The 70914-nt window shown below is 36.7% G+C and overlaps 6 protein-coding genes and 1 long non-coding RNA gene across 10 annotated transcripts; 4 read left to right on the top strand and 3 right to left on the bottom strand.

Annotated features, from left to right (window-relative positions):
* Window positions 1-5195: 5195 nt before the first annotated feature.
* Window positions 5196-9094, top strand: LOC103962198 (serine/arginine-rich splicing factor SC35). Of its 3 annotated transcripts, XR_669519.3 has the most exons (8): window positions 5196-5357; window positions 5478-5636; window positions 5717-5783; window positions 5902-5979; window positions 7131-7322; window positions 7414-7651; window positions 7764-7930; window positions 8288-9094. XR_669519.3 is itself a non-coding variant. In XM_048581320.1 (7 exons), exons 1-7 carry the CDS (start codon window positions 5282-5284, stop codon window positions 7767-7769), a joined length of 795 nt encoding a protein of 264 aa, XP_048437277.1. In that variant the 5' UTR covers window positions 5196-5281; the 3' UTR covers window positions 7770-8070. The 3 variants fall into 3 exon arrangements, 2 of the variants coding, with proteins under 2 accessions (XP_048437277.1, XP_009373151.2); XM_048581320.1 differs by lacking the exon at window positions 8288-9094 and having other exon boundaries at window positions 7435-7651; window positions 7764-8070; XM_009374876.3 differs by lacking the exon at window positions 8288-9094 and having other exon boundaries at window positions 7764-8070.
* Window positions 9095-18248: 9154 nt separating this feature from the next.
* On the top strand, window positions 18249-20460 carry LOC125476093. The gene is made up of 3 exons (XR_007257428.1): window positions 18249-19151; window positions 19891-20058; window positions 20156-20460. It is a non-coding gene; the product is annotated as an uncharacterized LOC125476093 (long non-coding RNA).
* Window positions 20461-25385: 4925 nt separating this feature from the next.
* Window positions 25386-25854, top strand: LOC103962226 (annexin Gh1-like). Its single transcript, XM_048581806.1, has 3 exons — window positions 25386-25484; window positions 25566-25620; window positions 25682-25854. The coding sequence occupies exons 1-3, from the start codon at window positions 25386-25388 to the stop codon at window positions 25852-25854; spliced, it is 327 nt and encodes a 108-aa protein (XP_048437763.1).
* Window positions 25855-26265: 411 nt separating this feature from the next.
* Window positions 26266-31106, bottom strand: LOC103962227 (putative pumilio homolog 7, chloroplastic). The gene is made up of 5 exons (XM_009374909.2): window positions 28875-31106; window positions 28614-28776; window positions 27384-27547; window positions 26767-27022; window positions 26266-26688 (listed from the first exon to the last, which is right to left on the bottom strand). Exons 1-5 carry the CDS (start codon window positions 30335-30337, stop codon window positions 26584-26586), a joined length of 2151 nt encoding a protein of 716 aa, XP_009373184.2. The 5' UTR covers window positions 30338-31106; the 3' UTR covers window positions 26266-26583.
* A 4082-nt stretch (window positions 31107-35188) lies between these two features.
* On the bottom strand, window positions 35189-37541 carry LOC103962201. The gene is made up of 5 exons (XM_009374879.3): window positions 37265-37541; window positions 37060-37133; window positions 36301-36430; window positions 35857-36177; window positions 35189-35755 (listed from the first exon to the last, which is right to left on the bottom strand). The coding sequence occupies exons 1-5, from the start codon at window positions 37379-37381 to the stop codon at window positions 35483-35485; spliced, it is 915 nt and encodes a 304-aa protein (XP_009373154.2). The 5' UTR covers window positions 37382-37541; the 3' UTR covers window positions 35189-35482.
* A 22061-nt stretch (window positions 37542-59602) lies between these two features.
* LOC103962204 (uncharacterized methyltransferase At1g78140, chloroplastic) lies at window positions 59603-63235 on the top strand. 2 transcript variants are annotated; one of them, XM_048581319.1, is made up of 8 exons: window positions 59603-59999; window positions 60272-60375; window positions 60483-60602; window positions 61085-61169; window positions 61691-61887; window positions 62033-62144; window positions 62630-62737; window positions 62880-63235. In XM_048581319.1, the coding sequence occupies exons 1-8, from the start codon at window positions 59820-59822 to the stop codon at window positions 63018-63020; spliced, it is 1047 nt and encodes a 348-aa protein (XP_048437276.1). In that variant the 5' UTR covers window positions 59603-59819; the 3' UTR covers window positions 63021-63235. The 2 variants fall into 2 exon arrangements, with proteins under 2 accessions (XP_048437276.1, XP_048437275.1); XM_048581318.1 differs by having other exon boundaries at window positions 59606-59999; window positions 60462-60602.
* LOC103962202 lies at window positions 63132-66652 on the bottom strand. The gene is made up of 3 exons (XM_048581317.1): window positions 66147-66652; window positions 64115-64866; window positions 63132-63974 (listed from the first exon to the last, which is right to left on the bottom strand). Exons 1-3 carry the CDS (start codon window positions 66432-66434, stop codon window positions 63446-63448), a joined length of 1569 nt encoding a protein of 522 aa, XP_048437274.1. The 5' UTR covers window positions 66435-66652; the 3' UTR covers window positions 63132-63445.
* Between the last annotated feature and the right edge of the window lie 4262 nt (window positions 66653-70914).

Below are 70914 nucleotides of genomic sequence, written 5' to 3'. Positions count from 1 at the left end.
GTAAGCGGTGGCAGATGAACAAATATCGAGAAGAAAAACCCAAACCCCAAGGAAACACACTGGACAATATTATATCTACTGCCGTGGGCGTTGAACCTGTGTAGTGGATGGGTGGATTTGTATTAGTGTTGTGATTTTCACACTCTTAACTACTTTTTTCATACCTCTTCATATTTTTTAATACTTAATTTGTATCCTACTATTTAATCTTCCATATATACCCCTCCCTATTTAATCTTTCATTAATTACCATAAAAAAGTAGGAAGGGTATATATGGAAGATTAAATAGTAGGATATCAATTAAGTATTAAAAAATAGGAAGGGGTGTGGGAAAAGTAGTTAAGGGTGTATGAAAATCACAACCCTTTGTATTATTAGATTTTAGAGTAAATCTCAATTTACTATCCTCAAGTTTCGTGATTTTCAACATTTAGTACATAAAGTTTTTTTTGTCTCAAAGTCATACCTAAAATGTTAATTTTGGGACAGTCGTATAAATCCGTTAGTTTGGCTATTAAGTCTCCTTATTAACTGATGACGTGGCGCCCATGTGGATAATGATTGGATATCATGTGTCATTAAGGCGTCCACATGGAAATTCAAAATTCAAAAAAAAAAAAAAAATCCTGCCCAACTTTAAAATATTAAAATAATTAATTAAAAAAAAAAACAAAAACAAAACCCACAACCCTCTTTGTCTTCCCCACCCGACACCCCTCCACCCCCCTTAGTCCTCGCTTTGTCTCTTAGCTATTTCATCAAACACTTTCTCTGCATTCAAAACCATCACAAACCTGCCAACCTCATACATGCCAACCCACCCATTAATTTCATTCAAATAAACATCATCCATTCCCACCTAACCATCAGTATAACAGACAAGTAACCTATTCAAAATCCAATGCCATTTGGCCTTCCCGTGTGACAAATTGTAAATGAGTGTGGTGGCTGGACGGGTGAATTTGTCATTGCTCTCAACAATGGAGATGATATGAGTAACGGAGGAATGGAATGGACTTGAATTTTCAAGGGAATTCGCTATGGGTTGCCATCTCTCTCTTGTATCCTAAGTCGTGGAAGTTTTTGGTGATCGAGATTAGGAATTTCAGCGTCATCAGAAGACATCGGGGCTGGATCAGAATCGTACCCAGCACCAAGAGCCAAGTCATGGCGTAACAGAGCAAGGTTACGGCAGATTGGTGCAACTGCAGAATCCACAGCCTTGCAGAGAGTGAGGGTAGAATCCTGAATTGCACGAAACTCAGCACACATCGAAGCTTCAAGGGAGTCAATTGTAGTTGAGAGGCGTGCATCCATGGCAGGAAGATGGGTTGGGTGGGCGTGCACATGAGGGAAACCAGGATTCGAGAAGGATGATATCATTGATAAGATCCAAATCTCTAAGCCCTTAATCAACCTGCAAGTAACACAGAGGATAGAGAGGGAGAGTGAAGGAAGCGAGAGATGTCGGGTGGAGCCGTGGAGGGGGTGGAGGGGATGGAGGGATGTCGGGTGGGGAAGACAAAGAGGGTTCTGGGATTTTTTTTTTTTAAAAAAAAATACTTTTATTTAATTAATTAGTTTAATATTTTAAATTTGGGTGGGAAATTTTTTTTTTGAATTTTTAATTTCCATATGGACCCCTTAATGACACATGGTGCCTAATCATTGTCCTCATGGGTTCCATGTCATTAGTTAACGAGAGACTTAACAGCCAGACTAATGGATGTATGAGACTTTCCCAAAATTAACACTTTAGGTATGACTCTAGGACGAAAAAAACTTCATGTACTAAATGTTGAAAACCACAAAACTTGAGCGTAGTAAACTGAGATTTACCCTAGATTTTAACAGTTTTAATATAATAGTTTAATTCGTTTAACAAAAAATATAACAGTTTAAACAATGGTACATCTCATACGCTAGTGCATTATAAATAACCTTAAACCAAGTAGAGAGAGAAATTGAATTGACATAAAATTACCTATTATTAACCTTTCTTATCTTTGTCACAATTTGACAACATTCACCATACCTCCAATCCTGTCATCAACTTTATATTTGTTGTTTGTCTTTGAATTTGTTAAAATATTCGTGCAAAAGAGTTGAGTTTCAAGTTTAAGCTTCAATTGATGGTGTACTTTGACGATTAAGTTGGCGTCTTTGAGCTTGTCGATCTCGGCTTCTATAATCTTACTTCGTTTACTTTCATGATTTCGTTTATGCTGGATAACTAGTATGGCGGTTGGGTCCAAGTGGAGGCGATAACAAATCACGAAGTGGTCAATCCCAGGCATGTCCTCTGCGGACTAAGCAAACTTGTCTTTGTTTTCGCATAAGAAGTTGGTGAATAGTTCATTCTTTTGATCGGTCGATTTTGATCCGATCATAGCTTGGCGTTTTGGTTTGTCGAGATCGAGGCTGATATACATAGCGTCCTCATCTGTCTTTGACTTTGGAGTGCTGTCGTCTTGGTGGTTAAGATCTAGGTCGAACTCTTTGTAACTTGTTTGTTGAGTCCCAAGCTATGACTGCTATGCTGATTCGTCTATGAGAGTTTGGAAGGAGCACCGCTCTTCATTCCCAATCATATTCTTGCTTTCAACAACACATCAGTGTGCCCTCGCTTGGTCTCCTTTGATTTCTTTATTCCATCCGGAATGGCGTAGCGAAGCAGCTAGTGGTAGGTTGAGGGAATGATTCTCATCTTGTTCAGGTAGTTTTGACCGAGCATGGCATTATGAGGAGTCGAGCAACCATAAAATGGAAGGTCATTAGATGTTTGTATGCCTCTGCCTCAACCACAAGTTTCACAGTTCCCAAAGACCAAATAGAGGTTCCGTTGAAGGTATGAAGGTTATTTTTTCTATTGTTGATGTTGTTGAGGATTCTTATCTTCTCGACTGCGTCTTTGAAGAAGACATTGACTCATGATCCATTATCCACCAAAACTTGGCTAACCATAATGTTAGAAATCTATACCTTGATGGCAAGATCGTCGTTGCGAGGGGAGTAAACATCTTCTAAGTTTCGATCAAAGAACATCAAGATGTTAGAATCAATAGGTAGTGGTTATTGATTGAAGCCACCATTCAAGGCTTCTTGCTTGTTGCCTTCCTTTCCTTTCAAGTCTTTCCTAGATATTCCTATTTTTCGTCTATGCAATTGATCCTGGATAGTGATTCTTTTCCTGACCATCAAATTGGGTGAAGGTCTTGAATCTTTCTAAACTTTCTATGTCACATTTTGGGAGTAAGTCGTTGGGGCTATGCGCATAACTTAGATCAACGGTTCTTGTTGGGTCTAAGTAGGCATTACCTATACCATTGCTCATTAAAACGGGAGACGACATCTTCAAGAGCCTTTACTTGTATCTTGAGGTCAGTGAGTCTCGCTCGTTCCTTAGATAGTGAGCTTATTCAGAGATCCTTTACAGACACATATATCTGCAACATAATCTCCCGTATTCGGTCCATGACAGAAACATCTTCGTTCTCGCGCATGCCTAGAAGTGGTGCAGTCACAATGTGATCTCTTTAGAGGGCCTTCATAGGGGTATAATGATATGCTCGAGATGGATATGAGTTCACTTCCAATGAAAGCAACAATTGTTGGAACCAAATTCGTGCACTGCCACAAGTGATGGAGATGCATAAATTCGAGTAACCTGTAAAAGAGTAGACAACCGTGAGCAAGCTAAAGACTTGGTGTGTGCTGGTCAAAGGCTTTCAAACAGTCAAGTTAGTAAGCAAAATAACTCAAATAGTGGGCAAGAAAGTTAGAGTGCGATAATTGCGTTACCAGATATGAACCCTAGAATGACGTATTTATACCAATCGGGAGAGAGACCTTTTTAAGATAAAATTCCTTATTAAACCAGGAGAATTTCAGAGGATATCTAGGAGTAGATATTGCATGCCTTTGGGGGTGTGATTACTTGTGGTGCACGCCAATTCCTCAATGTAGGAACTCCAAGCATATACGAAACCTGGTTGATTTCGTGTTGGATCAAGTTCCCGTAACTTGCGGAACAAGTATGGTCATTCTTAGTGAAGTCGTTCAGACTTCGCCCATTGCTCAGTTAATCCAGCTCCGCTCAGAATTGTTGAGTCCATGACTGAACTTCTTAGATACTTGTATTCTGGTCCACCTTACTCCGGCCCTAGAAAATCATGGTCCCACAACTACGTCCCAACTTCACACCCTACTCTTTTTCTTACTGTAGATTAGTGTATAATATCGTTTGTACTTGAAAAAATCATTAAGCATATGTCCCTATGCGTGTGGTTTCATTATTTGTGCGTTTTAATTAGGGCTAGTACACAGTTTTTTGCAGTTTTATTTTAGGGTAAAAGCAAAGCCGAATTTTTTTGCGGTTTATTCATTTTAATTGGAATCGAAGTAAAATCAAACCATTCAGGTTTAGTTCAATTTGGTTTTAATTTGGGCCTAACTTATAGGTGTGTTAAAAAATTGGGCTTACCTTACATGTCTGTTTCGATTTTGGGTTATCAACTTTTTTTTTTCAAATTTTAATTTTACAATTTTTTTTCCAGTTTGTTTTAGCCCTGAAATGGGAGAGAGGAGCATTTTAAAGTAAGTAAAACCATAACTGATAACCACTATACCAAAGTTCAAGGAAATTCCTTTTGGGTTTGTTTCAAAATCAAAAGGGAAAAATAAATTACAGCAACCAATGACCTCTATACTAAGATTCAAGTATCCAAATTTAAATCTTGTATGGATTCCGCCAAATAACCATTACCCAACACCTAACTTGCTAATTAAATTAAATATTTCTTTATAATGCGGTTCGGTTCTATTTCGTTTCGTTTCCAAATATTAGGAATCGAAACCAAATTGTTATTTTAGCTTTTGGTGTGATTTCAAACTGAAACTATTTTCAAACCGAAAAAATGAATCATTTGATGCAGTCTAGTTTAGTCTCGGTTCAGTTTTTGATTTTCCGTCCCAAATGCCGACCCCTAGTTTATATTATATTGCAGAAGAAAAAACTAAAACTTTGCACCTATATGGAATTTACATATGGGCGGAAAGCGGAGAAAACCGGGAGAAGTCGGTAAACATAGTAACCAAAAAACCACATTGAATAAAGAAACAAAAAGAGGGGCATATTCGTCAACATGCCGCCCAATAACTTGACCTCCTCCTCACCACGCTCGCAAAATCCCCCACCTCAAATCACAAACCCTAGCGCTCGCGAGCCCTCGGACACCGCCGCAGATTCACGCACCCCCGCCGCTCCAATCCCTCTCGGAGATGTCGCACTTCGGTCGATCCGGACCTCCGGACATCAGAGAGACCTACTCCCTCCTCGTCCTCAACATCACTTTCCGTAATTCTCCTTTTGCCCTCCTCCTCCATCATCGCCTTGCTCAAAATCCTAACTCTCTCCCTTTCTCTGAAACTCTCTCTCTCTCTCTCTCTCTCTCACTCTCTCTTTGTGTGTTTACAGGAACCACCGCGGACGACCTTTTCCCTCTCTTCGACAAGTACGGAAAGGTCGTCGATGTCTTCATTCCCCGAGACCGGAGAACTGGCGATTCCCGCGGATTCGCCTTCGTTCGGTATAAGTATCAGGATGAGGCGCAGAAGGCTGTGGAGAAACTTGATGGTTCCTCTCTCACTCTGCCCACTTATTAGCTTAATTAGAAGCTGGGATTTTTTAATTAATCAATTGAATTTTGATTTCAGGGAGAGTTGTCGATGGTAGAGAGATTATGGTTCAGTTTGCTAAATACGGCCCCAATGCGGAGCGAATGTAAGTTTTTCGTGTGATGTAATGGGTTTTGAGAATTGTGTTTGTTGCAAGTTTTGATTTTTTTATTGGAGTGTTGCTGTTTTAACAATTTTGGTTTGGTTTGTTTTTGATTTTCTAGCCACAAGGGTAGGGTAAGTGAATCAACTTCTAAGCTCAAATCAAGGTCCCGAAGCCGTAGCCGGAGCCCTCGTCCTAGGTGAGGTTTCTTCATTTGCTGGAATTGGGTAAAGCACAAATCGTTGTATTCTGATTAACTATAATTGGGTAATACCGATATCTTGTGTTCTAATGTTGCGTTTCTAGTCATGCATTACCACATATTGGTTTTGCAGTTTCCTTCTGAATAATATGTGCGTGCTGTATTTAGTTGGTATTTACAGTTCACTGTTTGCTTTAATACATCTACGCATTTAATTTTAGCAGCTGATGGTTATCAGTTGCCATTGAAGTGGACTGCATATATGCAAGGGGTATGCTGTTGTAGCATGGGGTGATGGTTGTATCATAGGGTGATAGGTGTAGCAGTCTGGACTGATCGATTTTTGTTTCTTAAACGTTATCTGGTATTGGTGTTTTTCACCATCCTACAACTTTTTGGGGTTTTGGTGAAATTTTCTGCCGAAGGAGTAGAGGAAGACCTGGGAAGACTTTGGAAGAGACTCTAAGAAAAGAGTTCGAGTACTTGGATCTAACGGAGGACATGACACAGAACCGAGCGCAATGGCGTTCTAGGATTCATATGGTTGACCCCACTTAGTGGGAAAAGGCTTTGTTCTTGTTGTTGTTGTTACACCTTCGTACATAATTTTTCTTTCTTTTCTTCATTTTTTACTGGGGGTTTGCACATCCGTTTTTGTTTTTATTTTTTAATGATTGGGGTCCTAGCATAATGGCAGAGGACCAAAGGACTCTTTAACAAGGCTCAGGTGTTTTGAATTCGAAATACCTACTTCTTTCGATCCTCAACATTCTTTCTTTTTTCATGTTGACGAAGAGCTCTTAACGATTTCTTAGTGCTACATGATGCTTTGGGTGGAGGGTGATGTCTCTGTTTCAGTTATTTGATTCTTACAACGGTACAGCTGTTCTTTGAAGCTGGTGTATTTTTTTATTTTTTATATAATTTTTTTATTGAGTTTATTAGTACAGTTATTCTGACATAGGCCTCTATTCTCACTGAACAGATTTTACATGGATTTAGGGTGTTTTATTTATTTATTTATATTGGGAGCTAATACAGCCATATGTGTTTGTTAGTAATTGTGTGCTTTTGGAAAGCTGTATCACTGACATGAGAATAAAATTTGTGGAAATTATGTTGCAGCAACTGACCCTAAAAATTTTCAGGTATCGAGATGAATATAAGGAAAAGGATTACGGAAGTCGCAGTCGAAGTAGGGATAAATATAGTCGTGACAGGCACCATAGGAGTGAAAGAGAGCATCGCTACAGAAGTAGGAGCCGCAGTGCAAGTCCTGATAATCGTAAGAGGGGCAGATATGATGATGAGCGGCGGAGTCGAAGCCGGTCATATGGAAGGTATAAAATATTGTTTCTGATAATGTCTTTTATCATGAATTATTGTGCCTTACTAAAGTGTTATTTGATGCTAACCTTTTGTACTTGAAAGTGCCTCTCCTGTTCGGAATAGTCCCAAGTCTCGCAGGAGCCCCTCTCCTCGTAGGAGCTCATCTCCTTGCAGGAGCCCTTCTCCTCGCATGAGGACATCTCCTCGTACGACACCTTCTAGGGTTGAGAATGTTCATGGACGCAACCGCAAGGAACGCTCTCCTACCCCCAAAGATGTTTCACCAGATGGACGACGTGATGATTCTCCAAGTCTTTCCCCTCGTAAATCTGATGCTGATGTAAGCCCATACACTTTGGGTAGATATTTAATTGTTCCTATTGTTGGATTGCAACATATTATCGCATGAATAAGTCTGTATGAGTCGTTTAAGTTGTTATATTGTTCTGCAGGAATGATGGACCCTCATCTATTGGCCCGAGATGATAACATTTGGCTTGACGCCTTGTGTCTGCATTCTTAGTTGGAGGATGAGTTTCATATTTGGATCAAAGTATTGAATGTTACTTTTGACTTCGTGCAGTTTTGTTGAAGGTTGAACATTTCTTTGTTGGACTCAGTGAGTTTTTTAACTCATCTAAGTCTGATGGTAGCCTTTTGTATTCTATTACTGGGCTGGTACAATATTAAGGGTTTGCTGTAGTTTTTATAATGGCCTTAGCAGTCCATGCGAATGGGAGTCTTCTGATTATCGTTTTACATTGCAGTTTTTTAGGTTCTATAATTAGCGTTTTTATTTTTTTCAAAATATTTAATCTTTTTGGTTTCTTTCTATTCGTATTTGTTTTGAGCTTTTTTATTGCTGGCATTTTTTCTGCTTCGTTATTTTTACTTATGTTTGTTTTTTCTTTCCTTGAACTGAAACTTGCTTTGTTCATATACTTACGGTGGACCATATACTGGCCTTATTTATTAGTGATGTTCGGGAAGAGTGAACATTGCTGATTGGTGAGATGCTGTAGCTGTACTAGCTGTTGGTGCTATTTCTACTACAGAAATGGTAGATGTCAATGTGTCGTGTCTCTGCTGATTGCAGTCTGGTCTTATCCTATTATCCTACTTGCACTGGTCGATAGTTTGGCCTTATGTAGTGGTATCAGGAAGAGTGAACTTGCTGATTGACGAGATGCTGTAGTAGCTGTTGGTGCTTTTTTAACTACACAAATGGTAGATGTCAATGTCATGTTCTTGCTGATTGCGGTCCGCTCTTAACCTGTTTTGCTTTCATGAATCTCTGGTTGGTAAGAGTAAAACTCATGTTTCCAGTCTTATATCCATCGGTTTTTCAGTTTTTTGTTTTTCCCTTGATCACACTGATTTTGCTTCACTGATTGTAAAGTTTTGGTCCTGTAAAGGAATCGGGGATGCTGTGGTTGCCTAAAGTTGGTCGGAATTCACTTGCCATTGCATGTAGCCGATGCAGTATAAGCTGATGCATTAATTATTTTTAGTAGCTGATGCGGTTTTTTTCTTATAGGAGCTGATGCAATTTATAGGAACACATTAATTTTTGTTTTGCTTTTGTTTTCTTTTCTGGGAGTAGAAAAAATAGCTGGGTGGTGGGCGCGTTACGATCGATCATTAGCTAGTTGCTGGCTGCCGCCGCAGTGCTATGAATATTCTCTAGTCATGCCCATATTTAGTTCATGTTCAACTAAAGCTAAGCTTGTATAATGATATTCTACTATTGTGCAATTTTTCTTTAAATTCATTGAATTTCTTTCGGGTCTTGGTACGACGATATCATTGTTAAAACTCCTGGATACACCTCAATGTGGCATCTTAGGCCGAAAGTGGTGTTACTTTAACTTAAAAACACTAGGCATTTCGATGTTGGCACTGGATGTCACTGTAGCGTGATCAGAGGTGTAAGTCTTGCGTCTTGCGGGATTTTTGTTACGCTGATGATTGACATTGTATACGTGTGACTGGGTCTTCGGACTCCTCACAACAAATAGAAGAGTTCGGGCTGGTTTGGGGTTGTGTTTTTGCAAAATGTAGCTTATTAAAAAATTTAGAACATCAAATATATATAGTAAAACAAAACAAAAAAATTGCTTATTTAAAAAATTGTTTTCAGTAGAGAAACATAGCAAAGTAAAAGCATAGTCTACCATGCGACCATGCTTCTAAAAAAGTTATTTTTTATTTTTCTTTTTCAAAACATAGTGAACAAGTGCCCATTTAATGATGCGTTCAAGGGATGTGTATATCTTTGTATATTTTACAAAATGACAATCTTTGGTTTGCTTAATTTTTTTTGGCAATTAATATATTACATTAAATATTATATCATTTTTAGTCATTTAACATATTTATATCAATTTTATATTAAAATTTACCAAACATTCAGACACTGTTTTTTATGTTAAAAACACTTTTACAACAAAAAAACTTTACCAAACACTCAACAACTTCATTGTACAATTGTTTATTCTCACAATACAACATAAATAATTTTTTATTTATTTTTAGGGTAAATTACACTTTACCACCTTAAGTTTGGGATCGATTTCAATTCTTTACAACATCTTTAAAACATTTCAATTTTATACCTCAAGTACTATTTTATTTCAATATAATACATCTGTTACATTTTCCATCCATTAATCCTTTAAGAGTTGACATGACTGCCACATTTGTGCCACGTGGCAAAAAAAAAAAAATTTAATTGAAAAAAAACGTCCCTTCCCCCCCCCGCCGGGGCATCTCCTCCACTCTCTTCACCTCCGCTAACCCCAAAACCCAGCCCATTTGAGCTACTCCACATCATCTCTCTGGCTTTTCAATTCCAAAAAATCCATTCCAGAAATCAAAGGGCAATGGAATCAAAAACAAAAACCCACAAAAGTGCAAGAAACCTAGAAGAAAGAATGGTCCTTGCAGGACTTCGAGATTGGAAAACCCATCTCCTCCACTCTCTTCTTCTTCCGTTTCTTCTTCCCTCTCAACCCACCTGGCGATGCCGTGAAGAGGCCCGTCTCGAATCTGACTTTCCACGACAAAGTCGATAGCGAGGAAGAAGGTTTTGTCGATGGGGATCCAAGTCGAAGATCCGAGACCAAAATGTGGCGGCGGCGAGGCGGTGGGTTTGCGGGGATGGAGACGTTAGTGGGCGAGGATGGAAAAGTAAGGGGTTAGCGGGTTGGAGAAGAAGGAGAGAGATGGGGGAGTTGGGGGTTGGGTTCTGCGTTTTCCGTTTGTTTTGTTTTGTTTTTTTTTTTTTTTAAAGAAGATTTAGGTTTTAAAAAAAAAATTTAAAAATTATTTTTTTGCCACGTGACACAGCCACATCAGCTCTTAACATATCAATGGATGAAAAATGTAATGGATGTATTATATTAAAATAAAATAGTACTTGAGGTATAGATTGAAATGTTTTAAAGATGTTGTAAGGAATTAAAATCGATCCCAAACCTGAGGTGGTAAAGTGTAATTTACCTTTATTTTTATTTATTTTTCAAATCACAACAATACCAAACTAACCTTAAGCTTCTAATAGGAGAAAATGCGAGATGTAGTAAATGTGAGATGCTTTTTTTATGCAACGGGTGCAGCCTTTAAAAGGTATGACTTGGTCCGATTTTCGATCTTACGCCAATAATTTGAGGACTTGCCCACCAAAAACCGTTGCTGAGTCTTTACAAGATAGACTGTCGATCCTACGCCACTGCAAAAGTCTGCTGCAGCCCTGAAATAATTGTCTTAGAAAAAAGAAGCCTAACTCGAAAATTGGTTTTGTGCACTTCTTGATCATGCTTCCTGCTGTTGGGGCATTTATAATTGCTTTCTATGCAATCTATGTCATTTTGAGAAGAAAAAGGAACAAAACGAACAAAGCGACATTCAACCAAAGATTTGAATTGCTCGCAATATCAATATTTGATGGAAAATATTGTACGAAGAAATCGTAAAAGCAACTGAGGATTTTGATGCTAAATATTGCATTGGGAGAGGGTCAGTTGGAAGTGTTTACAAAGCAATGCTACCCTCAGATGACTTGGTAGCAGTTAAGGACTCCACAGTCCGTGTGATGGTGGTGAGTGGAGCAATCGAAAGAGTTCTTAAACGAGGTAAGGGCATCAACTTCGATATGCCGACGGAACCTTGTTAAGCTTTATGGTTTCTGTTAACATTTGCGTCACTCATTTACGACTACCTTAGAAGGGGTAGCTTGTATTCAGTCTTGGATAATGATGTGGAAGCTAGGAAGTTGGACTGGAGTAAGAGGGTGAATATCATTAAAGATGTGGCTCATGGTTTATCCTATATGCACTTTAACGTGTCTCTGCCAAATGTTCATTGAGACATATTCAGCAAGGACATTTTGTTAGATGATACATATGAAGTTCGTATTTTTGACTTTTCTTTCTGTCCAATTTGGTATTGAAATTTTTTTCTGCCAATTTCATGGTTTGACATTTCATACACTGTTATTCTGACATAATTAACCATAGTTGACTTGGTAAGTGAGTTAGAGAATTCTTATTTGGGCATGGTGGTGATTGAGATGTGATATATTAAGGTTTTGATTACAAGAACGAAAATTCTTCTTTCAGGTCCGAAAACAATACAAAAGAGAAGAAAGACCCTGCAACCTCAATCAAACTTTGAAAAAGAACACAAATAACACAAAAATCGTGTTTTTCTTAAAAAAAAAAAAAAAAAATTTGGAGTAGCGTTTGCCACAAGAAAACCAACGTAAAATTTCATATTCATATTTCTATATACAAAATGAAGGCCAGAGATAAAGATCTCGGGTTTTGGATTTCCGTGATTTCTCTAATACACTGAAAATGTGAAAAGCGGCAAATCAAAGAACATGTGCATAGAAAAAAGAATTGAATTTGAATGCGCCTCACACGCCTTGTCAGTTTCTTCCTTTTTCTTTCTCCAGGTGAGTTTTGCTTTGTGCTTTTCAGCGGCAAGGTGGATCTGGTGGACGGTAGTAGAGTGGCAGTCTCCAAACTATCAGGGACTGCTGTTTTCGAGTTTAAGTCTACTGATTCGAGGGTTTTGAAACGAAATCATGTTGAGCCTGAGATTGTGACTGTTGGTAATGATGATGATCAACAAGCTGCGATGGAGATGACCAAGCTAGTGATGGCTGTCGACGGTGTCAAATTGAGTTGGAGAGACAAACGTCTGAATGTTCAGAATGGATTACATGCTCTGGATTTGGATAATTTCAAGTGCGATCTTGATGATGAGTTGGATTGTGCAGTTATAAGGGGTGAACATGGCCCTAGCTTTCAATTTTCTGAACGAGCAATGAAGAAGATGTGCGAGCCATGGGAGAAGTCATTAATTGTCAAGTTATTGGGTAAGCCTCTGTCAATTGCTGTTTTGTATAATCGTCTAAAAGGAAAATGGGGCCGAATGTTGGTTTTAAGCTTGTAGATTTAATTAATGGCTATTTTGTTGCAACTTTTGAGAAGAAGGAGGATTTGGAATTTGTTCTTACTGGAGGACCTTGGGTTATTTCGGGTCAGTACCTTGTAATTCATAAATGGAAACCTGGGTTTGATGCTAATTCTTCCAAAATTACTAGGATTGTTGTTTGGGTTAGAATTTCAAGAATTCAAGCTGAATTTCTTGATGTTTGGGCTCTGAAACAAATTGGTTCTTTTCTTGGTAAAGCTTTGAAAATTGATGCACTGAACTTGGCTCGGGCTAGACGAATTTGCTCGAATTTGTGTTGAATTGGATCTAACTAAACCTTTGGAGGCTTATGTGCAATTGAATGGTGCATGGTTCAACTTAGAGTATGAGGGTCATCCTGATATTTGTTTCAAATGTGGAGTGTATGGTCATAGAAGAGATAGTTGTATTGTCATTAATGAGGTGGTTGGTGATGTTTCTAGTGATGTAAATGGTATGAATGTTGATATTGGTGGGAAGGAGATTGGTGCAAGTGCTGGTTGTATTGTTAATTCTGATACTAATGGTTGCAATATTAGCGTTGATGGTTCTGTTAAGGAATCTGTTTTGGGACCTTGGATGATTTTTCAAACAAAGAGAAGGAGTAAGAAAATGAGTGGGGATGTAGCTTTTGGTAGTAATAAAGGAGCTACTGGGTCTCGTTTTTCTGTGTTATCGAAAGAAGATAATTCTCCTCCAATTTCCAAGTACTAAAGTTTGGACTCCTAAAGTCAAGAAGACCACTATTTCTAATAGAGCTCATCTGGTTGATATTTCTAATTCTGTGCATAAAAGTGATACTCAAAGGTTTTATGAAGAACACTGATGTGGAAAATTCTAGTGTGATTCATCCTCATTTTGAATTTGGTGAATCTGTTTCAACTGATTGGTTTCGCAGTGAGGATTGGCAGATACTTGTTGCTAGTCGCTCAATTGGTTTTCAGGCTTCATTTAATGGGCATGAACCACTTAACATCCATGCTCAAAGTAATTGTAGTGAGATGGACATGACCATTGGTAATGATTTGCATATGCAAGGTCAAGATGATTTGGTGGGTGGCAGTTCGTTACCTATGGATGATATGATTTCTAAGGGTGGTCCTTATTCCCATGTTGGGGAGGGACCATTCTTTTCTTCTTGATTTACCTGATTGGGCCCCTTCCTCTATAGTAGTTGATATGAATATTTTAACTTGGAATATCAGAGGAGTTGGGATAGATTTGGCTGCCACGACTGTGAAGAAGTTGGTGATGCAATATAAAGTAGATTTGTTGGTTGTTGTGGAACCCCATATCAGTGGGGATAAAGCGAAAGAGATTATTCGTAATTTCGATTTCCGTAGTTGGGAGATTGTGGATGCTACAGGTTTTTCTGGGGGTAATTGGCTTTTATGAAATGAGACTAAAGTTAAGGTGAAGTTTGTTGAAGCTTGTAAGCAAGCTCTTACTGTTCAAGTATTTTATGATTGTAGGCGTAGTTGGTATTTTTCTGCTATTATTGCAGCCCTGATATTAAAAAGAGAAATGCCTTATGGGATTTTTTCTATAATTTTAAGTCTAGATGTGATCTTCCTTGGCTTCTTGTTGGAGACTTTAATGAGTTGTTGGCCTGTGATGAAAAGAAAGGGGGCTCTGGAAGCTTTAGTTTGGGTGGTTTTAAGGATTGGTTTGATGCTAATTTTATGGTGGATTTGGGATTTTCGGGTCCTTTTTTCACTTGGGATGATGTTAATAAAAATGGTGTAAGAGTCTTTGAAAGGCTTGATAGGGCAATTTGTAATCTTGCTTAGAGGGAGATTTTTCTAGAAGCCCATATCAAACACCTTGCAGAAACTATTTCTGATCATACTCCTATGCTCATCACTTTGGAAAGCAAGTATATTCCCAATCCAGAGTTTAAACCGTTCAAATTTAAGGCTATGTGAATGAAGCATGAGAATTTCAAGCATTATTTGGAGTCTAATTGGAAGTCCCAAGATGTTGGTATAAATTAGATCTTCTTTTTGGTAAGTTGAGATGGTGGAATAAAAATATTTTTGGTCGTCTTGAGTGGAAGATAAGAAGGTTACTTCGAATTGAGGGTGTTCAAAAGGCTCTATGTAATAATTGCAGGCTTTTTTTGGTTGAGGTTCAATACTTCCTTATCTAAGGGTTATAATAATCTTCGAGTAGGAGGAAATTTTTTGGAAGCAAAAATCAAGAGTTAAATGGCTTCAGGAGGGAGATAGGAATACAAGGTTCTTTCATCTTTCTACCATCATTAGAAGGAGAAGGAACAAAATTGAAGGTTTGTTGAATAATGATGGCGTGTGGGTGGAGGATACGGAGGATCTCAAGCAGATTGCAGTACATCACTTTTGTTCTTTATTCGCTGATTCTTTTGATGGAACTTCTAACGGTGTGATGCCTAATCTTTTCCCTTATGTCAATCAGTCTTTGCTTGGTGCTTTAAAAGAAGATGTGTCTCTTCAAGAAGCTAAAGATATTTTGTTTTCTATTGGTGATTTTAAGGCTCCTGGGCTAGATGGTTAACCTGCTGCATTTTTTTCAAAATTTTTGGGGGTTATGTAGCTCTGACATCATTTGTCTTATTACTGAGTGTTCTAAGAAGGGCTCTATTCCAAATGGTCTTGGTAGTACCTTAATCACTCTTGTTCCTAAAGTTGATGGCCCTCAAGATATTTCCCAATTTCTTCCTATAAGTTTGTGTCCTACTTTGTATAAGGTGGTAACCAAAATTCTTGTTAACAGATTGAGACCTATTATGAAATCCGTTATCAACCCTAATCAAGTTAGTTTCATCCCTGGAAGACATATTACTGATAACATTATAATTGCTCAGGAAGTTTTGCATACGTTTTCCATCACTAAAGAGGCAAGAGGCTATATGGCTTGGAAAATTAATTTATCTAAAGCCTATGACAGACTTAGATGAGATTTTATAAGGGAAGTGCTTGTTGAAGTGGGTATTGATGATTTGACTGTCAAGCTTATTATGGATTGTGTAAGTAAAGTGGATTACAAGATTGTAGTTAATGGGGAATGCTCAACCAGTTTTAGGCCGGAGAGAGGTGCTAGGCAGGGTGATCCTCTCTCTCCTTATCTTTTTGTGTTATGTGTGGAGAAGTTGGGGCATCTTATCAGTGAAGCTGTCTCTAATAAATGTTGAAAGCCTGTCAAAGTGGCTAAAAAAGGGCCTGCCATTTCACATTTGTTTTTTTGTAGATGATATTATTCTCTTTAGCGAGGCTTCTATTTCTCAAGCTAAAGTGGTTAAACGTTGTTTGGACACTTTTTGTTGTTTGTCTGGGCAACAAATTAGCTTTGAGAAGTCTCAAATTTTTTGCTCTTCTAATGTGGACAGCAGTGTTGCTGATCTAATTAGTGAAATTTGTGGCTCTCCAATTGTTCAGGACTTGGGAAAGTATCTATATGTGCCTTTAATTCATTCTAGATTTAATTCTAGCACCTATATGGAGGTTGTTAACAAGGTTCAGAGTAGACTCTTTGCATGGAAAGCCAACACTTTATCTATTGCTGGAAGAACTACTCTTATTCAAACGGTTGCTTCAGCTATTCCAATGTATATGATGCAGACATGCAAGCTCCCAGTTAGCACTTGTGATTTAATTGATGGATTGAATAGGAAATTTTTGTGGGGTTCTTTTGAAGTCAAAAGTAAAACTTGTTTGGTGAGATGGAGTTCTGTTTGTCTTCCGAAGAACAAAGGTGGTTTGGGTCTTAAGAGAATGAAATACATGAATGTTGCTCTTTTGGCCAAGTCCAGTTGGCGTTTGTTACAACGTGATGATGGTCTTTGGGCTAGTACTTTCTGAGGTAAGTACCTAAGTGGGGTGAATTTCGATATTCTCAAATGGCCAACTGGTAGGGTAACTTCTAGCTCTTGGAAGGCTGTGGTTTATGGTGGTCTATTGTTGAAAAATGGTCTTATTTGAAGGGTTAGCCCAGATGCTAATATTAGTTTTTGGTTTGATGCCTGGCTTGATGATGGCATTCTCGCTGATAAGGCCTTGATTACTTTGGATGATTCTGCTAAAGCTTTAAAGGTTATAGACTTTTGCTATGGTAATTGTTCGAATGTTTCTGCCTTGAGAGTTGTTCTTCTGGAGGAATATGTTTGGAAGATTTTTGCGATTCCTATTGGTCTCAACGATGGAGATAGTGATTGTATTATTTGGAAGCATTCAAATGATGGAAATTTTAGTGTTAAATCAGCTTATCTTGCAAGTATTGATGATGAAGTTTGTGCCGATTGGAGTTGGAGTGATATATGGAAGCTTAAGCTACCTCCTCCAGTGCTTCATTTTTTATGGCTGACTCTGCATAGGAGATTGCTTTGCAATGAGCAGAGAGCTAAGAGAGGTATGACTGATATTTCCTATTGTGTCTTTTGTGATGGTTGTGTTGAATCTATTGATCATATTCTTCGATGGTGTGATCGTGCAAAGTTAGTGTGGAATCAATTGGGTATGCATTCAATTGTTATGTCCTCGGTTGATATTGACTTTCATGATTGGATGAGAGTGAATCTTTTTTCGAGAAGTTTGCTTTGCCATAATCTGCCTTGGTGGGATGTTTTTGCCTTTGCTTGTTGGTGGTTATGGAAATGGAGGAATTTAAGCATTTTTGCGTCTGATTTCATTTTCCCAAGTCAACCTTAGATTTTCATTTTTAAAGCTGCTAAAGAGTGGTTTGAGGTGCAAAATGTTGGTGCTAAGCCTGTGAAGAGTAGGATTTTTTTAGCCTGGGATCCTTCTCCTCCTAATTATGTCAAGTTGAATGTGGATGGCAGTAGGAAGAGTGGCAAGGGGTGCTCTAGTGCTGGTGGGATTTTACGTGTTGTTGCAGGTGTGTGGATTGTTGGTTTCACTATAAATATTGGTGTGGGGAGTGTGCTTAATGCTAAGTTATGGGGTGTTTTTCATGGTCTGTCTCTTGCTTGGAGATTGGGTTACAGAAAAGTGCTTGTTGAATTGGACTCCGCTGTGGCTGTTACTTTAGTAATGGATTTTAATTCCTCTATGCACCCTCTTGTTCATCTCATTACTGCTTGCTGGGAGTTATTGAGCAGGGATTGGATTTGCTCGGTTTCTCATGTTTATCGTGAGAAGAATAGAGTGGTTGATGGTATGGTAGATTTAGGCCATAAGTTTGACATTGGTCTTCATGTTTTTTGTGAGCCTCCTCCTCTTGTGGATAGGTTGATCTTGAGGATGCTGTTGGGTTTCCTCATACCCGTTTTGTTAATAGTTAGTTGTTTTTCTTGGGTCTGATCCAATTTAGTAAGTCTGAGGAATCATGTTTCTGTAAGTATTTGAGTATCTAATGTTTGTGGGTGGTTACTTTTATTGTTTTCTTAGGAATTTAACGTTGAGAATCTGCATGTGGTTAGAGGCTGAGAAGGGAAGATTAAGCAAAGGTTTGATAATTTTTTATTTTTGTCAAAAGGAAAAGCATGTGATTTTGTTACTCTGTTAACTCTCATTCGACATGTATACTTGTGTTTATTTTAAGTATTGTAATCAAACTTGTTAACTGCGCTTGTGCTTGAACGAGTTGAGGACATAACAGAACAAATTCAATAATACCTTAACCAAGTACAGACTATTGGTACCGGTGTACCGCATGCTGATTGGTTCTTTATGAGCTGATATGGTTTTCATAATGTTGCATGTTATTGATTTCAGTTCAATAGAAGGAGCATATGGTGTTATAAGAATGCAATATTTACCTTGATAATCTCAATGGTAATAAGGATATAACTTCCGAGTTTGGGGTGCTGCAAATGACTAAAGCTTATAGTTTTCTACTTGTTCCTTATCTCTATGTCATTTATGATGGACCAACCTTATCAATTTTTAGGAGTAAAGACCTCCTGACGATCATCAAAGATCAACGGTCAAAACTTGGTTAGTTTTGTATATGTTAGAGTCAATGTTAGTCAAAGATATGTTAGAGTTTTTTAACTTTGTTTAGCTGAGTTGTCTTCTAGTTAATCTGTGTATATCTGAGTATTTAGTCAGCTTTGTAACCATTATTCTCCTGTAATGTAAAAATCAATTATCTCACACGTTTTAACTAGTTGAGTTTAATATCAATAACTCAATCATCTCCCACTGAGGGACTGCTACATGGTTCTAATGAAGCATGTCATCTGAAAGAGATTGTTTTAACTAGGGAACCCGAAGCCACCTATGCACAGGAGCGTGCTTGTATTCAGAAGGTAAGGGTTGCATATATGTGTTGTCACATAGGATGGTGGTAATGCGAGTTCAAATGGACGACTCCAGGAACGCCTATAAGTTTGTAGGGCCTTTGGAGATTGCCAATTCAAAAAGGTTCTATTTTCTCTTCTGCAATGCTTTCCCCTCTCGTTATTTGTTTCCTTTGTTTTGAATGTAACATAAAACAATTGTTTATAGCTCTATATTGAAAAAGATCAAATCTGTAAAACATGTGCTATTGTTAATAAATATAGCTCAAGTTATTATAAATTGGGAATTTTATTTTTAGACAGAAAGTCTGTGTAAATGATTCTTTTGTAATTACTAAATATGCTTGAGTTTATCCATCCACTTCTCTGGGGACCAAACCATAGTACTTTACTCTGCAAAAGATGGTTGAATTGAATGTTAATGTACTAGATGCCTTGATTGTATTATCTCTGTTTTTCCATTGAATGAATTAACTACTCAGTAACTTTAGCTGAATGCGTTGGGCTGTGACAACCATAAATTATCAACAACTACAAGAATGTTAAGCAATGTAATATAGTTGTGCAATGTATTTGCTAACTATTATGATAATAAACATGAGGACTCTGTATTCTTGTTATCTTGAGCGCCTACCATGTCCTGAACTACCTTAGTGCAAAGAGTACCAAATATGTAATTACGCATTATATACACGATATGCACACGACATGCACATGATATGCACACCATGTGTACTACATGCACATGATATATATACACAATGTGCTTAGTTTCCTGTCAAAACATACGTTTTCAGTGATTCTGTTTTGTTTTGGTTTTACAATGTATATAACTGACCTTTCAACTTCCATATGCATGTTAGGTCTTGGATTTGTAACTTCAATTACATTCATATTTCTCGTTAGGGTGCATCTGTCCTGGGCCTTGGAGAAATGATATTTTGTTACCTGATTATGAAATGTCCAGTGTTGGCTATTAAGTATGGTTACGCTGGTAAAATGAGAACGTGCATTTGACAAGAAAACGTCGGGTACATTTGTAGGGTAAGTATTTTTGTGAATTCAAGTGGTGTATTTGTCATTCTTATTTCTCTAGTGTATATAACAAATTTTATTTGATTGCTTTAGGCAAATTAAGATCTACAATATTGGACCAAGGCTTGTAGGTGTTGATAGTGTTGGCAATAAATATTATGAGAAGCTTAACACTTAATATGCTTAGTGTTTTCTACATTTCCCCCCTTCAAATTCAGTACAATTTCAATGACGACGTTCTTCTTCAAATTCTCTTGCACTTTTGATGCTAAAACCAAAGAGGTGCGACATTGTACACAAAGAAAATTCCACTGTGTGATGCGTAAATTAACTTAACACACAAATTAAATCCTCTTTTGACAATTGTAGTATATAATTAAGTAGGGATCGTTCTTAAACCAGGGATTAGGAGGGATTGCTAAACACTTTAAACTGACTCAAATAGATAAAACTAACCTTTTGAAACACTTAACTTAAAAGACTCAAAACAAGTTCACAAGACTCAAAATAAGCTAAAAACACTCAAAACTGCCTAAAAAACACAAGCTGGGCAGATTTGACTCTAAACACAAATTTGGACGAATTTTGGTTTTAACTTGACTCAAATCACTTGAAAACACAATCTAAAACAGATTTTAACTAGTTAGACACTCTAAAATAAAGGGGGATTTGGTTTTGGACGAAAATAAAGTAAACAAAACAAGAATTTAAACTAGGCAGATTTGTACGAATTTGGTGAAATTAGATGGATGATGGGCTAGCTAGGAGGTCTTTCTCCACACATGACATACTTGCATACAAAACAATCTCCAGATGCTTTTTCAATGAATCATTAACATCAACACCCCAAGTTAATTAGGTACGCTTAAATTAACCTTCAAATTTTTCTGAAGTCATTGAATTGAATGGAATTAACGCATTGCAATCAAATTATTCCTCAAAAGTTCTCTACATGAAAGCGCATAATAGAGAAACAATCAAAGATCATTAAATTCTACGAAAATCATAAGTGTTGACGAGGCGTTTGTAACTATGAAAGTGCATGGGACTTATGCCAAGAATTTACTTAACATGATTGTGACCAACAACCTTTACTACTTATGAATATAAGTTCACAACGATTAGGGGAAGCTTCCTTATACCCTAGCATTAGATTTATGCATGCAAATTAAGTGTGCACTCTCAACCCACATACACAAACAAGTTTTAATTCAAACAGATAAGTAAATTGGATTCTTCATTCATGAAATTACAACTGGAAGTAATCAAATCATATTGCAAATATAGCCATGGTTTCGAAATTCCCCCTAGCTAAAAGGGGATTAGTTCCTCATACTCACAAAGCAAAAATTCTTGAAATTAAACATTGAAAAACAAAAGAAAGATTACACCTAAAATGTTTCAGCAATTCCAAGTCGAATGGCATGCACGGCTAGGGCTTTCCTTCTTCTTCCTTGCTGTGGCACAAGGTGTCCGTGATGATTTTGGGGGTTATGAACGATGTATTCTTGCTTGGGATGATGAATGATGGTTGGTTATGGTGAAGGGTTGCGGCAAATTGTGTATGGAGGTGTGGGGATTGAATGGATGATGGAGAATGGAGGCTAGGGCTTGCGGCAAGGATTTTTTGAATGGCATAAGGGGTTGATGTGAATTTGTGGCTGAAAATATCAATATATAGTTGGGCCAACCGTAGGGTTAAATAGATTAGGGTTACAACTTAGCATATTTTGAAGAATTAGGGCCCTAGGTTTCGGCACAATTGATTTAATCCACTTAGGAGAGGATTTGGCCCAATTAGTTTCAGAAAAGGATTTGTGTAACCCAAATCCACAAGGAATAAGGCATAACAAATCAGAATCCAAAAGGGATAAGGTCTAGAGAGGTGCGGCAACAATTGGAGGGAAAGGAAAGTGGCTTGCAAGGCAAGGCAAGGCATTCTAGAAGGGAATAGGCGCCACTTTTGTAGGGTTTTGATAGGAGTATATTTAGGCAACTTACTTAGCTTATTTTCGTGCATCTATGTTGTTAATTCATAGTTGTTTTAGTAGTTTAAGCCATTTTCGTGTGTTTTTAGGTTTATATGGCTAAGGAAGCAAAAAGATGCATTTTGGAGCATTTTGGAGCAAAATTGGGCTTGGAATGGATAGCATATGATTGGAGCCAAAGTGTTGGACGAATTTGAAGGCCTTGTATTCATTTTGGACATAAAACAAAGGGCCTAGCCCATTCTCTCTTAAACCAACCCCAAGGCCATGCATTTCCTTCCAATTCCAAAGCCCACAATCACTTCAAAAGCCATGCAAAGAACCATCCATTCCATCAAAAACAATTCATCAATTCACATGCAAAACCACCATTAACACACATGCACCCAAACAAAGCCAACCTAGCTAACCCTACATGCATTCTTTATGCAACTCTTCATCATACCACCATTCATTCTTTATTCCACAAACAAGTCACATGCATTTCCACCTTCCTACTTCATCATTTCACCACATTCTCCCTCTTTAACTCATTTCATTATTCATTCACTTTGCATTCATTCAATTCCACCCCACATGCACCCTTTATTCTTCATCATTGCAACCATGGCACATTTACACCAACAAAACAACTCCCATGCCATGGCCTACTCATATTCCCATTTCCTTTCCAACATCTCACATGCATTTCCACCTTCCTACTTTATCATTTCACCACATTTTCCCTTTTATTTCCACATGCAATTCTTCATCATTGCAACCACAAACACCTTAAACAAATAGCCATATACATCTCCACTCCTCCTATAAATACCCTTGCATTCATTCATTCAGAAATCATCTCATTTCATACACAACACACCACAAACACTTCCATCTTCTCCCTAGCCGTGAGTTCCTCTTCATTTTCTGCACCATTCCCTTCCATTTCTCCTCCATTTCTTCCATTTCCATAATCCCCCAATCCATTCAACACACAACAACATCCCTTAGTCCTTGTGCCACAATAAAGAGGAAGATAAGAGGGCCTAAACGTTCATACAATTCACGTTTGAGTTGTTGGAATGTTTACGCGTTTCTTTGATTTCAATGTTTAAATTCAATTCTCTTTGTTTTGTAATATGAGGAATGGAAGAGAAGAGTGCCTAAACGTTCATACAATTCACGTTTGAGTTGTTGGAATGTTTAGGTGTTTCTTTGATTTCAAAGTTATGAGGAACTAAACCCTTTTTGGCTAGGGGTGATTTCAATACCATGATTATTTATGTAATATGAATTGATGAATTCCGGTTATGAACTCTTGATTCGTGAATGCAATTGGCTTAACTATTTGATGATTAACTTATTTGTGTTTGTTGATTGAGGGTCGACACTTAATTAGCATGCATGAATATGTGGCTAAAGTTTAAGAAGGTTTCACATAATCGTTACTAACTTATACTTGAAAGTAGTGAAGGTCGCTTGTCACGATCGCGTTAAGTTTAATTCTTAGCATGAGTAACATGATGTCATAGTTGCAAATGCTTTGTCAATGCTTATGGTTTTCATTATTCTTAATGATCTTCGATTGTATCTCTATTATGATGACATGTAGGGAACTTTTGATAATATTTTGGGTTGTCGAATGATGCCATCCAATCCAATAATATAAGGAAAATCTGAGGGTTAACTAGTGATGTCACGGTTAATTTGGGGCATTGTCGTTCATAATTCAATGAAGGAATAACTGGAAATTGATTCATATGCATAAATATCATGTGTGGAGAAAGAACCTCTAGCTAATTCACCAACCATCTTATTTCATCAATTACATTCTGTCTAGTTATTAACTTGTTTCGTTATTTCAATTTTCGTCAAACCTAAATCCCCCTTTTGCTTTAATGTTCAATATAGTTAGAAATCAATTTAGTTTGTGTTTTTAAAGCATTTTGATTCTTTTGGTTTGTCTTAGTGTTTTAACGTTTAGTTTCACATTCTTTGAGTCTAGTTTAGTGTTTTATATTGTTTTTAAGTTTTTAAGTCAATTTAGAAGGTTTTAGCAAGCCCTCCTAATCCCCGGTCTAGAACGATCCCTCACTTATCCATTCTACTACAATTGTCAAACGAGGGTTTAATTTGAGTGTCAAGTAATTTTCGCATCAGGTTTCTAGAAATAATGTGCTTTGTGGCTGATTTGGGCCTTCTAGAAGAGAATGCTTCTAGAAATAGGTTCTAGAAGTATATATTTAGGTCCCCTTGCAGCTAGGATTAAGACATGATAAGGTTAGGATAGGATAAGATAAGATAAAGTTTTAGATAATGTTGGATAAAGTTGGATAATGTTTTGGATAATGTTTCCTCTTTTGAGCTAATTTCTTATCCTCTTTGTCTTGAGTTTAATTTCTTCATCTTCTTATCAGATTTCTAGCCTTTTGAACTCCAAATTGGTCCATCTATGTTGGCCCATACATGTGATATCCATTTAGTGCCCAAAACTGCTCCAAAATGCACTAAAATGCACTTTCTTGGTACTTTACCCCTTTGGACCTGCAAACACACGAAAATGAGTTGAAATACTACATTAACTAAGAAATAATAACACAAATGCACAAGAATAAGCTAGTTAAGTCGCCTAAATATGCTCCTATCACTGTGGAAGGTGATGAATTTATTTACCATTCCAAAAGGGCACAGCCTCAATCCAGGGCGGAGAGACCGAACCACATACTAAACTTGGGAACTAGCCAAGAAGGAGCGAGTAGTTTCTATGACACGTGCGTGCTCAAACTTGAAAAAAATCGGCTATATTGTGTTGTGTATTCCATTCGGTTAATAAATGGAATGTGATAGCTGTGAATCTTTTGGATGCTTGCTGTACGTAAATAACACTCCTAAACTTGATAGTTTAATTAAATACTGGTATTTTGATTTGTCAAGGGGTAAATTATCTTAGTTCAAGTCTAAAAGGTTGTGTTTCACACTTCACAGTGTTTATACTTAGCGGAACGGTGTTCGTCCTGCGATGTGCATGCTTTCAATATGTAGTGTGCATATTATGTGCATGTGTTGATCATGCAATGTGCATGACATACACAGGAGCATGCAATGTACATGACGAGGATGCAATGCGCATGACATGTGCATCTTTTATGCATGCAATGTGCATGAGCAGTTAATATCCTTTCCGAATGATTATATTTTTCGGCGAATCAACGTCAGAAATGATAGCGGAATTCCAGCTTTTGGCCCCTCTTGTTAGCTCAAACAGTATGAGGGAGATAAGGTGAACCTCACACCGGCAAAATCAGAGGCTAAGCTGCTCCATGAAAAGATCTCAGACAACAAGGCCTACAATGATGACGATATCATCAGGATTCTGGCTACGCGGAGCAAAGCACAGACCAATGCAACTCTCGATCACTGCAAAAAAAGAATTCGGGAGTGACATCAACAAGGTATGCAGTTGAGTTTTACGCAATCCCATTTTTGACCGGAATCCTCTTAGGCTTGGATTTGATGAGTGTTTCCATGCCCAGGATCTGAAAGCTGACCCCAACGAGTACCTTACTAAGCGCCACGAAAAAGTGATTGGTCCGCCCTAACAAGTGTTTTGAAAAGTCTCTTCGTCTGGCATTTAACAAACGAGGAACAGATGAAGGAACCCTCACTGGAGTTGTCGATACGAGGGCTGAGGTTGACATGAAGATTATCAAGGACCTGTACCACAAAAGGTACAGCGTCCCTCTGTATCAGGCCATTAAAGAAGACACTAATGGAGATTATGAAAAAATGCTTCTGGCCCTGGTTCGGCATGAGGATGCTTGATCTGTTCCGGTCTAACGGTTGTACTTCTTTTCCGAGGAAGGCAATATTTTTGAATCCGATATGTTCTACTTACGACAGAGTAATAGTGGGAGCTTGTTTTTGTTTTACAATTGAAGAGCATGTTTTTTTTTTCACTATTGCAATGCATCTTTCTTGCAGCTCAAGTTAAACATCCTTGTTCATAGCACCAAAATCATTAGTGTTTTATTAGTACACCTCGTGAAGGGTTTCTTAGAGGCAAGAAATTCCTGGATAGAATCGCTGTGTACAACTTTCAGCCCACAAGACCTGTCACTTACAAGCAGCACAAGAGGAGTTGAACATGAGAGGAATACCCAGCGGTTTATATATATAACCTGAAAGAGATGATTGTCCGGTCATATATAAACTATCTCGACCTCAAGAAAGAAATCCCGGCATCACATTTATACAACATCGAATCAGAAATCCACAGTTTCGACAGTGGCATATCATACGTCCAAAGTTCAGATCAAGACACAAAAACAACAGAATATTACAAGAAGCAACTGCATCAACGATTCAAAACTCTGTTTTAACTCCTTCAGACTTCTTAATGCCATCCATAAAACCAAAATTGCACTCTTCATCTGAGGATCGGTAAGAGATTTAGACGAACATCCCGTATCTTAGCTAGGGCCAAAATGAGAGCAGTTATTAGCAATTAACATAGAGAACAACAACAAACAATCCAATATAGACTAAAACACATCACTTCTTCAGAAGGTCCCTTGAGAAAATCCTCTTGCAGTATGGACTGGTGCGTAAGATTGTATGAGGCTTCAATGCTTCGACCAGAGCAGCATGAAGAGGGCCCTGGCAACGAAACAAAATGATTAGGACGTGTGTGTGAGTGAGAGAGAGAGAGAGAGAGAGAGAGATTAATTTCTAAACCTTTGTAACTCCAAGAGCAGATTGAATCACGTAGTTCGCATAAGGGTCTTGTAGCAAATGATCAAAACGCGGAAATGAGAGCAATTCGTGGATGATTTTAGGTCGGCTCTCTTCAAAGTACGTGAGGCACTTTTCAACAACATGACTACTGCACTTCTGCATGGAGAGGCGTACAAAATTTCCTTTTAACTGAGTAGTCAGTTTGGCCATTGCAGATGGGATCTTCAGTTCTATCACATATTGAACAACATAATTCCTACGGAGCAAATGAAACAAAATAAACCCTCACTTCAGTCATAAAGCCGAATCACGTAGTTTGCATAAGGATATATCGTTAGTCATTTCAATAGATTTTGATTTGAAGTTTGTAAAATACTAAACTGGAAGTTAGATTAGAAAAGTGAGGAAACGAACGAAGTAACACAATGGTTGGAAAGGTGATGTAAATATGTAAGAGATCAGCCTTATGTTTGCATTGAAGTGGATCAAAGAAATTGCTGACTGGAAAACTTTTGGTTACTCGAGAAACAAAATTTATCAAACAATATCATATTAGGGGTTTATGGCCAGCAAAGAACAGAAATTATGGGAGTTTGAAGATGCTCGTTAATGATTACCCATAAGGATCTTGTGAAAGGAGAAGTCCATTTCTTGAAATTTCAATGATCAGCTTATCTCGATGTCTCCCAATGGCATGTGCAATGCATTTTTGTAGTACACAGCATCCATGGCGTTGAGTTGCAATCTTGACACAATATCTTGCAGCAGCATCAAAAATAAACTACAAGAGATGATTAACAGAAAGATGAACAGAATAAGTTCAGAGTCTTTTCAACAAAAAACAAAGTAGATCCTACAGAAAGCACATAACCAGTCCTTAAAGCTTTGTTTGGAATTTCAGTAGTTTAATCTCATATGTCTGTAAAATGCTTTTAAAGTAAACATATATTCCAGTCCATCCCGCCAATCTTGTGATGCAATTCTAACAAGTAGGATCGTTAAGAGCAGGCTTACAGTCTCATATTGAATCTGATCAAGCATTCCTTAAAAGTGTCTCATTGCTCTGCAATCAGAAGCTCTGTTTCTTTCCTTTTCATTAAGGTTTTCAGAAGCAAATTTGCAATTTGGCTAATCCATAGAACACTAGATTTGCACAAAACATGTTGGAAACAACGCCCTAGTTTATCTCTTTGCGTTGATTTTTTCTGGTTCTTTTCATTGTTCCCATATACAGCTAGGTAACAAGCGATTCATATAGTTTTAGCACTGCTACCAAAAACTGAGTCTTCGGTTGTGGTCCTTAAATTCAGACTGACGTCTTCAATACTGCGGAGAGTAGTATATATGAAAATATCTTGCATACATCTAACCCGCCCCGCTGACTTTTCAGCGTAGAAACTCACCAACGGATTTCAGAACACATCAGATGAAACAGTTCACACCTTGAATATGCACTTCCAGCAGTATTATACAAAAACACTCTACAGCTACCCAAGTAATGAGTAAGAACATCATTAAGGTTCACATTATTTCTTGCATTAGAATAAATTATACGGTGAACATGTGAAGGTTTATGGACATAATGTACTGAAACAGTGCATTACCTATGGCAAATACATGACTTTACAAAATATTCTATTTGCAATTTTGCATAATAGTAATGATCAACATAATTTTGCTTGACTATCATTAGCATTTGCATGGTTACCACATAAAACTTGTGAGAAAACACAACAGAAAAAGAAGAAAACATGAATCAGACGGTATTCATTCAGAAAATATTTATTCTTAAGAGCCTATTTGAACCTGGTCAATTTAACAAGAAATATATTTGAGTAGAATCATACCTTATTGTCTTCGTTGCTAAAGCAATCCAAGCAACGTTGTACTACATGATTGCCATTTGGATCCTTAATAAGATCAAGAAAACCGCATTCAAGGGATGATTTAACTAACGCTATCTGTTTCCCAGGTTTCACAGTCTCAATCAATTTCTGTACCACACGAGTCCTGAAACCATAGCCAATTGTATTCAGGAACATGATATCAGTAAGGAAAGAACAATACAAATTTAGTGACAACAAATGAATACAGTATGAAGAATATACCCATGTGTGTCTAAGGAAACTCTGACAAGCTGTCCTGGTTCTTTTATCACCTTGATTACAAATTGCATTCTTTGTTGTTCATTGCAAACATCCAACAACTTCTGCATAAGGTAATTGCCAAACGGGTTTGTCATAAGTTCGAAAACATGGTTGATTATTTTGTCAAATATTAGTTGCAAATCTTGGCTAGTCCCCTCATCAAGCATCCTTTGTAAGAACCGACAGCCGTACTGATCCTTTGCAATGAAATATATATATTCCTCAGCCAATGAACTCAAACTTAGAACTGACCAAAATGAGTTATTGTCACTCTGGCTCCATTCATTTCCACCATCATATGAATCGGAATCAAGTCTGGAGCTTTTCTCTCCTGTCGGCATTGCCATCTTAGAGCAAGAGTTCTTCTTGTAGCCCCTTGAAGACTTGCTACCTTTACTGGTGGTGTGATTCAAATGGTTTCCTTGCATGATGGAACTATCCTCGCAACCATAACCCTCAAAGTCCCGTGCACAATTCATGGACTTGAAAGATTCAGGAATCCCACTAGTTGGATTCACTCTAGTCCTTTGTTTTATCATTGAATGGTTATGTGAAAGATTGTCCACATTCAACTTAGCAGCCGAGGGGAACTGAGGGGAACTCATTGGATACATAAGACCCTTTCCGTCACTAGAACCCGATTCACGTGGCTGTAAGCAAAAATAGTCCTCATCTGGGTAAGACCTAGCACTAGATGGGTTCCTCTGATACCAGCCATCTCCCTGTTCCATTCTTTTAACACAACTAGGCCCAGAATACAAAGCATTGGGTTGCATATGATTGCGAAAAGACCCCATTGAATCGCCAACAGTGCATTTCGGCTGCAATCCAAGTATTGCTGACTCCATAGTCCTACCAAATCTCCCTCTACCTCCCAAACCCGCAGATTGAAACCCATCAAAATCCGAAACATTGTTCTTAGAACTCTCAAATAGGCCATAGTTTTCAGCATTCCAAGGACTAGTCCCCCCAAAAAACCCACCACCGAGTCCAATCCCATCTGGGCCTCTCTCAAATCCCCACCTTTTAGTCCCATTTTCCTGTTCTTCCCCAATATGCATCCTATAGAAACGCTCAGCCAAACCCAGATCATCCGGGGGCGGCTTAGAGTCCAGGCACAACCCGTTCACGTAAGGTGTTTGATACTTTGCCCCTTCAAATGGGGTTGAATACGGAGACGGAGAACCGTCGCCGGAGGAATAGAACCCATTTGAGAAAGAGCTCGACGGAGAGAACTCCGACGGCAGAGAGGCTCTGCTCACCGGAGAGTCGCCGAGAAAGTGGTGTTGGTGCGGAGGATGAAGGAGGTGGAAAAGACTGGAATAATGCTGAGTCCTAGTTGGATTCTCATTCCAGAGCTTTTCCAGCTCTCCTCCTTCCCTCTGTAAAACCCTCTTGTCTTCCTCAGACATTTTGAACATCATACAACACACAACATACAATATATTATATATATCTAATATAAAATACACGTGAGAGAACAAGAAATATATAGATATATATACTTTTTCAGAGGAAAACAACGAGAACCCAGATTCAGAATCCGAAACCCCACGTCGGAAAACGATTCGGAGGCACGGGAAACGATCAGTAAAAGACGATCACTGCTTGTATGTCAATGTCGTTTTGGGGATTGGATTTTCGGCGATGGGGTTTCTAGAGAGAGAGGGTTTCGAATTTTGGGTTTTTCTGTGAGTATGTGGTAGTACAGTCTGCGACCGCCTCGCACACTCACGCCATTAGACCCTAAAATGAAGAGTCGCACTACAGCGCTCACCGCCCACAACTCACTACAACTCAGGAAAAAAAAAAACAGAGAAAGAAGAGAGAGAGGGAAAGAGGAGAGGGAGAAAGTCCGAGAGTCTGACTAGGAACTAGGCAAAGGCTATTTTTCAGTCTTTTTCTTTTTTTTTTCCTAATTTTCGGGCCCGAAAGAATATCTAATTTATTTCTTGTATTGTTGTTCCTTAATTAATCAAGTTTTTTTAATATTTGATCTTTTTTATTAAACGGTATCTACTTCTTAAACAGAGCTTTGAAATTGTTCTAACAAATCGGCTTGATTTTCTGTCGTTTTAAAGTTTAGTTTGTTATTGTTTCCTCTTAACTTAATCCGATTCGATATTGTTTCTAAATCTAAATTAATTATTTTATTTTTAGAGTGGGTACTATATTCATTTTTTTATTGAAGTACCATATTAATAGGGTGAATGTATTTTTTTAATTACGAGTAAACTAAGAGTAAGAGTCGACCAGAAAAAAAAAAAAAAAAAAAAGTAAGAGTAAGAGGAAAGGTTTATCATATTCACCAAAACAATTCACTACTTACAAAAGAGTAAATGAATAAGTACAATAGAATAATAGTGTTCATTTTTTTGTAAACAATAGACGTGTTAGATTAGGAAGCCAACATGATTCGAACCTACACCATAGTGCAATGGTAAAACTCTTATCCACCACTGTGATAGAGAGCCTCTCACATAGACCTCGATAAAAATCTTTCTCCAAAGATCAACCCAACCAAAAGAGAGAGAAAAAAAAATCTCACATCTACATCACAAGTTAATGTTATCCATTAATAACAAATCACCTATCATCAGGAGATTTCTCGAACCAAATGTCATCATATTCTCTTACAACAACATATATGCAGCTGCTTTCCAGAAAAGAAAAAAAAAAACACACACACACACACATATATGCACATTGTTAGAAGAAGAAAAAAAAAAGTAATTAATCAATTAATCTTAATTAGTAGATTTATTTATGATAATTCTTTTTAATTTTTGACAGTTGTTTCTTACTGCCTGCCTGCGCTGCGTTACCTTTCTGGCCAAGTCTTATACCAAAATTAGAAAAAGCAACTTTCAGTCCAGGTCAATGTTTGCCATTGGATTGGAGCTCAATTTAAGCAATGGAATCGCTTCTTCCTATTGGCTGCTGCAATTTATTTCATTTTTTGTTTTTTATAAACACAAAATAATTCAGAAAAGTTAATAAACTAAAGACCCAAATGTAAGTGGGCCCCGCGTTTAAAAATAAAGTGTTCAGAAGCTAATCGATGATTGGCCCAGGAATTTGTGGGTAGCCCAACAAATTGTCTTTCCAGCTTCCGAGGGTACGGGGGGGTTGGTGCCATAGGGACCAGGCACCTAGGGGGTAGGGCACCTCCAAATTGGAACCGTATTCATTTTTTCTCCTATGATTTGAATTGGGAGTTGTTAGGAAATTATCATTGATTGTCTGTTAATTAGCACATGAATAAATGGTTCTTTCGATGTAATCCAGGTTCTAAGAGCATTCCTAGTAAGGAGTTCTATATGATGTTGAAAAAATAGTAGATGAAGTCTATTTTAGAGTTTCGACGAATCTTTGAAGCTATATCTTTCAAGCTTTATATGATACTATATATATTTATTTATATAGTAATTTGATTAAGCGATATATATATATATATATATATTGTGTTAGCTTTTCTTAAGTTGATTTTTTGATGTAATATCTTAATTTTTTTTTTTTAATGAACCTTTCAACCTAAAAAGTTCAAATTGTGATAAAGTTAGATTTCATTCGTTGAAAGAAAAAGACCCCTACTTTGCCCTCTGAAATAATTTGATTTTCATGTATAACACAATAATTTACCTAGCACCAATTGGTAAATTAGTATCATACAATTTTGAAAAAATTTATTTGAAAATTTCACCCACCAATGCTCATGAACGTTAAATCAATTTGAAATTTTAATTTTTATGGAATTTAAAACAATCATTAATTAGCCAAATTGCAAGAAAAAAAAAAGTAAGAAAAAAGAAATTAATAAAATAATAAAAGAAGAGAATAAGTGCATTCGCAATTGAAGGGAGAATGATAGAATTTTGCTCACATGTGTTGCTAATTTTTTGGGGCTAGATGTAACCCGATTTTATGCTTCCCAAAAAAGGAAGTTGCTAGCCCCAGTGGCGGATCTAGCCCCATTTTTCGGCTCATTAGGGATGAAGTTTCTCGCTAAGGCTTGAAATGTAGTAGTCTCATGGAGGATAAAGCCCCCATTAGGTATGCTCTAAAAGACGTTAGGCGCTAGTTGGACGGTGGGTTGGGGCCTTGGTGGATTTAGGTAAATATATTATATTTCATATAAATAAGTGTCTTGTTTATAATTAAAATATATATAATTTCATCATAAAATACAAAATAGTCATAAAATACAAAATAGAATGACATATATTTTATGAAGTACTGGAACATAATTAAAACATGAGAAACAAGCATATAATGTGTATTCATTTAAGTATTCAACAAGTCTTTACAATTTATTTTAAAAAATAAAATGCAAAATAAAAATTTATTTTATGTCCAAGTGAGTCGCAACCTAATTGGGTGCCCAGGCAGGTATGGGCGGGCTAGGCGGGTGCCTCAGCAGGTCTAGGCGCTTTCAAACGCCTAGGCATTAATCGGAACGATGACCAACCGTCTAGGCCTAGGCGGCACTAGTCGGGGATTTCTAGAATAGTGTGTAAAACATAAAGATTTGAACTCAATTTGAGTTTGTCTTCGGTAATTCAACTTATCCAATAGTCCGATATTTTAAACAATCCTTCCTGTTTGATTTCAAGAGTTAATTTTCACCTTAGATTTCCCGATTACTCAAAAGTCCCCAACAATTTGTTTTACCTGAATCAACTGGATGAGAAAAGAACCTCCTAAATATTCAAATATATGTCACTAATTCCATGGTCTGCTAATATCCTTTTGATTCTATATAGTTATTAGTTCAAATATTTGTCACTAATTACATAGTTCATTGTATTGTACCAAAGCAGTAGGTCCGGCTTGTGCACTACACATTATTTTATTTTGGGAATTTATCAGGAATAATTATTTTTTGACATTTGGTTGCAGAAATAATCATTTTTAATAACGTGATATATTGATTATATATCGACAACACAACAATGACATAACGATACTTAATCATTTTTGCAACTAAATATCAAAAATTGATTATTCCTGCTAATTGCCCTTGTATTTTTTAGACGTTCAGTTTCAATCAATCGACACCTGCACACCCCTCGCCTTCCCTAGCACCGTCGATTTGCAGGCACGGCCCCAGAACGTGGCTGAGGTGAGCTCAACCCCAACCGAAGAGTGTCCAGTGCAGAAAGCTCGTTATAGTAGGCCCATCAAGCCCACCCCACTTAATCCAAACCCAACCCATTCAAACCAACCCCAAACAAAAATTTTTTTTTTTGTTTATTTGTATTATGGAGTTAGAGATTTATTAACTACAGATACAGGGATTGTGGAATGGAGGAAAATAGAGATTTTAGCTTATGCTTGTGTATACAATACATTGCTAAATTTAGCAACTGATTCACTTAGTACTACGGTCTGATAGTATTTCTCTTCACTTGGAAGTAAGAGGTCTTAGGTTCGAATCTCGTGAATAGTGAATTCGATATCAAAATAGGTTAGCTCAGCCAAACTTCCCCTTCCTTTAATGTAAAAATATCAATGTATTAAAAAAAAAGAGCTACTAGACCCACCCCACAATCCTATTTCCCCACCCCACCTTATTTTCCCACCCTGCTCAAAAGATAAAAATGAAAAACACTCTTTTCCCACCCACTGATATTCCTAAACTATCCCTTACAAAGAAAATTAGTCACCGCCACACATCCACCCACTCGACGGCAAGCAACCCCCTTCTCACCGTCAGCCAACTCTGTCTCTAAAAGGTTAGAGTTGTCATTAAAAGTATGATTAAAAAGTGGGTGAAGAAATAATGTTGATGGGTGGGCTTGTGATTAAAAATCCAAGCAAATTTAACGGATGAATCTGAGCCGTTCCACTACAGCCAGTACAGACTACAGCTGCTAAATCTTAAACTCCTCCAGTTACCGGTCGGATCAAAATGGTCGGTTGTGCTCTTCACAGATATGTTTCACGGATTGAGGCAACTTCAACAAGTACAAGAAGCAAGCTTGTCCGAAACGAGGTTGGTTTTCTATGGGGAATCCAGAGCTCCATAAACACCTAATTCACATCAGTTCTGGCAACCTTCCACACGCAGATTCCAAAATATATTTCCGAGAAGCGGTTTCCTCCGAAATACTTCATCTTTCTGACATACAAGAAGATTTGAACCGATGATCTATCATTTCCACTTCTTGACCTATCACCACTAGCCTAATTCCGTTTTAATGCCACTTAATCTAGGGTTCTTCGGAGTTCAAAGTACAAACACAAACAACGCAAAATAGCCAAAACGATACCAGTAATCAATTTAGAGCTACTAATCCATAGATTAAAACCCAGTAAAACAGCCCAAGCACTTCATTAAGAAAAACACTGAAAGAACACAAAATATGGACATTGGCAACCCAATTAGCAGATAGTCCATAGCTCTGGCCTACCCCGTTATAACCTAAAACATAACCCAAAACCCACAATGAACAAAAGAAAAGGTCAAATAATATAGCATCACGTCCTCCCGGCACTAGGAGAAAACCAGAAACAAAACCAGACACCATGTGATCAAATAAAATAACCAAGTTAGACCTAACTTGATGTTAAACCAAGGCAATGCTGCTCTCTCCACCTGGGGGTTTGCGTACGCCTCCTAAGTAGTCTCGAGCCTCCTTTTTCCCATCCGCAAAGATGTTGCTGCCACTCATCTCTCGTAGTTTTGCCGAACTCAGTGGCTTTTCAGCCGACGACGGAGGAACATTACCCTTGAATATATCATTTCCTGAGAGCTCAGAAAATTTCTTGTCATATATCTTCTTGGCTGTCTTGGGCGCTGGTTCCTCGATGGATGTTATATTGCTCTGACCCCCACCAGGCTATTGCATAAAAACCAAATTCACAAGTCAGATGCTTAACTACCACATAATGGTAACAGATAATGATATGTATCAGGCGTAAAATAATGCAGTTCACTTACATTAGAAACCTTAACAGATGTGCGACCGTTGGGTGAAGTAGGTTCTCCTATCTCGATGCTTCCTTTCAAGGCCAATGCACGCGGGGCAGTAGTAGTCCTGGGTAAAATTTCAGGAGGGGGCGCAAATATGTCATGCCCACTAAGCTCCTTGAATTTAGACTCAGAGAGCTGCTTCTTCAGCCTTGCCTCTCTCTCTGCTTCAGTTTCCAAGGTCCCGCTTAGCTCGCGCTGCTTTGCAACTTCGGGAATGGTGGTAGGCTTTTTAGGAGAAACACCCTCTTCATCACCAAACGAGATATGACTGATTCCAGCAACCGCTTGCTGCCATTTCCGACCATCAGAAGAAAAATTCAGCAAGAGGGTTTTGTGCTAAACAGACATACCACGCTATAACATCTGTGTTTTAATAATGAACATAAAACTTGACCACATATTGATCGGTACCTGGTACATACGAATTCCGGGCTTTGGGGTAGGGTTCGCACCATCAGCTTCCGCGGCATCGTTTTCTGCTTTCGGTGCAAAAATGCCGCTCCCGGTGATCTCCTTCATCTTATGCGCTGAACAAGGTTTGCTGGAAATTTCATAGTTAAACAATGTTAGAGGTCTTCCATATTACATTCCATTACATATTTTTACCACATCCTGTATATTTTCACTGCATAACGTGATTCAAACTTTCCCCAAAACAAAACAAATTTAACATTTTACGAAAATTACAAAACCCATCATAAATCCGTACATAAATTCAAAATTATAACTCAGTGATTAAAAAATTTTTTTTGGGTGAAATTTGCAAAATTTATACAATATGGAAATTTGAATTATTTATGTGGATTCATAGGCCAATTAATGTAGATCGATCACAGATCATTGACTCAATCAATCTTCAAGTTTAAAAATCCAATTTCCATATTAAGAAGGGGAAACTTACTGGAAAATACCAAGCAAAAGTTCCAATAGAATATCCAAATAACAAAAAAAATATATATTTAATAAAAAGCAATATTTTTTTAAAAAAATCCTTAATTGCGTTTTTTTTCAAATTCATAAGCATTGAAGGAGAAATATCTGTTGCAGGAAGATTTCTAATGGCCACAAACAACGAGAACAAGGAAACAAAATTTGGAAAAAACACAAATCCCAGAAAATAAAATGCGAAGGAGAATTGGAAAAGCAGAAGCAGGAAGAAGCAGATCTGACCGTTTGTTCAAGCTCTCGACCTCCTCGTCCGTCACCTGCCCTCCAAACACCACCTTTCTGATCCCATCCGACGGCTACGATCAATCCCCAAAACAACACCAAACAAACAATGAATCATCAAATCAAAGAACAAAACGAGAGAGAGAGAGAGAGAGAGAGAGAGAAGAGAGAGAAAGAGAGAGAGAGGGAGAATTTGGAATTTCACCTGGTGAGGCCGAGAGGCGGAGGAGGGAAGAGGAGAATCAGCAGGGGGAGTCTCGGACCAGGTGAGCAGATCCGCGGTGGATGTATGGGGTTTCCTCACCGGAGTGCTCCTCTCCATTTCGGGTCGTGCCTTCGGATTCTCACACCGTCCGATTCACCACCACCACTGTCGCCGGAGCTTGCTGGCAAAATGACGGTACTAACCTCGTTCCGGAACGTTCCTCTGTGTCTGCTCTGGGCACGGAGTGTAGTGGGGGGGGGGGGGGGGGGGGGTGTATTTTAATGGCCTTTTTGGAAAGGGTGGAGTTGAAGGGAGAGTAGGAGGAGGTGACTTGGAGTGAGCTACTGACTCTTCCCTTTTTTTCTAATTTCCCCTTTTTTTTTTTTTGCTTTTTCTTAAAACGAAAGGATTAACGTGGGTCGGGTTTTATTTATACGCAAAAATATTTGAAAATTTGTACCGCGTACAAAGATACGAAAAAGATTCTCATCAAATCATTTTTGTGAGAATTACAAGAATCTTTTAATTACATTTGTTCATTATATATCAAGCAGTTAATTTTCATCATATATTTTTTATATTTAATTTTTAATAAAAAATTTACAATGATTTCTGAACTCACAATGTACAATTAACGAATGTGATTTGAGGATCCTATAATCCTTACAAAGAGGATCCTCCCTCCTAAGATATGGCCACCCGCTGTACAGGCACGTAGCGGTTAATTTAATTTGATTCAATTTGAAATCAATATAAGTAATATATATTTGTCCATCATTAATTATTTGAATTATTTCGTGAGAAATTATGTTAAATAAAGATAAAATGATAAAAATATCCTCAATTTTTATCAAATAAGAATTGAGAATATTTTTATCGTTTTGATCTTTATTTAATAAAGAGTTCTTTAAAAATGTCCTTGGTATTTTAGACTTTCGCGATTCAGCTGCCGATGGTTTGATGAGGAAGGGTTGGTTTTTGAAATCCGGCCCTTGGTTGCGTGGGTGTAGGAGATAATGTTATCAACGGTCGGATCGAGATGACGGCCCCAGAGTGTGAAGGATTTGAAATGCATTATCCAATTATTTGAACACAGGTGGGTTTAATCCTGTGCGGGATGATGAATTTTGGGCTTTAATTTGAGTTCAAGTCCCTTATGTCAAAACTCTTAGTTTTAAGCATAAGATATTTGAAGCATATTACCAAACTTAGATGATGTCATGTCAGTTGAGAAATACAGTAGATATCCTTAAAAAGAAAGTTAAAATTACCATCACTAAGGATCATGTGCACAAGTAGAAGGGTCTACTACATTCTTCTTGAAAACGAGACAATATGTCTTGTAATCGAATGGTATTACAGTCTTCCTACTCCTTTCAGAGCAGAATCCAGTATTTTTTGGTCGTGAATATCTAAATGAGACAAACCGTCCTGTAGATAGAAGCCCACTCTAGCAATATCGCGTGAGTGAAGTAGGGCAATGTCAATTGTGAAGCTCTTTCGTCAAGTGCACGATCATGATAGGACTTAAGGAAGATGCCCCAGGCTAACTTCGTTCTAGTAGCCGTAGTAAGACAGGGATGGGCCTTATTGATTTCAACGATAATGGATACATCTGGAAATACTCGATTTTATTAATTTCGGCGATGATAAATAGATTTGGAGAGACTCGACTCATGGAACCTTCTCGGTTAAAATTACGTACACAAATATAGGAATATTCGTTTGGGAAGTAAGAAGACTCTTTGACATCTTCACATTTGCGGAGAATTTCTCGTTGACATGGTAACGTAATTATTGTATGTATAATATCTAAATGACGCAATAAGATTTTTTTCGATGAAATCCTCGTGCACTCTATGTATGTAATATCATTATGTAAACAAAGTCAAAAAGCTTGTTGAACACTATTGAGTTGTTCTGCAAGAACTAGGAAAAACTGCATGATTTAGAGGTCTCCACCTCCCTCCATGTGTATTTTGAGTTGTGTGTGCGTGACCCAGAAGTGCAAAATCTCGGTCTCATTCGTGGGGCAATGTCATGTGCATTGCCGGGCAGTGTTTCACGTCTACTCTAAATCCCGCGTAAAGCTTCTCTCATTCTCTCCCGGTTTCTCTTTCGTCAGAGAATTCTCCTTTCTTTTTTTCTTTTTCTTTTTTTTAGTAATTTGCCCCTCTCTTCTATCGACGTATGATTTTTTTCTTGAACTTTTATTTTGGCAGAGTTTCTCGTGAACTAAACTGTTATAATTGACTAATTTCACCGTACGTATAGCGGTACTCACTCACATTTTAAAGGGTGTGGTTTCAATGTTTTAGTCTATAGAGTCTATAGATTGGATTTCCACAACTATTAGATATTTCATTTTTAATCTTAGTCATTTATTTTCTATACCACTCAGTGTTATGCACTATTAATGAAAAATTACGTTTCAAGAAATAAAAATAACTAATAACGAATAAAAATGAAGGTAGGGGTGCATCTCCGGCCATGCTTTCTATTTTTAAGTCAAAATTTATCTAAAAGACTATAAAGTTACTTTGGGAGCTCCCTAGAAAATTTCGACTAAAATTTTAGGGAGAATTCGAAAAGGATAATACTTGCATTTCCTGTCGGGGCTCATTCCCTTCTTGCAAATAATGTATCTTGATAGTACAAGTTTCATAATTGGAACCATTAAATTTCTTAATCTTCATTTGAAGATCACTCCTCCAAAATATCATTTCAATTGAAGATCATTGAGTCATTCAAATGTATAAAAAAAAAAAAAATTCAACAGTGTAAGTACTAAGTAAAATATTAATGATGAACCATTCATTTATTTGATATATTTTGATGATTAAACGATCTCCAATTCGAATGATTTTTTGTAGGATTGATCTTCAAATGAAGATTTATAAATTGAATAGTTCTGATCATTGATTTTACTCGGTCACACCACATTTGACACAAATAAAAAATTTATTTTAGAATTTGATACAAACTCGTTGGGACATTATCTATATCTCTAAGGCTCTAAATCATGATTTTGGTGTTTTAAAAATTTAATCTAGTTCACCAAACTCGAATTTCAGAACGTAGGACTAACTGTTTCGTAACTTAATTAAACTTAATCGCCCTGTAACGCTTCTTTCAATCCTAATTTTTCCATAGCAACTTTCAGAATATTTTTCCGATGCATGAGCTTAATATTGTTATTTACCTTCTTTTTACACAATAAATGCATTATACGCCGAAAAAATATTTTGAAAAGTGCTAAGAATTCGTTGTGATATTGTCTACTATGATAAATTCCTAAAATAATTTTAATCAAGTAAAAAAAAAATGGAATTGAAAGAAGCGTTATAGGGCAAGGAAGTTTATAAATTAAGTTACGAAACACTTAGCCCTAGTTTGGTACTGAGGTGATTTTGAAAAAAAAGGCTATCAAAAAAAGCTTTTATGTTTGGTAAACATTTAGCTTCAACTTTTTTCACAGTTTTGAGTGAAAAAAACCCAAAAACACAAAGTTGTAAAACCCAGCTTTGAAAAACCAGCTTTTTTCACATCTCTTTTACATAAAAGTTAATCAAACACTATAATACTGTTTTTTTTTTTTAAAAGCACTTTTACAAAAAAGTTTACCAAACACTCTGCTGTTTTATTTCACAGCTGCTTATTGTCATAGCACAGCAAAAGCAGTTTTTTTTCAAACCATAACAATACCAAACCTGCTCTTAGTCCTATATTTTGAAATTCGAGTTTTGGGAAATATATTAATATTTACACACCAAAATCATGATTAATTTAGAGCTTTAGAGAAGTGAAAAACGTCTCAACGAGTCCGTAGCAACTTTCAGGAAAGTTTTCGACATATAATGGATTTATTACTAATACTTTCTTTTGTTTTTCATAAAAATTGATAATAAATACGTTATGCATGTCGGAAAAATATTCTGAAAAGTGCTATGAACTTGTTGCGATTTTTTTACTATGAAAAAGTCCTAAAATAATTTTTAATCAAGTATAAAAAGTTAGAATTGAAAGAAGCGTTATAGGCACGAGGAAGTTTAATTAAGTTATGACACAGTTAGTCCTACTTTTTTTTTAATAAACAATATTATCTACATTAAAGATAGGGGGTAGACTTAGCCTTAAAATGGATTAGTAATAATGTGATTCAAATTCGTATTTGACGAAAATCGAACATAGGACATCTTATTTACCAGTGAAAATGAATATTACTAGACTGTAGTACCAAATGACCATTAATCCTACGTATTGAAATTCAAGTTTGGGGAAACTAGATTATATTTTTAAAACACCAAAATAATGATTTATAGCCTAAGATATGTAGGAAGTGTCTTAATGAGTCTGTATCAACTTTTGGAATATTTTTACGATGTATAATTAATTTATTACTAATTTTTTTTTTGTTTACTTTAATGTATTATGCACCGGAAAAAAATATATTCTAAATAGTGCTACGAATTTGTTGCGATGTTGCCTACTATGATAAAGTTCTAAAATAGTTCTCAATTCAAATTGGTACCAAGTGGAATAACCTACAATTTAAAATCTATATACATGCTTGTATGACTAGTTAGCAACACTTACCAACTAAGCTCAGATATGTTAGTTTACTCACAATATAAGAAGTCAAATTAAAGTTCAGTTTACTAAAAAGTTTCTAGTTAACTAAGATTCAGTTTAGTGCACATTTTAATATTGACAAGTTTAGTTGCAATGACTTATCTATTTGTGGATAATGATGAACATATATCACAAGCAAAAGGAAGATGAGTATACTAGTAAAACGATAAATTGCATGGGATGTTTTTGGCCGGAAAAGACCCACCTCTGGATTGAAAAACCGGAGACTTTCCACTAAGTCCAATCCGTTAGTGAAATCAAGATTCTTACAAAGTAACCACACAAGCTTAATTCCTAAATCCTAATCTATGGTGTAGCTTGTACCTTTGTGCAGCGTTGCCTTTCACGAGATGAACTCCTTCGGTCTACATGAAGTGGCAACTCCTCCTGAGCTCATCACTTTGTGGCACTGAAATCTATTCAACCTATGTAAATGATGTTATGATGAAGTTGATGCAAATTTGTATTCGATGTCTAGTTAGTTTCACCCATCAAATACTTAAAAGATGGAACTGAAACGAATCCAAAAAAAGGTCAGTTCAAAGATTTGAAACTTAGAAAAACTTGACCTAAAACAAAGATCAAAATCACAAAATCAATGCTACCCTAATATGCAATGATGTGGCTACTTAGTGCATGAGTGTAATTTTGTGGCTAGAGTCTTCAAGTAAAAACTAAGGGGTAGCTCACAGCTAAAAACAATCCTTATTAGAAAATATAAATCTTCTAGCCAATCGGAAATGAAACCCTAGATTGTGCTTTTATAGTGGGCTGATGTTTCAGACAAAGAGAGGGGATGAAAAGGCCATGTGTTATGTGCAAAAGCAATCAGAAAAGATCTAGGGTTAAAAAAAAAAAAATGCTCTTAGAAAAAAATCTGTCAAATGGCCCTTGTGGATTGTCTTAAAGTGGGTGCCCAGTTCGCGTGAAAGTAGTAAGAAGTTTTGACGAGACAAAACCACTAGACAGAATATATTGAAAATAATGACATGAAGTGCATATCTATAAACAAACTTTGATATGAGAAGTTAAGCTCTTAAAGTGATATTTCCAGCAGCATGATCTCAAAAGTATTAATTTAACCCAAAATCTAACTAGAACATGTGTAGTTCAATTTACAACATTCGACCAGGAAAGCCAAGACATTAAAACTAGACTTCACAATCTTCCCATTTGACTTTTCTTGACAAAATAACCCAAACCCATATCTAAATTCACTCAACCTCACTCAAGAGAACACAAAGGATGAATTTTGCAAAGAAGTACTCTTAACAAAGAACAAGTGAAAAGTTATCATGGTTAAACCAATTGCAAGAAAGTAAATTGTATAGCATATTGTATATGATTGCAACACAACACAAAATTTTAAATTCTATTTTTCTCCCCAATTTAGTCATGGCAAAGACAAAGGATGTAAAATGAATGATATGCCAGTTTCATTAAACAAAAGAAATTGATATATCAACTGCGTTCAACAAATAAATAACCACCACCACAACCAGAAATATACAAGAATTATCAACTAAAACATAACATAACGAAGTTTAAGCACACGATACAATTCTCAGTACCAAAATATGTAGTGCACTAATCAATTTAAGGGATATGTTCAGGATTACCATTTAAGGGATATGTTCAGGATTACCAACAACAACAAAAACCAAGAGTAGCACAACCACATTATACTTTAAAAAAAGGGAGTTTCAAATTACAACTTAAGCACATAAATCTAACAACTTAGCAGCAAAAAAATGAACCCCCCCATAAGATGTGCTCTTCTAACAACCTACACTCACAAACTACATTCCCCCCCATTGGTTCATTCCTCATACGCTAGAACTCCTCGGATTAAGACGATGCATTTGAGTAAAGTGGTGAACCAGTAGCCTCGGTTTCCTCAGCAAAGTCTTCTTCAGGGTTTTCTTCAACTTCATTCTCCTCATCATCTGAGTATGTAAACCTCACATGCTTTGCCATGAGAATTGGATGAGAGGCAAATTGATGAACTTCATGAAAGGTTCATTTAACCTTGGCAGCAAAGATGGCAACCATTTTTACACCAACAATACCAGAATGATCAGATGTAGCAGCAGAGGAATAAGAAGCAGATGATGGGGCCACAAGACATTGGGGTGCAAATTTAGATGGACAGACTGATGATTGAGGTACAAACGAAGATATACCCATATGATTGACTTAAGGATTGTGGCGAAGATAAGTGACTTAAACAAGGTGAGGATGAAGATTGACCCTACTTGGATTGAAAATCCACAAATTGCTTATGGAGAGAATTAAGTTCAGATTCGAGATAAGTAATTTTTCTCTCTTGAGAGACATTTGGTGGTTGAGAAGGACGAGGATCACTATGATCACTATAAGCAACGACACACACCACAATGAATAGGTCAATGAAACCTTTGCCCAAGTTTTTAATGGATCGAGGCTAGACATCATCCGATTGAAATGGAACCCTAACACTTTCATAAATGACGGTAATTAGACAAGGATGGACAATGGACACACTGTTCTTTTACGAGACAATTGATCTTGGACATAATTGAATGAAAGATTAAGTATCCAAATGGGACATTAGAAAGGCTCAATATAGCATGTAAAACTTTGGTTGACTCTAAGGTGGGATTTCCATTATTGAATGTACCTAGAACATTTCTACGAAGGAAATTAGACCAATTCCTATGGAAAATCTTAAGGCGAGACTTGGATGCTTGATTTTGTATCAAAGGAATAAAGAGGTCTAAATAAGCTTCACGATGATAGGTTGTCATAGTAACATGTGATAAAGTCAAAGACATGAATACTAGAAGCATTTGATAAATCCAGACCTAGGATATCACAAATAACAGGGGAATCAAAAGATACATAAATGCCTCAAACAAAGACTTTACCTCTAGAGTCGGGGAAATTTGAAGGAACATTTGCATAAAATTCTTGAACAACCGAAAGATTGAAAGAGGGAGGTGGAGACTTCACCTTCTGCAAACGATAATCATTGATGAAATCATCAGAGAGCATTGCATCTTGAAGAGGAAGAACATCCCAGATGATTCTTCTTTCAGGAACCACTTTCTTATGAACAACAACTTTATAGAAATTCAAGGCTTGGTAGTTGGAAAAATTTGAGGATCGACGACAACAGATTCATCTACAATAGCCTTGGCAGATTAAGACCGTGTGCGCCTACAAGTAGGTAGAGAGATTGAACTGGAATGCTGGGAGGAAGCATTTCTCGCATACATGATTAGGGTTTGTAGCACAGAGAATATAAAGTTCAAACAAGAGAGGGACCTGGTAAGAGAAACCACCCGAATGAAATAAGGTGAAAGTGAGAACCTAGAAATGTTAGAAGGTAAAAAGCCTAAGATATTGTGAGATTAATATGGGCCTTAGAGTTGACACAATCGGTTGAGATTTGGAGGTGAACACATAAAATGCGAGGACAGAAAAACACTTAATGAGTATATCTTTTCTGAAGATTACCTGACACTAGACAGAAAGAGAAAACACCCAGTTTGAACACAATTTGGTGCTAAAAGCAATAACTTGAGAAAGAATCACACTTAGGACTAAAGGAACACATAAGATAAGCATAATCTTGACACCATTAAGCTACGGTTATCCAAACAATTCTCAAGGAGATCCAAGATGAAAACAGGTCCAATACCTATGCTTTCAAGCAAAAGAGTTAACCTTAACTAAATACTTGAAGAAAAATATGATATGCAGTACTATCGAAACAAGTCTTCAAAGTGATGCATGGACAATAAAGCATACCAAGTTCATATAGCATCCATGATGTTCAAGGTATGGGAATGAGAATGGAGATAGCCATCTTTAAATCAAAACTTCATTCCACTAGGCTCAAGGTTAATTTGAAAGCTAATCAAACTTTTAATAATCCATTAAGTTCAAGAAACAACACTTGGAACATAACTTGAGCAAATGAGCAAATAAAAAAAATTACACACAATGGAAAGTCAAAGTCAAATGAAACTTTAAGATGGCATAAGGAAATAAGAAATCCAAGTCCTTTGATATGGTTGGTGCAAGATGTATTTAAAGCACCCAAAAACACTTTGAATTTTTTATGACAAGTGTGAATGATATGATGAACATGACATTACATGTGAGAACATATTTGTAAGGATGAATGATTGAGATTTCCTTTTTGGCAAATTGAGTATGTTAACCATAAGTGATGATATTGATGCTCAAACAAATGATTTTCTTTTGAGGAGTATTTACCAAGATAGCAAAAGAGAAACTAGTGGTGTTTTGCATTGGAATTACAACCTAAAACTCAATTTACGGAGCAAATTGTCATTATAACCCAATCAACACCAAAGTAAGCCTAATCCCAAAATCAACATAAGTTTTTGCTAAATGAAAGAATGATTTTTTATAGACCATCAACCATATAAGGGAGAACTTATGACATCACAGTGGAAATATTATTCAAGGTTAATTCGCAAAATATCACCCATGTATGTCATTTGAGAGGTGCCAAATGAGAACAACAAAATTGGTTGATGAGAAGGTTGTTTGGCAACAGACAACTGATTAAACTACACATGCAATAAAGAAAATTGGAAGTATAGTTGTTCAACCTGTTTAGTTGATGGCATAAACAACAATAAACCAATGAAATTTTTATGCCATCGATGGTCCAAAGTGCTTGTGAGATATTTAGTTGTTTCTCAAGTGACACTAAGATTAAGCACACGCCTTTCTTTCCATAAACTCACCAATGAAATGTAATTAAGTTCCAAAATGATTTATTGTTAAATGCAAGATGGGGCCATTCCAAAAAGCAATTTCATACATACGATCACAGTGAAAGCAAGTAGCCAATAGTTTTACACCAGAATTATTCAACATATACAATAACCACAACAGATATCACAAGGAAATAAGACAATGTCACAATTCACAATTGCATGATAGAAAGAAACATATCTTTGTTTTTCAATGCAATTAGCAATAGAGATTGTCTTCGTTTTTCCATGTAGTAACATTAAAGTTTGATCAGTTGACATAATTTCAGCTAGATGAAGGGTTTTGGGGATTCCAGAGTAAATGACTCCTATGTGAGACATCATCGAGTAGTCTTCCAAGTTGCATGATTCACATAAACAACATTAAGAGAATGAGAGATGTGATTGCCCCATTTGAAGCCATGATATATTAGTTTCTTTATTCCAATATGTATGTTTACCACCTTTAGGAATGATAAGAGAGTAGCAATTACCCATTGATCTTGGAAAAACTAGCATGTTCTTTCCATCTTTACCAATAACTCTGCAACATTCTTGAGAAACAAATTTCATTAGTAACATTATCACACAATTGCTTATGCTGATAAGGTTTATTGTTAACCCAGCCACATAACAGACTTTTTCAAGTTAGGGAAGGTTAGGAATCTTGACAGCATCATTTCCAGTAATGTAGGCCATGCAACCTCCACCAAACTTAATCATATTGCCATTAGCATGTGCAAATGATAGGAATGCCTCTTTGTCACCAGTCATACGACATAAACACCCACTATCAAAGTACCAAACATCTAGTTTAGAAAAATAAATGGCACAATGAGTTACCAGACATTTATCATAAACCCTTTAAAGACGACTTGGACATGAGTAGAGCTAGAAGAATCAACCAATTGAGCCATTCTATTGACTTCTACAGCAAGTTGATCGACTTTACTTTTCAAGTCATTCTTCTTTTCAGGAATATAGTTTTCTGCATCTAGGTCGAATATGACTAAATTCACCAGAATGATAACACGTGGGAATAAAAAATTGTATTTGAAGAGGTACTGACCATATGAGTCATAGACAAAGATTCCTCTATAACCTGAGAGTTTATGCTCTTTGAACAAGAACCACTTTCCACAAAAACAAGAACATTATTGGCATCATATGGACTTCCAACACATACAACTTTGTTGAATCTTTTAGCATCAAGAGTTAAATAATCCACTTTGTGCATAGTCTCATTCAACTCAGATGATAGCTCCAAGTTGACCTCATGAAACATTTCGTTATTGACCTTTAACTTATAAACTTGTTGTAGTAATCTTTCTTGAGATATCATCAATTCCTGAACTTGAGCTTTAAAAGAGGCAATAAAATCATCTCTTTCTTCTTCACCAATGCAAATAGAAACCATTTCATTCAGTCCATGAAGTTGAGCTTCAAGAAAGTAACTTTCTCATTCAACTTTGTTCTAACTAGACGGAGAGACTCAACTTCTTGTAGCTCAGACACCTTTTTGATTAGCTCCGTATTTTCTAGTTTAACAAAGTCATGCATGTCAATTTAAAATTTATATACGTGCTTGTTTGACTAGTCAGCAACACTCAACTAAGCTCATATATGTTAGTTTACTCACAATAGAAGTCAAATTAAAGCTTAGTTTACTAATAAGTTCCTAGTTAACTAAGATCTAGTTTAGTGCACATTTTAATACTGACTAGTTTAGTTGCAATGACTTATCTATTTGTGGATAATGAGGAGCATATATCATAAACAAAAAGAAGATAAGTAAACCAGTAAAGCGATAAATTGCATGTCATATTTTTCGCCGGAAAAACCTACCTCTGAGTTAAAAAAAATCAGAGACTGTCCACTGAGTCCAATCCACTAGTGAAATCAAGATTATTACAAAGTAACCACACAAGCTCAATTCCCAAATCCTAATCTACAAAGTAACTTGTACCTTTGTGCAACCTTGCCTTTCACGTGGTGAACTCCTTTGGTCTTCACGAAGTGCCAGCTCTTTCTGAGCTCTTCACCTTGTGACACCGAAATCTAATCAACTTATGAAAATGATGTTATGATGAAGTTGATGCAAATTTGAATTCGATGTCTAGTCAGTTTCACCAGTCGAACACTTGAAAAATGAAACTCACGTAAATCCCAAAAGAGGTCAGATCAAATATTTGAAACTTAAAAAAAAACTTGAGCCAAAACAAAGGTCAAAGTCACAAAAGCAATGCTACCCTAATATGCAATGATGTGGGTACTTAGTGCATTACTGTGATTTTGTGGTTAGAGTTTTCAAGTAAGAACCAAGGGGCAGCTTACAGCTGAAAACAACCCTTATCAGAAAATGTAAATCTTCTAGCCAATCTAAAATGAAACCTTAGATTGTGCTTTTATAGTAGGCTTATGTTTCAGATAAAGAGATGGGATGAGAGGCCACATGTCATGTGCAAAAGTAATCAGAAAATATCTAGGGTTGAAAACACTCTTGGGGAAAACATTGTCAGATGGCCATGTTGGGTTGTCTTAAAGTGCGTGCCCAGCATGCGTGGAAATAGCAAGAAGTTTTGACGAAACAACCACTAGACATAATGTACTAGAAATAATGACATGAAATTCATATGTATGAACGAATCTTTGGTGTGAGAAGTTAAGCTCTTAAAGTGATATTTCCAACAGTATGATCCAAAAAGTAGTAATTTAACCCTAAGTCTAACTAGAACATGTCGGTATAATTTACAACATTTGACAAGGGGAACCAAAACAATAAAACTAGACTTCACACCAATCAAGTACAAAAAAATAAGAATTGATAAAAACATTGTGGGGTGAGAAACTTTACTAGTTTTTTTTTTTTTTTTTTTTTTTTGAATAAATGATATTATCTACACTAAAGGGGAGGAGGTTGGGCTTAGCCTTACAATGGGCTAGCAATAATATGGTTCAAATTCGCCTTTGGTGAGAATCAAATCTAAGACCTCTCACTTACAAGTGAAGAAGAATACCACTAGACCGTAGTACTAAGTGGCAGGAAGTTTATTAAGTTACAAAACACTTAGTTGTATGTTTTGAAATTCAAGTTTGGGAACTAAATTAATTTTTTAAAGCGTCGAAATGAGATTTCAGATCTTAGGTACATAAACAACGTCTCAATGAGTTCAAAACGACACGTTGCAGCATGTTAAGTGGATAACCTGCTATTGGGGCTTGACAACGGTCTTCTCAAGTGTTGCCACATGTATGTTTCTTCCTTTTTTTTTTTAGTTTGAATTTAAGTTTTTTTTAAGGCTTATTTTTTGCTACACTCTTTAAAACTTGACTTTAATCTCACTTTCCCCTTGTAACTCAAAAGTCGTTAGTTTACTCTCTAAAACTTAAAATTCGCTCCAATTTGACACTCTAAAACTTGATTTTGATCCCATTTTGCCCCTTGAAAATCAAAAGTCATCATTTTACTCTATGAAACTCAAAATTTGCTCCACATTTCCTTAATTCTGTTATGTGAGTTCAATTTAGGTGCACTGGGCTAATCAACTTTTTTTTTTTCTAAATTTTTTTTTCTATCTCTGCAAGTCAAGAACAGCAACCCATAAAAATTTCAATTCTTAATTTCTTCTTTTAAACTTAAATTTTTTATTGTTGAATATTAAGGCATAGTGGAGATTTTTAATCAAAATCATTGGCACATATGGCATAGTCTTATTGGGTGGTGAGTTCCACATACATTTTAGGGGGCTACCTTTGAGCTTTTAGGGGAAGAAAGAGTCCACTAGTCAAAGTAAAACGAATTTTGAATTTCAGAAAGTAAAGTTGTGACTCTTTCATTGCAGGGGCAAAGTGAAATCAAAATTAAGTTTCAAGAGGCCTATCTAAAAACAAGCCTTTTAAGCAATGTTCCCTTTAAAAATTAGAATAGTAAGTTAAAAAATATTCTCTACAATCCCTCCATCTTCCAGCAAAGAATTCGGGATCTCCATAAACTATTAATTGGCAAAAGAGCTTCGCAACTCCAGCAAGAAATCTCAGGTGGCCAAAATTTGGACACTTCCATGCCCATGACCACACTCACACCTATTAGTAGTGGCGAAGCCAAAAATTGTCGCCCGCGGGAGGGGGAGGGTGTGCAATTTAAAAGCGCAAAAAGTTCCAAAAAATGTAGACAACCAAATCCTTTTACATAATAGACAATATCAATGTCATTCATAATGTATCAATACAAACATGTTACAATTGTTGTCGGCGAAGTTTCATATCATGAAAAAGATGCATAGTAGGCTCATTATCAATAATAGCAAAAGCATATCTCTCAATGTAAACAACCAAACTATCACTTAACCATTGATCTCCTAATGATGTCCCATTTTATTACCATTGGTGTTTTGAGAATATTCACAGCAAAAAATGCTCTCTCCACCGAAGCGGTTGCAACTGGTAACACCGAACCCAATGTGAGAAGATTAGACACTAACTTGTAGTTTTCACACCTCTCGGTTTTCACCAATTCCTTTGAAAGATCACTAATTTCTTTTAATGATGAAAACTCACTATGCATCTTCATATTATGATTATAATTGTCAAAATGGAATTGAGATTGGTATAGTGTGTAAGTTAATGGTAAATAGCTGTGTAAAAGGTAACCAATATAAAATACCCTTGAACTTAACAACACTTTAACAGGATAAAGTGAAGCGAGACCAGAAAGTTGAAAATGTTAGTTTCAGGGGGCAAAGTGAGACAAAATAAGTTTCAGAGGTACATTGAGACTAAATGGCAATTTCAATTATAATATTTTATTAAGAGTGGGACAATTCATTGTATTGAAATTTATTTTTTCAATTTTCTAAAGTGAGATTCTTGTATTATCTAACAAAAACTACTCATTGTTATTCTGAAATGTAATGCATCAAACTTTGACTTCAACCACGTCATCACTATTACGGTCTTATGATATTCATTTTCAATTATAAGTCAACGATTTTAGGTGTGAGTTATGTTATGAAATTATATTATTATAGATTGTCCCATAGTGTGGCTTAGTCCAACTTCCCTGAGAAAATTTCACTCGTACATGACACATTTGCTACATGGTGTGCCATTTTACATGTTACAATATGGATGTATGAAATGATTGATATGTCACTTCTAGAGTATACTAATAAGAAATCAAATACACGTATTATATTTTGAGTAAAATGGTAACACTACCTGACGATATTTCGGACACACAAGAACAAATCTCTTGAAACTATAGTCAATTAAAGTATTGTTTCATTTTTTTCAAAATGTAAAATAAAATTTATGACGTCAACCACAATAATGACCTAAAACAGTTATAAATTTCGTAGCGTGCAAGTGCTTTAGGATTCCATTTTGAAAGGGTTATGAGCAACATATATTATAAATTAGAAATTTTATTTGAACCATATATAATTTTATTATACATTTAATTTAAATTTTAAACATGAATTGTTTTTTTTTTTTTTTTGGTCCTTTGTATAATTACCATCAAGTAAGATGAAATTAACTCTAAAACTAAAATTCATCAATAAATCCATACCAATAATCAAACTCTTACTGTCGCACAATCTTTCTTATACGTTCTATTATAACTAAAACCCTAGGACATTGTCATGGAAAAAAATAATTAAAAAAAAAAAAGACTTTTTTACGGATAGTTGGTGATTACGAAATTGGGGTTAATAAAATTTCCCATTATAAATTTTTATCCAATTGGCAGTGCAGCTTTGAAACAAAAATTAAAAAGTAAATAGCCATACAGAAAGAATATACACCCTTGTTATAGTCATTGTCATTGAGTTGTGCCTTGATCCATTAATATGCAAAGACTGTTGATGATCATTCAACCGGAAGAAGAGAATAATAAGATAACTAAACATCATTTGTCAATCAACCAATCAACAAAGTTTCCGGCTTCTAACCGTAGCGCGGGGCCCTGGGGCCCGAGGTAGATTTGTCGGCAGGAGAATTAACATGTTAATCCCTAATTAATCAGACAAATTACTTTGTTAAATCACCAATTGTTTTGGTGTTAGGTTAGGTTTCATAATTAAAAAAATTACACTAATTATACTCGCTGTCACTGACCAGCTCCACCAATCACCATTCCAATTGATCTTGATCAATATTGAAAGCAAACTTGGTGAAGTTTTTCACAAAACCTTTTATCAAGCTCAAGAGAATAATGGGAATTGGAAAATCAATTAAATTTGGATAACTTTTTGTGAAATGTTATTCATGTCGTCTAAATTGGCTCACAATCAAGTTTCAAAGTCAAAAATTCATAAGGCCGTGGCCGGTCATCAACTTTGGAGAGACCGGATCACTTGATCGGAGTTGAGCAATTTCGTAATTGGCGGTAAGCGCTTAGTTGGCTGGGGCACCCCAACCGTTTGGGTTGCTTAGGCATCATAGAGTGGTCGGCTAGTAAACTATTGTCACGACTTAGAGCAACTCCACCCATAAAAATTGCTTGAGTTATTAGACCATCTCCAAATGAGATATCAAAAATACCACATAGACTTATAACGATAACAAATGACATACCATTTACTTCAACCAAGATATCAAAGGTAATATGGAAAAGAAGGCTAAACTTACATGGACAAAAAAATGTCAAATTTGAAGCTACCTTCAAATTTTATTTTTGCTATTTTCCAAAGGCATTTCATTTGCATTATCTTAAATGTTAGCATATTTAAGTATTATTTTATTATTTTAACCAACAACAACCTAACTTTTATTATTTTTGTTTAAAAAAAAAACATAAATGAAGCAATAAATTTTGGCATGCTAGGGGGAAATAAAATATTGACAATATATCAAATTGTCAAGTCTGCCATCAAATTTAAATTTGATGTTTTAAATTTGATGTCTTCTTTGGAGAGGCTCTTAGGCTATCTAATCCCCCAAGCTCCCCAAAACCACTCTAGCCTTACCCATTCATCTGGGCTCTTGGGAAGCCTGACTCACCACACGAGTTAGAATAGCCCAACATGCTGATGTTGGAAATGTGCCCTAAAACTAATCATATGATAATACTTTACGGACATTTCACATGTTAAACAAATATAGTTTAATATAAAGGGCAAAGATTTTATTTTTTATTTTTTAAGTTGTCTCATATAAATGTTATATGCTTAAACAATAAGTCCAAAACTTTACCCATGAAATTCAAGGCTTAGTGAGTAAGGTGAACCGAGACTCAACTCAAGAACAAAGTGAGTTGAGAAATATTATACCTTTGTTGATTCCTCTTTGCATAGGCAAAGGCTAATCACCCAAGAGATAGGGCCTTCATTCTTTATTTCTTAGCTCCATGGATTTCTTAGATGAGGATGGTAGAATGGATTCTCCAAGTTCCCAAAATAGAGAACCTCTAAGTCTCCACACCAAGGAGAGCATTGATGAAGAGATGAGTGACCTAGAGGAAGTAAGACTGCTAGCTAATTTCCTCTAGGGTGGCCGGCCTCTTAGAGAGAAAAGAGAGCTTTGTGTTCTCATCTTTTCTCCAAAAGAAACCCTAAGGATGAAATGGCTATAAAGTTGCCTTTATACCACCTCACAATGAAATGGCAAACTTGCAATTAACGCAAGTTCACTACCCCTCTCTATATGGCCGGCCATTGTAGGTTATTTGGGCTTTGAAACCCTTTATGTTTTCAGGTTGTCATACAACTTGAGTTATTGGACTTAACATTCAAATCTCATTGGGCCTTGCAGCCCAAAACTAACCCGAGGTCTATAACGAACATATTTGTTTGATTAATTAACATATTAATTAATCCTAACCATAAATAATTAAACCATTTAGCTATCCTTACTCATCTCTGTTGTTTCTTCAATTTCTACCTTATTCAGTGTGCGATCCATTAAGTTCCTTTTAGTGAGACAATGGGCGATTAGAACTCTTCAAATCAATTGTGAATTAAAACTTACTTTAAATTCCCCCTTTAGTGATTACTCACCTTTAGGGTTCCCACAAACCATGAGTGACACCTAGCAGTATGTCATGGCTACCCAAGCTAATCAAAAGAGGTGGAAAACCTATTCAGTTTAGGATTACAATGCAATACAGTATGTCTTTAATACAATACTCTTGACCACATTGCTTGGTTTGATAGTTTATTCATGTCTACTATCCAATGTGATTCATTTACTTATATGATTACCTTGAATGTGATATGGAACGACTTCCTAAATCTCATTTATACTCTAGCCAGGATTCTTAATCATATCATAGAGTATTCTCCCTCAAATGGTTTTAAGGTTAGAGATTCCTTGTTGTGCATTCACTTACCGCCATGGCTAAGTGACTTAACCCCAACTATGCCATAGACACCCTCTGATGGAGTGATTTTGATATAGTCAAAGATCAAGGACCTAATCACAAGACAACTATGATGCCTCAGGTCAAAGGACTACTTTGCATTATCCCAACCATGAGTTCTCATGTGACATGAGTATGAGAACTCCTTGTTGATTGTGTTTAGTGGACTTATTCTTTATTGAGCATCTACATGCTTATCTTGGTGTCAGTCACACCAATGACACGATGCCAGTCACTCTTCCTAAGAGAAGACATCGTACATACTGATATTAACGGACTATCAATGCCAATCAGCAATCCTATGATCAGAAATGTTTAGGATATGTAAACAAAAGAGAATGGTCTCATGAATCTAACTTCTTTAGATCACATTATCCTAATTGCATATTCCTTGGACTTATTTTTTAAGCATATAACATTTATATGAGAGGGCTTAAAATAATAATCTTTGCCCTTTATATTAAACTAGATTAGTTTAACATGTGAAATGTCCGTAAAGTATCATCATATGATTGATTTTAGGGCACATTTCCAACAATCTCCCACTTGCACTAGAGCCAATCAGCTTAGTCATCAGTGATGATACCTCTTATAAATTTATTTCAAAAAAAGGCTGACTTGTAGGCCTAGACAATGGATATCCATATGCTATCCATAGAACCAACTTTGAGAATAACGACGTCACCATTATACATGATTCTCAATCATGTGGTTCAGTCTCTCATTTGAGTTTGGATCTTGATGAGACCTTGATTCCCTGGATTGAGCTATCGCCCCATTCGTGTCTTAGTGTCGACACACTAGGGACACTTTCTGGTTGGAACCTAATGGAGAGTTCATAAATGAACTTTCCCATCCAAACAACATTGTTGTATGCTTCTATATGGTGATATATTTTGCATGATGGAACGCACAAAAGTCATTACTTTTAACGTTTCTACCTAAATATCTTTTAGTCATAATAAAGTGATATCCAATTATCTTTTCTTTCGTAATAAAGAGACATCCAATGATGGATACGATATTAGATTCATAATCTGATACATTTACGTTTCCACTGCGTTACTCTAATTTTTCCTCATTCTTGAGGAATTTATCCTTTAGTATTTCTTAAATACTTAAAGACTCACTTGACAGTTGTCATGGTTCTGATCTTGGGCTTACCCTGATATCATCTTGTACCAATCTTGGCACAACTCATATCAACGTATTTCATATAGTATGAAATACGTAAATCACCCTTCAGTGTATGCATAAAGGATTCTATTTATGCATTATGCTTCTTTGGGAGTCAAAAGGGTACATTCCCTTTTAGAAGAGCAATTTCCCAATTTGATTGGAATTGTCATTTCATTTGAAGTTTATCATTTGAAAAACTTCCTACATCTATTGTCTATCAATGAGGATTGAGATAATCCAATTATATCTTGAAATCTATCATTATAGATTTCCATCCCCTGTAAATAGACTATGTCTTCCATATACATTCTATCATTATAGAATGTTTAAAGTCATAACCTTAACGAAGAAGAATTCCTTTCATTTCCAAAATTAATATATCATATATATGTTAAATTTTAGGAACATGATTAACTCCCACTAATCTTTTGTAAAGCTAGTAAACAAAAGATTCATTTACAACTTTATGAGAAATCAAGCGATTTGATCTTTCTCTCATAAGACGCTTATAGCTCCCAATAGCTTACTAAGATTCATGATGGATGGATCTCTACAACTTACACGTCTTGTGATTCCTAATTTTAGACATATATTATCAAGACTATCTTGATAATGATTACAGAAACCCATATTGTGTCCAAACATTGAATCACCATTTAGTTGTAGCTAGCAATCTTCGAATTAATTGAAATCAAGACTACATCAAAGATGGTTTCTTCCAAGTCAACCAATATTGTTGATTATAGTCACCTTAAGCTACCAATTAGCTATGAAGGTTTCACTATTTCGGGTCAAATGGTACTATACCATTTCCTTTGAGTGTATGTCATATATACACTCAATGTAGTTACAAGGATTTTCATTCTTATTTCTTACGAATTAAGAGGTGCAACTCTTATGACATAGTTATAAAGTTCAAACCATTCAACTGAGATGGTTTATTAATCCTTCTCGACTACCTTGGAGCTAGTGGTGTAGGAACTAGGTTGTTATATTTGTTGATTATCATCTTGTCTCTCAAAGAACACGATAACCATGGATAACCGTCCGAATGGGGCGGATTTGGGTATGAACATCCGGGTAATTTTTAGATAAGGGAAAAAAACCGATATTATTTGATTACTGTTTTGGATATGGTTATAAGGTCTTAGATCCATCTTCATCCTCGTATTAGCTCCGATAATATATATATATATATAAATGTATATCCACAAGTATTGAAATTATTTGATAATTTGTTTCGTCTTTTTTCCTTATTCGCTTCTGTATTTGTTTTTGTCATCCCTTTCTGTTTTTCATGCGACCAATTTGCCTTAATTTGCTATTATATTTGGCTTATCATGAACATCTCCAAAATTTATTGTTGTGGTTTTGAAGATTTGGATGTGGATATTAAGTAATATAATTATTATCTATTAAAATATAATGTGTCAGTTGAACAAATAATTTTTTTTTTGCATAAACATACAAGGCTATACTCGTTAACCGATGAGGAATCCGTTATCCGATGAGTATGGTTATGGATAATCCCCGATGGTTAATTTGTAGTTATGAATATTTAATTTTTGTTGTTATAAGGATTGGATATGGCATTTCGTCCCCAACCCGAACCGTTGCCATCCAAAAACATGAATCTCAGACAATCAATTCGAGTTCATGTCAAGGCATCCACTATGGAGGCAAAATATGTCTTACAGAGATCGATAGCTTGATATAAAGATATGCAAAAGGATTTGCACATGGTCTTTATAGACCTAGAATACGAGTTTGATATGGTCCTAAGAGAAATTCTTTGAAGGATTCTGGAGAAGAAAGGAGTACGAGTAGCATTATTCAAACAATAAAGGATATGTATGATAGAGCAAGACTCAACTATAAATTCTTACCTTTTTTCATTGGTAATGGATGAGTTAACGGTGTTTGCTTTTCGAAGAGGATTTAGTGTTGATAGATAAAAAGCGGGATAGAGTAAATGCAAAGTTTAACCTTTGGCGGGAAGTGTTGGAATCTAAATGCTTCGCCTATGTAGGTCAAAAATAGAGTTTATGGAGTACAAGTTCAGTGGGATGAGGTCCAAATGAGATTGGGGTGAGGATTAGAGATCAGGAAGTATAAAAAAGTGAGCGCTTTCATTATCTTGGATCTATCTTGCAAAAGAACGGGGAATTGGATAAAGATCTAAACCACAAAATACAAGTTGGATGAAGTGTAAGAGTGCATAGGGTGTATTGCACAATCATCGTATGACACTAAAGGTCAAGGAAATTTTTATCGTATGGCAATAAGGCTTACAATACTTTATTGCACAGAATGTTGATCGGTCAGGCGTAATATTTCGTTAGATTGTGGGCATACGAGAATTACAAAATTGAGAACGAGATCCGAAGTAAAGTACCAGTGGCCGCATTTGAAGATAAGATGAAAGAAAGTAGGTTAAGGTTGTTTGGACATATGAAACAATGACTCACATATGCTTCGGTGAGAAAAAGTGATTATGTAATAGAACCTTAGGGTGAAAAGGGTAGAGGAAAACTTGGAAATAGACTTTAGAGCAACTTCAACCAACTAAGGCAATTATTTCCTCGACTATTGAGTAAAGGCAATTACTGTCTTGGTGAACAGTAACTCACCAAGTGCATCTCCACACCGTAAAATAAATTGTCCGGGCTATTGACCAAAGGCAATTACTGCCTTAGCAAATAGTAATTGGCTGAGTGCCTCTCCACCCCATAAGAAATTGCCCGGGCAATTGACTTCAACTGGTTAAGTGCTTCTCCACCCCATATTGTGCCACATGGGCCATAATAGTTAATTACTATTTTTTTTCTTCAGATTTTTCTTTGTTTAAAAAGAAAACATTTTTGTTGAAAAATATGAACAGTAGGATAGAATGACTGAGCCATGAGAGCATTTGCAGCGCGAGCCCTATCGCTACATGGTTGATCAGTCCACTTGCGCTCATGAGCGCTTGAAGCCCACACGCCTAGCGCAAAAAAAATTAAAACGTGGATGATGTCACCTTGTTATCACACTACCTTAGGCGCCGAGTTGGGTGATTTGTCCCGATCGAGCAGTCATGCCTTCTCCTTTTTATTGTAGTTCGACTTATTTGGCATTGGTTGGAGCTCATTTTGTTGGTTTATGTTGGTTGAATCACCCGATCCCCCTAGCAGTTAGGACGGAAGAACTTGCTTTTAAGAAGAAAAAAAAACATGAGTACTTGAAGCTAACAAAAAATTTGACACAAAATTGAGTATAAGTGACATTTAAAATTTATACAACTGATTCTACTTAATATAAGATTTTATTGTTGTTATACTGTTTAGATCGCCACTCAAAATCCCTACCGAGAACCAACGCTCATTCGGCATATGTATTCTCCCGACGGTCCATCGTCAAAGTAAAATAGTCCAGACGAGACCAGCAGCCCTGTTAAATAATCCTGGGCTTTTGTCGGCTCATGCTAATTATCTTTCCCAAATTCGAACAAACAAAACCAAAAGCTGTAATAATTCCAACCAAATTAACAAAAATTAAAAATTAAAAAAAATCGAAAGTTGTAACATTAGTACTCAGACTCGGAGTCACCACCACAAACCAAATCAGAGCGATCATGAAGACGGTGGTCGGCAACCTCTGCTCACCGTTTCTTCCGAGTCAACTCGGTAATTCGAGGCCTTGTCTTCTACAGCTCAGGACTTCTGCCGCTTCACCGGTTTTCAAGCGCTCTTTCGCGGCGGCAATCAAAGTTCGAGCTGCTGCTTACTCCGCCGGCGTCGGAGTCGAGCCAACCGTACGTTGCATTTAGCTTGTTTTCTTGCTTTATTTCATCATTTCAATTAATCGAATCAGTTCATGGAATAGAAAATTGAAAACCCAATTGTAGTTTTGTCTGTTTGGTTGCCGAGAAACGGTAGGAAAGAGGAAAAGTTTACAGCTTTTATTTTCCTGGTACTATATTGCCTTCAGTAAGTGTTAAAAATCTTTTGAAAAGCCTTAATTTTGATTGAGTTAATGTTTATGTTTGAGATTACGGTTTGAAATTGTTTACTTCATAAACAATAGGAACCAGTTGTGGTGCAAAATGATGGCATCAGCACCAAGAACATTTTAGCTTGTCCGATATGCTACGATCCATTTTCCAGTTCCGGTGATCCGGGCTTATCTGTGTAAGCTATATTTATAATTTCTTGAGGTTGCATTGTATATTTTTGATTCACTTTTCGTTCATTTTGGGAGTGGCATGCTTTTGCAGTGAGTCTGTTTCTGGGTCTAGTTTTCAATGTAGGACTTGTAAGAAGACTTACTTTGGCAACGAAACACATATTGACCTGACAACAGCAAGTGGCGCCAAGGACTATGGGGAATCAAAGCCCATTTCCACAGAAATGTTTAGGTATTGAAATTGTATTTAGCTTCAATTGTACAAATCATATGGTTTTGCAATGACTTTTAAATGGGGATGGTGAATAAACATGGCCGAAGTAGAGTCGGACCTGAATCCTTTTAGTTTCTCCATCTCTTGGAATATATCTCGCATAGGAATAACAAAATGAGGCTCTAGTTATGGGCTTACTGTGCAGAATAACATCTGATGTTTAGTCTATTGATCTTTTACGGCTTGATTTGGTACATATGTTCGGAGATCATGTATCTTCTTTGACTCTTATTATGTGAATGAGATTCTTTCTGTTCTCATAGACCCGTTGTGGTCAATTTTATTCTCTCTGGCATAGATGGGGCATGAACCTAGTTGAACTGATTGCATCTACCACATTACAATTTTCAAAGCATTACCAATAGTACTTCCTAATACCTCATGAATATGTTGAAACTATGCATCTCTATATGGTGATTAGTGACTTTTTGTTGCATCAGGACTCCATTGGTATCGTACCTCTATGAGAGGGGCTGGCGTCAAAGCTTTACTGTATGGGGTGGATTTCCTGGCCCAGAGAAAGAGGTAACATGATTAGTTACTTTATTTCAGATTTTTTCATCTTAATGGAGTATCAAATGTCCTTTCTAAATTTCAAAATAGAGTATTTGATAGGTTGCGTTGTAACTCATACGGTCATACAACCTTTAGAAAGTTATGAAGTGTGCCAACGGACAATATTTCATACAATATTGGAGTTTTGGACAGGGAATGACATAGTCCATTTTGTTTGGTTACATATGATTATGAAGTGAAAATCAATTTTCTATTGAAGTATTTTGTTTCGGGCCTAAGTTAGGTTATTATTTACTTAAACTAAGAAGCTCCACCGCCAATGACCGCCAGTTAATGTTTCTCTTGAAAAGATAAGAAAGGGTAGAAAAAGTGCTTTATTCTGATAACGGCATCGAAAAACAGATAAAATCATTGTGTTACAATGTAGTTTGAAAAACTGAAAAAAAAAGTCATATTTTACCAGTGTGTACTCATTTGTCTTGCCAAAGGAGGTTGTTGAGTTGCTAACCGTGGCATAGTTTTGACTGCAGTTTGAGTTGATTAAGGATTTCTTAAAGCCAGTCTTGGGTGGTGGAAATGTCATTGATGCAAGTTGCGGGAGTGGGATGTTTTCTAGACTTTTCGCTAAGAGCGGATTGTTTTCTCTTGTTGTTGCTTTGGACTACTCAGAGAACATGTTGAAGGAGTGCTATGGATTCATTCAGCAGGAGGAGAACCTTCCCAAAGAGTACAGAACCTTGAAATTTTCATTCAAATTTAGATGATAAAGCTCAAAGTTTAAAATACCATCCGGTTTGAACTTCTTAGGGATGTTTCAGAAATTTTGTTATCAATTTTGGTTTTTGCCTGATTAAGTTTGTTTTTTTTATTAGGAACATGATCCTGGTCAGAGCTGATATTTCTAGGCTTCCCTTTGCTACTAGTTCTGTTGATGCAGTGCATGCTGGTGCTGCCATACACTGTTGGCCTTCACCATCATCAGCTGTAAGTATATATGTGTGTGTGTGTGTGTGTGTGTGGTGTTAGAGGTAACTGTGCTGCTTGTTTTGACTACCTGTAAGGCACAAATCTTAACATTTTAGCAGCGGTGAAAAGTATTTACATGTCCTTGATGCTAATAAATTTGTTTCTAATAAGTTAATGAAACATTTTGCATTTTGGGCACATTCAACAACATACCTTTAAGATTTCTTAAAGAAAAATAAGAAAATAGCCAGCCTTGCTTTGGAGGACAAAACTTAGTATGCGTTGCTGATACTGGTAGAGAATTTGTTAGTAATTTCATATTCCTCCATTCCACGCTGGTTTACTAGTTATTTCCAAATTGGCATGGATTAATTATAAATGTGCTTATGTTAGTGCAGATATAATATTATCTGGTAGAAGCAAATGTGTTTTCTCCCCAGTTTTCCAGTTTTAGTTTAACCTGGTAGTTTCTCCTGAGTAATTTGGTAGCTGTGGTTTTGAAGGTTGCTGAAATTAGTCGAGTCCTGCGACCTGGCGGCATGTTTGTTGCAACTACTTTCATATGGGACGGGCCTTTTTCACTCATCCCATTTGAAAGGAACATAGCACAGGTACATCTGTTCCACTCCAAAGTTTCATTGTTGCAGATTCGGGATTCCGCTGAATGTGTGTTATGTAGTGAATGGTTTGGAATTACGACTCTATTTTATCTCACTCTCACTGGATGTTCATTTGATGCCCTTTGTTTCGTAGATAACAAAGCAAATGTCGGGCAACCAACTCTTCACGTCAGAAAGTGAATTAGAAGACATCTGCCTAGCATGTGGACTGGTAGGTTTTACCAAAGTGAGGAATAGGCGTTTTGTGATGATTTCTGCCACGAAACCCATTTAATTAATTACAGTATTCTTGTGCCACAAGCAATCGCCCCTGCTTTGTATAGGGTTGGTTTGGGAGTAAGCATTCGAATTTGTTCCTATGTAAAGAAACATACATATGTCATGATTCACTACGAATGATTGTGTTTCATCTCATTATCAATTTGTTGTATCACATACGCAAAAATTGACGTGGTATGACCGTTTTATCCAAATATTTCTTTCGAGAAAGTATGCGGTTACAATGGAAAGAAAGCTAACAAAGAAAACAAGAACTATTCTGTTGTCAAACTCAGGCAGTTGGTTAGTATCAATGACTCCTTTCTCTAGCTCATTTTCCGGTCGGACGTCAAAACAGGACGGGTACCATTCTTCTGTACATTTTATAGTATTTGGATGTGCATGAATGAAGTTGTAGTGTTCAGTGAGATTGCGGTTTGATTACTCCGGGCTCAAATTGGCAAACGTTAACTGGCGGTACAGCAGTGTCTGTTCATCAGTATCGGAACCAGCGGCATCCTCACCCTCATACTCCACTTCAATGACAGTTTCATCATTCACATACAGCTCTTCCGACTCTGGAAACCGAGCACGTGAATATTCTTCTCCAGCAGGCGAATCTTCTAATTCTATTTGTTGCATCTCTGCTTCTATTAAAACCTCCATCCGAGCGCGCTCCCTATCTCTTGGGTAGGTACAGTATAGGAATGAGTAGATGACACAACAGAGAGCCATTGGAATTCCTATTGCTGTGTATAGTGCTTTTGCCAACGACAAAGCATTCCCCCTGTCCGTGGTAATCTCTTCAGATGCACTGGACCCTTGACGAACTGGCTTATAACCATACATGTGTTGAGCCAATATCCCAACTACTGGAGGAGCGAATGATGAGAGTATAGACTCGAAAGACCTGTCCAAAGCATATACATTTGTTCGCGATCTCTCAGGAACTATCTCCGCAAAAATCGGACTGCACGGACCATGACATCAAATTTAACACATTAGTCATTTCAATTTACTTTCTGCAAAAGAGTAAGGGACATTAAAGACAGACAGAACTACGAAATATAAATCTAATCTAATTGTCAAAGAGAAATTTCAAATACTTACTTGTTTGTAGCTGGAGCATTCCATGAAATAAAGAATCCCATGAAGAACAACATGAAACCATGGATGATAGGCGTAGATGGATCCACAGGTAATGCAAGCAGAAGAATTGCTGCAAGAGGAATGGCAGATGCGGAGCTTATTTGTGCTAGTATAATCCTTCCTGCGTTTGGAAGACGTGTGGAAAGGATATCTCCCATTTTACCCCCAAACAAGCCACCAAGGGAACTTCCAATCACGAACAAGGCGATGAGGAAAGCGGATTTCCCATGAGAGAAGCCAGTAAGTTCCAACCACATGGGTGCAAATGACAATGCTGACCAGGGAAATGAACCAGTAACGCCCTGCGCCACAATAATCTGGAAAGAAGGAATTTTAATAACCGACCTTGCTTCAAGGGCCAGTTCCTTCACTTGTGACCACAAGGAACTACTGGAATTCTGACTGCTATCTTTTGTTTCGCCGTCTGGAAAGTGTGGGTCAGTAGCATACAGACGGACTAAAACACCAACTAAAACACTAATTAATCCAACAAGGTGAAAGGAAATTCTCCATCCAGGGATGCCCATGACTGTTATTGGAGCTATCAATATCGAACAAAGGCCACCAATTATCGAACCAACATTGCCTGTTAGTTGAAGCCATCCAAAAGCCATACCGCGGTTGTTGTCATCAGTTGAGTCAGCTACAAGGGACTGCATAGCCGGAGCAACTAGAGCAAGGCCAATCCCATTCAAAGCTCTGGATATAGCCACCTGATCAATAAAAGCTGAAGGACTTCAAAGCGGATATAACAAGCTGGAATTGCGCTCAACTTAATGATACTTCTGTCCTTTTGTTTTGATAACTTCAGTAAATAACTCCCTTTCTAATCGATTAAGTTCAAATACATGCTTTGTAAAATGACAATTATAATAAATTAACTTGGCAAAGCCCTATTTCATAACAAACACTTTACTTTTCTATCTTCTGTGACAAGATTTTATACCGATGTAACTTATTCTCATGCATGACCTTTGGGCTGTTCTTTTCTGATTTGATAAGTAACGAATAAGAGGCGGGATAGAAGTGAAACTGTCAATATCGGTTGTGCATGACAATAAGGAAGCAACACTTTGGGTATCATTTTAACAAAAAAAATATAAACTTTACCAACGAATCCTCTTTTATCATGTCAATATATCCAAAATCTGAGCCAAAGAATCAAGCTTCCACCAAATTTTAAACTCCTCTTGGGGTCAACTTATGTGTTCATTTCTATAAGGCTTTTACTTGTTTCACAAGAAACAATTTTTGATTGCACATCTATATATTTGAGTTACTCAAGAACACAAGCATTGCATCTGAGTTCAACTACTGAAACCATACCTATATATTTGAGTTACTCAGAGAACACATGCATTGCATACGAGTTCAATTATTGATACCATAATTTCTATGAAAAGACCAAAATCACCAAATCTCACTGTCTCTGCTAGAACGGCCAAATATGTCCGTTAAGTGAAATTCATCCACCACAACTACTCAATCACACACAAACCAAGATTTAAATCACCTACTTGCGTAGGTACTGTAAACCATTCATTTAGCTAGAAACCGAAGCAACAAGCAACCATTATGTTTAAATTCCTTTTGCTTGCCTCCCTAAGCTTTTCAAGCAGTTCTTCACTTATAACTAACACAGAAATATAATAGAAGTTGACACAAAACATCCCCAAACTCTTTGCTCCAAGTTCGATTATTCGATCATACTAGTATCTCATGCATTTATATACTCTCTCAACAGTTCTTCTAAATTCGAAAAAAAAAAGAGCCCATTACTACTATAAATAGCAATCCAAGTCTAATCTTCAACAGTCACATCAAACCACCATTACTGGAAAACCCAATCCACAACTTCACAAATTGAAATCACAATCGGCAGCTGCGACCCAATAAAGACACTAACTTTCTGTTTGGCAACCGAGAAAATTTCAGAAACAAAACAAAACCCAAGACGGGGGATGCCAAACAGAACCAATTCTGTCCAAGTTACCTCGGTGAAAGTGGAGGAAAACGCGACGAGAAAAGTAGCCGCGGCCCAGAGGAAGGCGCCGAAGGCAATGACGTGGGCACGGTTGTGGCGCACGGCCAGGTATGCCGCAATTGGGTAGCAAGCGGACTGCACAATGGACCGGAAAAGAGTGAGCGAGCCAAGCCCTGTCGGGTCGGTGTGGAGAGCCGCGCCAACCTCCTTGTAGACGCCGGGAAGCAACGACTCGTCGGCTCGCTCCATGATACCGGCCAAGTTGACCAGCACCAGAGTCAAAGCCTCCGCCTTCATTTTCCGATTTCCTTTGGATCACTTGGATATTAATTTTTCTTGGTTTTGGAAATAAATTCGCAGAAATTCAGAGAAAAATGGTGAGAACTGAAGTTGATGTTTTACATTTCGGAGTTTTGTGAGAAGGGCAGGAGACGACCGATGGACAAGTCCACGGCTTGACATTGCGGCAAGAGGGTGACTGACACGTTGCAGGGTTTGTAAGGGAGATTAAGCTTGGGCCAGCTGGGTATGTCGGGTCAACCGTTTAGATTTTATTTGGTTAAATGTTAAATTAGTTAACGGCAGAGTTTGCATTTATAGATCACAGCTTTCTACAAGAAGAACTACTTGCCTACTCAGGCTTCGTTTGACATTTTTTGAATACTGTGTAGGCCGATTAGGTTAGAATGGGCTTTGGGTTCAAATAGATGGGTGACACTTATTTGGGTTTCCCAACCAATAAAAGGGCCCAAAGTTGAAATCTTTTTCCTTTTTCTTCTAGTACGAATTTTGGCTAGTCCATACCACACGTCATATATTGTATCGAGTTCTATCATTTATTAGAATTGAACTTTTAATTTCTCACACAACTGAAAACATTGAAATGACAATTTAATATTAAATATTAAAGTAGTAGTACACTCTTAATAGTAGTACACTCTTGGCAATACCTTTTTTTTGTCGTTTATCGGAACTGAAATTAAGGTCTCTCACATAATATGTTGTGTGTTTGTAATATTATTGATCATATTACTTCTAATAACATTGAAGTATAGTAGTCGAATATGTCCTTTCATTATAAGGCCATCTTCAATGTGTTGTTGTGATAATCGCAAGCGCACAATATGTTTCAAGTAGAATGTTGTTCCAACAAGGATCAGATTAATATAAATTTACTAATTGTGATAATTTAAATTATAAAAATATTACAAGAATTTTGATGACAAAATTAGATCTGCCCAGAAACAAAATGCAAGTAAATATGAAAGATGAATGAAAATAACGAAGATAGACAAAATACAAGAACACCGACCTGACCTAACGAAGATAGGCTTGAATTTTCCAATTCCTTCCTTGCTCTCGGCTTCTCTCTCCCTCTCTGTATTATACGAGTGAATGTGCTTGGAGGTTCCCTCAATTTGGGCGCTGGTGTCCTTGTTATGTTGTCTTCTTTACTTCCTTTTGTCTGACGCAACAGGGAGATTAATACCAATCCTTGTAGCAAACATTATAAGCACTAATTTGGATTAGGAAATTAGAGCAGCATCGCCCACCAATTCGATTAGAAACCTGGGCTTGCCAATTTACACAATTTAGACTATTTTTCGCTGCCCCATATCCCAATATTAGGCTGACTTGCACAAGTCCATCAAACCTCACGCAGCCCATCTCATGAATTCCTTTGTTTTCTCGTATATTAACCATGAAATTCATGCTTTGTTCTCAAATCATATTTTCTGCAAAACTCGAACAGAAATCATAACTAAATAATAGGCAAAGGAGGTAGAAAGTATATGTAAAATCAACGTAACATGCACATAAATGTTTGGGATGTGCTCTACCCACACACCTTATTTTACTTCTCACACATCCTTGATAAGTTCTGTCCATTGATCTTCTTCAATTCATCCGATTCGACGGCCGAAAATTAAAAAGGTATATGAGAAGTAAATTGGAGTGTGTGGATATCACATCCCAAATGTTTACTCAAATATTATATTGGAGTTCAAATTTAATATTCTTCTTTTAAAGTGAAAACTTATATACAACTTTTGAGTCATATTGAGAGAGAAAGAGATACACACAAACCAACAAGAAAATAACATTTGAGTTTTAACTTCAACCATTAAAACTCAAACTTGATTGTTGAATAAAAACACCAAATGAATATATGCATAGAAAACTAAAAGCTTAAACCACCACTACTTTTCAATCACAATAAAAGAATATAAGTAGGATAATATAATTTTAGTATTAGAGATGACCAAATGATTGACTTGTGGTTGTGAGTTATAAGACGATTAATTATGCATGTGAATAGCTACTTAGTACTACGGTCTAGTGATATTCCTATTCAGTTATAAATGATAGGTCTTAGATTAGATTCTCACGTAAAGATAAACTTAAACCATATTATTGCTAGTCCAGTGTGAGGCTTAGCCCACTTCTTTAGTTTTGATAATATTGTTTATTAAAAAAAATTCTGGTTGTGAATATTCTAAAAGAAGTTAAAGTTTCACTACGGCACTATAAATTAATTATAGTTTTAAGTAGTTAAACTTTTCATAAGTCTATAGAATTTCTTAACTTTTTGATATGGATAATATTTTACATTTTTAGATAAAATGACATCAAGTTAAATGTTTAAACAACACAATGAGATAAACACGTTAAGTCATGTCATTACGCTTGGCATGCGTGATAACCTACTCATACAACATAAAGACCAATTGATTAAATTGACAATAACCCAACACCTTGTGATAAAGTTGTTGCAAAGTTTCTTTCTGAAATGGGAAAGTTCTCCGCATTCTAACATCTTCAATACGATTTGTATTGAACGAGAAAACCAGTTTAGCGACTGCAGAAGTGGAAGAATATGTAAACATGATAGCTATGGTGCTGGGTTTGCAGAGTGCAAACAAGGAATGACCAAAAGGTGTCAGCATCAGACATAATCTCCATGGGGACTAGTGAGCAGACGCTGCAAAGCACCCATCAAATGATTGCCTTTTCCACAACTTGCCCTCTCTCTCTGTCTCTCACGGTGTACTGTGAACAAGCTGAGAGACGAAGCCCTAGCTCATAGGCTCCTACCGCACCGCCCCCACGGCCCCACACATCAAGGTGACAAGGTGGAGACCCACTCTCACCACCTTCCCACGTGGTGTGCAACATCTCACCATACACGTGTACGGCTCTTCCTTAGTTCCCGCCTCTTTGTTGGGCTCCGGAGCGCGCACGACGCCTCCAATTGCGTCTTTACCGTTTGGATTTGCAAGTGTGAACCATGATGATTAAGATGTATGAAGTGGCTCTGACGTCGTTTTGTGCGTCACGTTGGTGAAATCATGAACTAGATTCCCATTCTCTTACCAGAAAATTATAACCTACCCTAAAATATATAACAAATTTTTTTTTCCTTGGTTCATTTAGTCGGTTCAGTGAGTTCCTATTCGGTGTTTAGAGCTTATGATGTTATTTGATAAAATTAAAGTTGAATACATCATATCGCACTGTTTTACAGACAGCTTGCGAATTGCAGATGAGGCCATGGTGCCTTCGAGTGTGCTTGTTCTTGGAGGAATACTCGCTAAAGGTCCGAACGATTCCAATCTAGGACGGAGAACTACAATTGGGATTATTAATTGTTGCCAAGGGCCTTGCATCTTCTACAATCTAGAAGAGAAATATGTATGTACGTAGTGGGGGACATGTGGGGTTAACGAAAACTACCTGAGACCCGGTGAGGCAGACATGGATAATGTCTCCATGTCTGCAGTACTGAAACTGAAACCCCCACACCTCCCAAGTTGTATATCATATATTCTTGAGACATTCATTAAGCATTCAAAATTAAAACATCTGTGATCGCTCTCTCTCTCTCTCTCACTCTCTCTCTCTCTCTCTCTCTCTCTCTCTCTCTCTCTCTCTCTCTCAGTTTACTTTGTTTTTTCTTTGAAGAAAAAAGAAAACTACAATCCTCTGCAGGTTTTATTATCAAACATGTCAAAGTTTTAACCTAAAAACTATTCTACGAAAACGATTGTTGAACTACTAGATTGGCTGTACTTGTGTCATAACATAGTAAAATCATATGCTTTAGCATATAGTTACTTTGTTAACTTCTCGAAAAATATGTTTTAGCATATAGTTAACAATTTGTTGTATAAGGTGCCAACTGGCAAATGTCTTTGACGATAAAAGATGTTTACTTTGTTTGCATAATGTGTTTTGTTCTTTAGGAATGTCATGTTTATATTGGAATGAATGAGTCTTAGCTAGATAGTGTTTTTTTATTTTTTTTTATTTTTTTTTTTAAATAAAGATAATATGAAACTGCATTAAGAACGATCAAGAACTCATAGGATTAGGCATGCCAAATGTGAAGTTGGAGCAAATCTAACCTATGAAAAAAGCACATGAAATCTTTGGTACAAGAACAAGAAGGCACATATGCCAAAATAAACACCGCAACTCCACATTACAAGCTCATTAGAAATAAAATACATTTTCTTAGCCATAAATGACCCATATCCAACCAACATAGAATATAACACTCATGAGAAATAAGGCAAGCTGAATAACTACCATAAAAGCACCATGAGTAACCATCAACAAAGAAGCCACTGTTATGAGTAACCTTAAAATATCGAGCTTCATCCTTATTGTCATTAGTCAGACGTACAAACCACAAGAATTAACAAAAAAACCACAATGTCGAATATGAACAACAACCGTTGCTTTAAGATTTGAGGTTGAGCAGTAAGTAGTAGTC

The sequence above is a fragment of a genome, unplaced genomic scaffold (genome assembly GCF_019419815.1).
Source record: "Pyrus x bretschneideri cultivar Hongxiangsu unplaced genomic scaffold, Pyrus_bretschneideri_v1 Contig17, whole genome shotgun sequence".
Taxonomy (NCBI): domain Eukaryota; kingdom Viridiplantae; phylum Streptophyta; class Magnoliopsida; order Rosales; family Rosaceae; genus Pyrus; species Pyrus x bretschneideri.
This window is presented reverse-complemented; position numbering and strand designations above follow the sequence as displayed.

Bases quoted from the DNA above. Each gene is read 5' to 3' on its own strand.
- LOC103962204 (XM_048581318.1), top strand. From the start codon at position 59,820: ATGAAGACGGTGGTCGGCAACCTCTGCTCACCGTTTCTTCCGAGTCAA. The intron at 60,000-60,271 runs GTACGTTGCATT...CATAAACAATAG, and splicing joins GCGTCGGAGTCGAGCCAACC to GAACCAGTTGTGGTGCAAAA. The intron at 61,170-61,690 runs GTAACATGATTA...TTTTGACTGCAG, and splicing joins TTCCTGGCCCAGAGAAAGAG to TTTGAGTTGATTAAGGATTT.
- LOC103962198 (XM_009374876.3), top strand. From the start codon at position 5,282: ATGTCGCACTTCGGTCGATCCGGACCTCCGGACATCAGAGAGACCTAC. The intron at 5,784-5,901 runs GTAAGTTTTTCG...TTGATTTTCTAG, and splicing joins GGCCCCAATGCGGAGCGAAT to CCACAAGGGTAGGGTAAGTG. The intron at 5,980-7,130 runs GTGAGGTTTCTT...AAAAATTTTCAG, and splicing joins AGCCGGAGCCCTCGTCCTAG to GTATCGAGATGAATATAAGG.
- LOC103962202 (XM_048581317.1), bottom strand. From the start codon at position 66,434: ATGAAGGCGGAGGCTTTGACTCTGGTGCTGGTCAACTTGGCCGGTATC. The intron at 64,867-66,146 runs GTAACTTGGACA...TTTATTGATCAG, and splicing joins TTTCCTCCACTTTCACCGAG to GTGGCTATATCCAGAGCTTT. The intron at 63,975-64,114 runs GTAAGTATTTGA...TGGTCCGTGCAG, and splicing joins AATGCTCCAGCTACAAACAA to TCCGATTTTTGCGGAGATAG.
- LOC103962201 (XM_009374879.3), bottom strand. From the start codon at position 37,381: ATGGAGAGGAGCACTCCGGTGAGGAAACCCCATACATCCACCGCGGAT. The intron at 36,178-36,300 runs GTACCGATCAAT...CGGAAATGGCAG, and splicing joins CCGGAATTCGTATGTACCAG to CAAGCGGTTGCTGGAATCAG. The intron at 35,756-35,856 runs GTAAGTGAACTG...TTTATGCAATAG, and splicing joins CATCTGTTAAGGTTTCTAAT to CCTGGTGGGGGTCAGAGCAA.
- LOC103962227 (XM_009374909.2), bottom strand. From the start codon at position 30,337: ATGATGTTCAAAATGTCTGAGGAAGACAAGAGGGTTTTACAGAGGGAA. The intron at 27,548-28,613 runs GTATGATTCTAC...CATCTCTTGTAG, and splicing joins TTAGCAACGAAGACAATAAG to TTTATTTTTGATGCTGCTGC. The intron at 27,023-27,383 runs GTAATCATTAAC...TTTGCTCCGTAG, and splicing joins CTTTCACAAGATCCTTATGG to GAATTATGTTGTTCAATATG.
- LOC103962226 (XM_048581806.1), top strand. From the start codon at position 25,386: ATGACGATATCATCAGGATTCTGGCTACGCGGAGCAAAGCACAGACCA. The intron at 25,485-25,565 runs GTATGCAGTTGA...TTCCATGCCCAG, and splicing joins TCGGGAGTGACATCAACAAG to GATCTGAAAGCTGACCCCAA. The intron at 25,621-25,681 runs GTCCGCCCTAAC...AACGAGGAACAG, and splicing joins GCGCCACGAAAAAGTGATTG to ATGAAGGAACCCTCACTGGA.